General features: G+C 37.9%; 1 protein-coding gene across 5 annotated transcripts; it reads right to left on the reverse strand.

Moving 5' to 3' along the window:
- Nucleotides 1-9,312: 9,312 nt before the first annotated feature.
- LOC103724106 (serine/threonine-protein phosphatase PP2A catalytic subunit-like) lies at nt 9,313-49,973 on the reverse strand. 5 transcript variants are annotated; one of them, XM_026800372.2, is made up of 12 exons: nt 49,630-49,968; nt 49,374-49,441; nt 44,598-44,654; nt 36,473-36,556; nt 35,253-35,324; nt 20,707-20,778; nt 20,538-20,578; nt 18,084-18,150; nt 14,733-14,924; nt 14,561-14,650; nt 14,329-14,436; nt 9,313-9,909 (listed from the first exon to the last, which is right to left on the reverse strand). In XM_026800372.2, exons 2-12 carry the CDS (start codon nt 49,392-49,394, stop codon nt 9,844-9,846), a joined length of 870 nt encoding a protein of 289 aa, XP_026656173.1. In that variant the 5' UTR covers nt 49,395-49,441; nt 49,630-49,968; the 3' UTR covers nt 9,313-9,843. The 5 variants fall into 5 exon arrangements, with proteins under 5 accessions (XP_026656173.1, XP_026656172.1, XP_008813485.1 ...); XM_026800371.2 differs by having other exon boundaries at nt 49,374-49,968; XM_008815263.4 differs by lacking the exon at nt 49,374-49,441 and having other exon boundaries at nt 49,630-49,967.
- Between the last annotated feature and the right edge of the window lie 21,510 nt (nt 49,974-71,483).

Genomic DNA, 71,483 nt, shown 5'->3' on the forward strand with positions numbered 1-71,483 from the left:
GTTATGATGGTCATTTCGGAGCCAAATGAACCCCCATGGGTCCTGTGTGGGGTTATGCTAGTACTGATTATCGGACAATGAGAGTCCTTTGGGGTGAGCTGACATGTTTGTTGACTCAGGGAGTGCCGACCATGGTAGTGGGAGATTTTAATTGCGTTCTTAGCCCCAATAAGAAACGAGGCGATAGGATCTACTCTGATTCAGTGGACAGGAGGGAGTTTCGAAAGTTTCTGGATGTGACTGGCCTAGTAGACCTTGGTTTCTCCGGACCGCGATTCACTTGGTGCAACAATCAGTCTGGATGAGCGAAAGTGTGGGAGCGGCTTGACAGGGCTATTGCATCTCCGGATTGGATTCAGCAGTTCCCATCTTATCAGGTTAGTCATCTTGCTCGAATTGCCTCAGATCACTATCCTCTTTTGGTTTCTACAGCCTCGAGCTCCAGTCATTATAGCCCATTCCACTTTGAGAAGCTGTGGTTGTCATCCGAAGCTGTGATTCCCAAGCTTCCCAACCATCATCCGAATCCAAACTTCCCTCATCGACGGATTCCTCCCTGCATCCTTAGCTTCTTCCGCTAGATCCCGACCAAGATAAGCCTTCCGAGCTCCCAGATTTTCTCTCATTCCAGATTAACTCCATCCCGCGTTGTTCATGATTCGGCTTCATCTTTCCGAGCTTCACGGCATCCAAGCTTTTCCTCCCAACTTCTGGATCAACTCCATTCTCCCGCAATAAGATCCAGCTCCTCTCGGCCAAGATCCCAACGTCCCTCCCCTGCTTCGAAACAGGGTGCGGATAAGCTTCAATCTCAGCACTCGTGGATAGCTTCCAAGGCCGGATCCCATGATCCGTGATGATTCTTTCAGCATTCCCAGCACGTTCCTGCCAGATCCCCAAGCCTAAGCCTCCCAGCATCTGGATTAACAGCAGCATCCCGAGCTGATTGCGTCCCAAACAACTTCATCCCGAACACCACGGAATTCTCAGCATCACCATGGAACACATCGGTTCTTTCTCCCAGCACGAACAACAGCAAATTAAACTTTCAAATGGCATCATCACAACTGATTAAACATCTCAACCAGCAGTCTCCCGAGTTTCATGGATTACTAGCTTCGAACTTTATCTCTTTCCCGATGGATTATCACCTACTCCACGCGTACGGCTCCCTCTTACTCATCCAAACCGAATCCCCTGTTTCAGCCGTGAAGAGCAAAATTCCCAGCAAATTGCAACGAAACAACTGATTCATTCAAATCCCGTGCTCCTAAATCATCTCCTCTTCATCACGAATCATAGCAGCTATGTTCTTCTCGATGGATAAGCTCCCAGCCATCAAATCTTCGCCGGATCCCCTGTTACACCAAAACAAAACCTGAGCTTATCCTCACGGGTTGTTCCAGCCATCGGGACCAAAGATAGCATCTATAATGCGTCCGAAGATCAAGTAGTATCTCTCAGCCTCATCCAACTTCGATCCATCCTTATCTCCATAGGAAATAAGGAAGAGGAGAGATGAAGGTTGCAGCCTATAAAAGGCCCAGGCGTGAAATAGGGGGGACACACTTCTCTTGGGCGACTCCTTGGAATATATTATTTGAAGAGGGAGAATGGTTTGGGTATTTCGGGAATGACTTCCCACAAAAGTCCCACGGGAGAGGAAAGAGCCGGAAGGAAAAAGAGAGAAGAGCTAGTCACAATGAAGGACCTCTGCACTGCTGCTGTCACCCACGACTCCATGGAAGGCTGAGCTCTTCACTAGGGCCGAATGCAGCCCTAACAAAGAGCCAAGGGTTTTGTATTTTTGATTTCTATTCTTGGAGTTGTATAACCTTTATTTTGTTCTTAAGAAATATTTTATTTCATCTCATATTTAATTTCTGTGATTTTAAGTATGACGTTTATACAACTGTTCTTCATGATCACTAAGTTAATAAAAGATCACCCATGCTTAGGAAATATGCAGTGTCCTGCCACATTAGTTTAGGGTAGACATTTCATGCCAACCAAAGATAAATGTTCCTAAATTACTTTTGTGAGATTTTATTTGAATGCTTATTAGGCTTGTAGCCAATTTGCATGTTAATCCAAGAATAAATTAAAATACAATTAATCATTGTTGTTTTGTTAGTGATGAATTTCTTACCCTAGGTTCCCTCAAACTGATATCATTTTAATTGCATTTCTTATTAAATTGCTTAGTTTAATAGTCTTCACAAACTCTCTCTTTTACATTATTTTTAAGAAAACAACTGTACCCCAATCCCTATTGATCGATACCCGTAATCACTATCCTACCAGATATGTGCTATTGCGTGGTCTTTAAAGTTGACTATAAATTTTTGGCGCCGTTGCCGGGGATCGAACCCGGGTCAATGGTATGCCTTCGCCTTTTTTTCAAGCCACTATGGAGCTCCGCCAGGGATGCCCTTTATCCCCATACCTGTTCATCATCTGCTCTGATGCCCTCTCTCGTGCTCTACATGTAGCTTGCGAGAGCCAAAAGTTGGCTGCCTACAGTCTAGCCCCTGGGGCTCACCCCATTTCTCACTTGCTTTTTGCAGATGATTGCCTACTGCTTGCCAGGACGAGGGCGAGGGACGCACGAGCCTTCTAGGGAGTGTTGACTGAGTACTGTGTGACGTCCGAACAGAGAATTAATCTCCAAAAGTCATCTATACACTTTATTCCGCGCACGGAGCGGAGGGTGCGATGGAAGATTAGGGTGATATTGGGGATGCAGGAGCAGGAGGGGGCACTGGACTACTTTGGGGTCCCCATCACAGGAAGGAGTTTGCGGGTGGCGGAGTGCTTTACTTTGGTGCAGAGGATGCAGAGTAGGCCTGAGGGTTGGGAAGTATCTGTCTATGGCCCTGGCGCGCACTAGATGGTTGGTTGGCGACGGATGGAGCATTGACGTAATGGAGGACCCATGGGTGGATGCACTTCCGTTGAGTCTGTGGCCGATGATGATCAACGATGAGGGGGTTGAGGGGCTACGGGTGTGTGACCTTCTCATGCCGGGGGTGGCAGAGTGGGATGAGGACAGACTGGGCCAGTTATTCAGGGAGCACTTAGCAGAGCGGGTACGGGCTCTTCCTGTTTCGGAATCAACAGGGCTAGATGTCAGGGTATGGAGCACCACTTGCAGGGCCAGAGTCAGGGTTGGTGATGTTTCTCGGGTTCTCCAGCAAGGGTCAGAGCTTGGCAGGGATTGTGGTTGGGTCTGGAGATTTGGGCTACACCAGAGGATTGCACTGTTCCTCAGGAAGGTAGCCTGGGACCGTCTGCCGACGAGCTGAGCACTGAGCCGACGTGGTGTTAGCATTCCTTATGTGTGCCTGTATTGTGAGGTGGATGAGTCAGTGGATCATGCACTATTCTAATGTGTTTGGGCGAGGTGGACTTGGAGACTGTCCGGGATCCTGGAGGGTGCCTGGAGCCGGAGGGACTACTTTCTGGAGGAGGTTCGGTGATGGTCTAGCTCCCCTCATATGCGCTTTGTGGCTATTAGGGCATCTTGCACAGCTTACCAGGTATGGCTGGCCAGGAACGCCCAAGTTTTTGGCGAGCTCCGTCCGTCCCCATGGTTTGTGATGGAGCGGGCTCGGACACATGCAGCAGAGCTCCTTCATGCAAGGTTGGATAATAGACCTTTGACAGCTCGGGACACCTAGGCTCCCATACTGCTTCGGTAGCTTCTCATATGGTGTTTTTCATCTGGGAGCCCCCATCCTCGAGTTTCCCCAAGGTCAATTTTGATGGCTCGGTCCTGGATGGAGGTAGGAGGGGAGGGACGGGTTTTGTTGTCAGGGGCCCGAGTTCTAGCATGGTGGCAGCGGCGGGTGTCAGATCTTCGACACTTCGGTCCCAGGGGCAGAGCTACGAACGACTTGGATGGGATTGCGATATGCGCGATGGGTACTTCGGGTGAGTTCTATCGTCCTGGAGGGTGATTCGTCCACGGTGATCAGCTGGGTCCAGCAGGTCCCTCATAGTGATGGAGGAGGAGCTCATCCTTTGCTCCGTGACATATGGTTGATGGTGGGGGAGGAGATCACCTTTCGGGCTATGCATATACATCAGAAGGCCAACGGGGCTGCGGACTGGGTGGCAGCGTATGTTGCTACCACTCAGGAGACACCCTATGGGTTGGTGAGGATAACTTACGCGGTGCATTTCGGAACCTTTTGTTTGCAGATTCGTTTGGGTGTATTCGTACCCGTCTTGTATGAAACATCTGCTTTAGCAAAAAAAAAAAAGTCTATAAGAGATTTGTTGAAGAGATTTAGAATGAAGGATGCTACTCTATTGAACACACCTATGGAAGTAGGCTTGAAGCTAAGCAAATCAGATGATGAAAAAAGTGTTGATGCAACACTTTATAGAAGACTTGTTGGTAGTCTTATGTACTTGACAACTACAAGGCCAAACATTGTGTATTCGGTGAGCATGCTTAGTAGGTTCATGGAAGCACCAACAAGAAATCATTGGGCAGCTGGAAAAAGAGTTCTAAGGTATGTAAGTGGAACCATTGACGAAGGCATTCACTATGCAAGTATTGAAGATGCATGGTTGGTTGGCTATCATAATAGCAATTGGGGGGAAATTGTTGATGATAGCAGGAGCACTTTCGGATATGTTTTTAACATTGGTTCAGATGCTATTTCATGGGCTTCACAGAAGAAATCAGTGGTGAAACTTTCTACAGCTGAAGCAGAGTACATCTCTTTATTGTTTGTATCTTGTCAAGCACTTTGTCTAAGATGGGTTTTAGAGGAGCTCAAGCATTCACAACAAGAAGGTATCATATTATGTTGTGACAACAAATCAGCTATTTCTCTCACCAAAAATTTAGTTTTTCAAGGCAAGAGTAAGCATATAAGAATCAAGTATCATTTCATTCGTGACTTAGTGAAGAATGGTGACGTGAATATGAAGTATTGCAAGATACAAGAACAAGTTGCTGTTATCTTCACAAAAGCTTTGAAAGTGGACACATTCAAGCATTTGAAAAAGAAATTGGGTATGACAGTTGTCTAGCTTAAGGGGGGCTCTTAGAATTTGTAAGCTGGACACATGTTTGTCTCTTTAACTTCTGTGGTTAATGTTTGTCTCTTTAGCTTCTCTAGTTAATGTTTGTCTCTTTGGCTTCTGTGGTTTATGAATTTTCTGGTTTATGAATTTCGTTGGTTGGAAAGAATTTATTTCTTACTTTGAATATGTTCTAGGAACTTGGTTCTTGTCTCTTAGAAAGTTGTGTCATTAATTAATGTATGAATCTAGTCTAAATTCGTATGAAAATTTGCCTATAAATTTTTCAGCTTTGTAACTTCATATTAATCACTTGAATTAATAAAATGTGAATCCATTATCTAGTAGGAACACCCTAGCCTCATTTCTCCATTGTGCTTCAACAAGAACACCTTTCTTGATCAATTTCTTGTGGCGTTTATCTTCAACAGGGTACTTATTAAATTTGGCCTTCCTCACATTCTCAAAAGTGTCAAGAAAGACCACGGGTGCTCAAAAGATACAAGAAAGAAACAACCTTTCTACCCATGGATAGAAAAGGGTTAGAGAGAAGAAGCGGATGACCTATCCGAAGAAAAAAGTACCACCAACCTTTGTCTCGATGCTCTTTCAATTAGAAGAATGCTTAGAAAATCTTCAAAGATGATGGTAAGTTGTGGAGAGGGAGAAAAAAGAGAAAATTGACAATCATCTGTCATGCATTCGAGACGAATTACATCGGGACTAATTGAAAACTTACTTTTAAGTTCGATGAAGAAGTTTGAAATGGAGAGCTTAAAAGTCTACCTGTAGAGTTTCCTCCAGGCACAACTTATTGGCTCCACCAAATGTGACCCTATCAGAAGGTCTGGGCAACTCAAGGGTGAATCTAGATGGAATAAAAAACTCTACCTTGATCCTTCTAAGGTCCTCTTCACCAAAAACACTCTTCTCAAGGCTTGAGGTGAAAGAAGGTTTGGAAGGGTTGTCTAGAACACTTGAGGTTCGATCAAGAGACAATTGAGCAGCTCTGTGGTTAGATGGTCGCTCTTCATCTAAAAAACCCATCCTTAGTCGAACCATGGAGTTAAAGAGGAAAGAAAATGGTGCTAATCCAACCAAGCAAAGTGAAAAAGGGGAGGAGAAAGTTGATAGAGGGAAAATAAAAGAAAGAAAAGGAAAAGGTAAGAAACCTAAGAAGCCCTAGACTGAAAAATCATGAACAAGAGGCGAAGAAAAAAAGAGAATGGAGACCTACTAGGGCACCCTTAGCCTATCGACGGATAATGCCTAGATAGAAAAGATGTAAGTAGCACCGCCTCCTTCCTCTTCGGCAAAAACCAATGCTTGGGCGCACGGATTTGTCAAAGATAGCAAGAAAACAAAAGTGATTCCACTAATAAATACACTGAGGCCCCGTTTGGAGGAGCTTTTTGAGGGCCAAAAAGTACTTACTGACCCTCCAAAAGTACTTTTAGACAAAATAAGGGTGTTTGGTAAAAAATTTGAAAAGCTATTTTAGTTTTTTCAGAAAGCTAAAAATAATAGCTATCCTTGACTGGATTGGACTAACTGCTTATCTAATTAAAATTAGTAATTCAATTCAAAATGGTAGATTGGCATGACTGCTTTCTTCATCCAAGCAGAAGATAATAGCTCAACCCCAAAAGTAGGAGGCAACTATTATACCTAAATAATAGCCTACCAATGAAAAGCTACCTCATGTCCACAAAATGAGCTCGAACTAGCTTAATTGAAACTAAGTGTTCAAAGCTTGCCATGTGGCCTGCCTCTCTCGAGATGCTCAATGGCATAACGATCTCAACTGATTCAATAGAAAGTCAGTGCATGCCAACAACCTTAACTGACCTAACAAAAGATCAGTGCCTCCCAATTGACCCAATGAGAGATCGGTAAATCCTAAGCAACTCAACGAAAGACCAATACGTCACAACCGATCTAATGGAAAGCTAGTACATCCATAACAAATCTCTAGCAGATTCCACCGAGCTCCATCTAAAAATATGACCGCCCTGAGAAACCTCCCAGTAAGCTAGGTGGGGAGACACCTAATGTACAAGACTGGTCTCCTTACTCTTTCCTGCTCTCTGTCTCCCCCAAATCACTCCTGTTTCTCTGAGATCTCTATTTGATTTAAGCATCGGAAGGTCTCCTACCAAACACTCCAATGAGTGGCCTTTCTTCCTATTTCAAGTTAGTCCTAGCACTGTACGACCTTTCTTCATCATCTCGCAGACCTGCATTGAGTTTACACTGACCCTCCCAGCTAGGATGAGATATTTCCAATCTCTCCAGCCACCTCTTCAATTCTTTGCTTAAATCAGCTCAGATTTCAGCACCGATAGATAGATTCACAAGCACCTCTAGCAAGAGGAAAGCATGCGCCTACCCAACCATGTAATATATACTTGTAGCACGAGTGTGCCCAAGGCCCTGATATCTGTTAAAAAGAAAGCATGGAATGAAGCTAGGACTTGGTATGATTGGATTGGTGGTAAATAGTAATGAGCTGACCACCACATTAATCTTAAGCATAATATGAGGCACATCTTAGCATGCTAAACGGTAACTTTCCAATACGGAGCTGTCGCATTGGTAGGATTCCTCTCCTTTTTTTATTATTCTTTTCTCCCTTTCTTCTTAGGAATGGGGGATGAAAGCTCACCATTGTTTGATGAAGAGCTAAAAGTTTACAGCCACATCAGAGGAGAGAACAGATGGTACAAAGAGAGTAAAGCCAGGTTACAGCAACGAGGGAAGAGTTGATAAGCAACTACAACCTCTATCATAAACAGAGTCATGTTTAGATAGGAGGAGGGAACGCTTTTCTTTAAGAAGGTATAGTGCTTTGAACAAAACCACCTTCATTTAGTACATAAGGAGAGGATTGAGGTCATGCCATTGAGAGCCAATCTAAAACCCCTCTAGCAAACGCAATCGAAGAACATATGAGATGCAAACGATTTTGCAAGAGAACCGACATCTAGTGCCGATGGTTCATCCCTTTCTTGCCAGAACATCTCCTGAAGCCGTTGATTAGCTAACAAGTGGCTATTATTAGCTAATTTCCAGAAGAAAAGGTAACATTTGGAGTGCTAAAAGAGTCTCCTACTTACTGTGGACAGTCTTCTCTATCAAATATTAACCGTAGGTAAACTTCCCTACGTTTCACCGCCTTTACTTTATAAGAACCCAATGAACCCAAGCTTGTGGTCCAGTTGATCAATGGTAGCCATCTCTAGGAGAACGAATGAACTGCTAGCGGTCGCTGGACATTTTTAGCTTGTTTGGCAGTCATATCCAGTCGCCTCCCACAGGCTTTCTACCAGAGTATTGAATGAACCCTCAGGATGTTCTTCAGCATTTAGCTATTGATTGGAAGATGAAATTTGGAAGTGCTACTTTCTCTCCAGTCTTCCATGCACGTTGAAAGATTGATTTAAGCCATGTTTTCAGGTGTTTGTTTCGTGGAAGAAAAGACCTACGACCATTGAGAGACTACAATCTTCAAAACAAACGTTGTTAACCACCAGATAAATCAACAAACAAAAAAAAGGATGTCTTGCAATGCATTTAAATTTTTTGCACACTTATAATGAGCATCAGGGATGGTTCAATAGGCCTGGACAAGATTTCACCATGCAATCACCCGTACCGGACCTGTTCCCCTGAATTTGAGCTTTGTCTGAAGGCAAGTGATGACCGACTCAGGTTGTTTTATGATTTATTGATAAAAAATCATCGATACCAAATTTTGCCGTCGCGTTGTAATGCTTCTTCCTCTAAAAACATATCTAAAGAGCCAATAGGGTGCATAAAACAACTCTTATTTTAACATGGATAAGCATCCAGCCAAACTGCAGCATTCGCAACATGAATGAAATGAATGACAACCAAATATGATAACAGATTAGCAATGGAAATCATAGAAAGATATCAGGGGATCAAGCAGTTTCAAGTCCTGTCATATCACATGAACTTATCTTCCCGTTACTAGTTCCTTCTAATTCTTCAAGCTCCTGCTACTATTACAGCAAAAGCAAAAGATGTGTCAATAAACAGCACATGTTGCCTTGGCAAGTGCCAGAAAAATTGCAGCAGATAGAACTTGACAAGGGCTCTTGTCACTACGAAATCTAGGAAAGGTCGAATGTACACATATTTACCCCTGCATCAGGAGAAGCTTTTTCTGTGCCTCAAACCCATGACACGTCATTCTTACTATTACACCAATCAAAGATCCTATGCAAAATAATTTTTCAGGGTGCCAGCAAAGGAACTCAAAAGAGTGGAACCAGATCATTCCAATAGTATCTTGTTATAAAATAACTTACAGAAGTGAGAACCAGTTAAAGAAACTTATTTAGTGAAAATAACCAACCCACAAAGACCACTTAAATTTTTAATTAGAAAATAAGAAAATCAATGCCTGAAAATTAAATCTCTTGCCTCTACAAGATCATTTTAATTACAAAAAAAGTAAAGAAAAGAAAAGAAGCAAAATAGAAAGAAACCCACAGGGAGCAGGAATCCACAACTTATTTTGCAAATGATACATGCTGCTTCACTAGTGCTGCTTGGCCATCTCTGCTGCCTTCCTCAGAAAGAAAACGAGTCCATTACTTTACTAACAGACAAGGGGTGCATTCCATCGAATAATAGATTGATCTTTATCCCCATACAATCAATCAAAGCAGCTCAAGATAAAAATGTAAATCTATCTTCCAAAATATCTGCAACCCTGTCCCCAATTTGTTAGCAAGCATACACTTGCTTCTTGTATAAGAAAAGCCTGCAACAACAGGGTCATAGGAAATAATCGGGTGTTCTACGAGTTACATCAGGTTCTCCTCTCCTGGGTGCTGGCTCAAACTGCAACCATAAACACACAACTTTGAAATCTATTTCCAAAACATATCACACAAAAACCCAGGATTGACATTAGAATATCAGTTAACAGGAAGTCTCAAGAACTACAAGACCAGTCAAACATTTTATGAGCATCACAATGCAACCAACATTCCATCAATATTAGTGAAAAATATTATGGAACTCGATAAACAGCAAGATCAAGTAATATAAGCAGTTCAACTAAGCATGGACTATTGAAAGATCTGATGTCTGTTAAAGGTTGAACATGTGCCTGACAAGCAAAGTTCAGCCTTCAATCACCACTTCCCTGCATAAATTCAAATATATTCTACCAAGATCTGTCAAGAAAACCAACAGGAGTTATAATTCGAAGCTCATCCAATCATTAATATCATAAACCGATTGGGAAATTTATGGAGTTAATATTCCCATTATTCTTACCATTACTCTGATTTGAGACACAGCATTTCATCAAAGTTGATATGGCAGCAGGTAACAACCCTAAACAAGAGAAGTACTACTAGGTGTGATGTGAACCTGCCATTGAAGGTCAAGCGAAGTAGAGGCATAAACTCCCAACACCAATAACCCACCCTTGATACACAAATGCCTTTGATGATCAAGGTACACACCCATCAACATCTAAAAGAATTTAATATCTGGTTCTCAACCTGATGTTCACCCTAGCAACTTCTGACAGGAGAGAAACCAAACATGAAATTTAAAGACCACTCAATGGGTATTACCTAGTTTAAGCTCATGCAATTAGTAAGAAACCCTCCAAAGATTCCCCTAAAACATGGAGAGAGTCTCAAAGAAGAGGAAGACAAGTTCAACATAGGGAACCACTCTCATTTCTGAGACACAGTATAAGATGGACAGCCACATTGAAACACAACATTCTAGCCTAAAAGTAAACTATATGGAGTAATTAATTCAGGACTCCAAAAGACATCATAATGATATCTTGATAATATTGTTTGTATGGTATAAATATGATAAAGAAACAACCTGGAATCTGCTTCAATGTTGAATACACCAATGAAAAGAATCTAAAGTTGGTAGAATATGGCCAAGCTGTCATACTGAAATAGGGTCCAGAATATTAGAAATGCAGAAATGGCCAGCAACCCCCCATCTATACATTTGGTGCTCTTACAGAATCAAGGCAGACTATAGTTTTCGATGACTACAGATAGGATAGGGTCAAAATTTCTTTTAAGGTGTTAGGCAGTAGTTTTTTTAACAAGGATCTAAAAGTAGTTGTCAATCGGTGATAGTCTGTAAGTGACTTGTCAGGGGAGTTCGGGTTTCAGTGCAGAAATTTAAAATAAAGTGAACAATTGCATTAAATATGTGGGTAGGAAAGAGGGGGGAAAAAGAAGAAGAAAGGTACAGAGGTATCTAAGATAAATTTATGTGTGTGTTTTCAATAGTCTACCAGCTAACAAGCAAATGAAAGGCAAAAGATATCAGCTCAAATAGCAGAAATAAAGTGATATGATTGGAGCCATCTTTTGTTTTAACAAGCACGTCCATCTTTTAAAACCAGAGCAAAGACAAGAAAATGTGCAGCATCCAAAGATCAAATATCGTAAAGGCAGTTAAAAGGTGCCAGTGTGTTCTGGTGACCAGCTACTCATTTAATGTTTCTACTTTCTAGATTCCAAATGTTTCTGCAAACCCACTGTTTTGACCAAAATATGTCATGTGGGGGTAGCTAAAACAGTTCGCTTCAGGTTTGGGTTTCAGTACAAACAAAGGTGTTTTAATATGAATGAAACATGTATGAAACAAAATAAAATCATCTCAACAAACTATTCTAGATCGCCATGTTAAGAATCCAACCATTTAACCAAAACATAAGATCTCACTGAAGACCTCGAATCCTATATAATTTAAATAAAGTATTCAAGTTGCTTTTCTACTTTCTTTAACTTATTATTTGAAAAAAATGGATACCTAACAAAAAGTGTTTAGTTCTTTAATTAGCCGATATGTAACGAAAATGTTAAGGATTTTCCTCAAACCAATGAAGAGAAAACAAAGAATTCAATGCGCATAAAAAAGCAAGACAAAAGAATTGTTTTCTTTGCTGCGACTTGCTTAATAGTATATAAAAAATAAAAAAAATCCACACAAACGTTGGAGAAAATTTATCAAAATATTACCTACTTTGGGTTAGTGAAAACCAAGAGTACAAAATTAGACATTCCATGAAACTAGGTTCCTATGAAATATCATTCAGAATAAATAAAAGACCTAAACACTTCATTGATTGGAAGTAGAATCATTCAAGGCATAATTGTAATGTCCCCCACTTAAGGTATAAGGTACAAAATAAGCACCACATATGAACTCGCTATTCATTGCTTATGCCTCTTTTAGTTTATTTTCATTCATTAGCCTTAAAACATTTTTATAGAGCCTGCTTCGGAGCCTTAAAAAAGCCCTGAAGTCAATTTTGTGTTTTGAGAAACATTTATTCTTTGATTCCATCTCTAACGGAATTTGCGAGATTTTGAAAACTGGAGACAGACCTATATTGCTTATTTCAGTCATTTATTGCTATTATGTCAAATAGTTTGAATAGCATCTGTCAAATTTATCCCAATTTCTTAAGCCTGCCCAGCATATTCCCATGAAGTGATACCTCTTTTACCTTTTCCAATTCCCCTTACTTATGCATAAAATAACCACCAATGAGCATATCCTAGCCTTGTCTCAACTATTTAGGGTTGGCTGTACAGATCCTCATTCAGCATTATAAAATAACAACAACAATAATAGTAGACATTATAGTAACAATTTTAGGATATGTTAAATAGTGAAGTAGACTATGTTAATTAGCATACTGTATCTTATAATAATATTATAACCATAATGCAAGTATTTGAAAGTACACTTATTATCATAATATGATATATGTTTTACTATTGTGAGAAAAGATATAGAAAAACTTGAAATAACATCAAAGTCAGTTCTAAATAGGAGTGCTTGGTGAATGACGATTCATAAAGCCAAACCGTTTTAGGGAAAAGGCTTGATGCTTAAAGTCATGGTTATGGTTAAAATATATTCTCTACATTAATTAATAAAGTTCTACTACTATTATAACAGTTCAAAATCTGTATATATGAATATATATTAACAAATAATAATAATAATAATAATAATTATAGATAAAACACTAGTATGCTTTAGTACATCTAGTATTTGATGACATATAGTATTTGTTATCATATATTATAGAACTATACCACACTAACTAGTGCCCAACTGATGCCCCTAGAAATGCTTGCATATCCATGCTAGTAACATATTCATTTAGTGCTAACCCATGCATGCATAGGCCATTGAACTTAGTCTTGTGACTTGATCAGGACTGAAGGGTAAAGCTGCACTTTCAGAATGAAAGCTCACTCTATTTCAGAATTTGAGAATATTCAACCTTTGTAACCAAATAGCAATGTAGCTAGTCCAACTAGAACATTCTCAACTAGACAACATTATGAGCAAAATCTTTGCACAACAGCTTACTTGGAATAAGTTATCTTGCTCCATTTTCTTCTATTCTGCTACCTAAAATGGTCTGACTTCAGACTTGAGGTACATGTAATGACATAGAAGAGAAAATGGCAACAGAATGCACTAAATCCAATGTTGATTACAAAACAACGATATTATTTAAGGAAAAAGCTTACAGATATCTATAAAGCTATATACTCTTATGATATTGGATTAGTAATGTGTTTGTTACAACAGTTAATAGAGGGCATCAAAGGGTATTTGTAATCTCTATTGCCTAAAATATGATCTCATATAAATCATCCCTAGTTTAGATTACTTATTTGGATATTATTATTTTTCTGAAGCTGTTTACAGTTGCAGCACACAAATTTCATGTATTTTAATTACTTATCAATTACAAGTGTGTAACAGCACTTCAATGAGATTTATCTTTAAAATACTCTTCCCTAACCCCCATATATTTTTATCTCTTGATTCCTTCTTTATTTACTTTTTTTTTTTAATTACAATCTACAAAATCTAAATGAAATGTATTTAAAAAGGTTCAAAAGTCAGTGGATCCAAAATTCTCTCTCTTCCTTTCTTTTTAGTTTTGATCAAAGGTTTCAAAAAGTATCATATCTGAAAATAAAATCAATCATAAGGGTTTCTAGGGAGAAAAGACCAATACATCATTTGGAAACTTGAGTCGTTACTTTCAAATTAGTTAGACAATTATTAAGAAAAGCTCATTTTTGTTAATAGGTGCTTACACCTTTTTCCCAGGTTAAGCAGATCAGACACAAAACATTGCCAAATGTTGACATCCATCATCCGCACGGATAATTTGAGAAAAAACACCAAAGGAAACAACCAGATGTAGAGGAACAGGGCGGGAATGAATAAGACCTGGATAAATGTCTGTCCTTTGCAGTCATCAACTTCCAAGATCGAGGCCATGTTCCCACACCGGTAGCAATAGTTAGGTGCACTGAATATGGTTACCACCTTTTGTTCCTGTTCAATGAGAATATGATACGAACACAATCTGGCCTAAAGAAAAGCTAGCATAAAAGAACAGACTAAACAAAACAGCTAGCATAAAGGAAGAAACGAAACAAGATGAAGAACAAATACTTACATGTCCCCAATTATATCCCTCCATGACTAACTGATGAGCTCTAGCAATAAGTTTAAGGTTGTTGGTATGATTGAATTGCTCTGATATATCCTGAAATTAACAAAATAGAATGATTGAAGACATGGATTAATTTCAAAATTACATTATGAAAGACAAGAAATCAGTATTGTACTTGACCAAAGGTATATCCAGCACCACGAGGAGATATACCCCAACCACATCGGTCATCTGGGTCAGACCATAGGAGATCACACATAGCACCCTCATGAGGCACTTCTTGAACACGATCAAAGTTACGTATGTTGTCAAGAGTCTCAATAGATGGAGACAGACCACCATGAAGGCAAAATATTTCTGACTCAACCTTCAGAAATGCAACAATAAAATTATTCAGAGTGATACTCATAACACCAACAGTAATAGAAGCAGACCACAATAATCAATCTAAAGACAACCACCAGCATTTACAGAAATTACAGCCAATTAAGCGTTAATGCAAGCTGGCTATCCAATTTGACAAAGTCAAAATGTAATTCTAAAGGTTGGTTTTGGACATATTTTTAATGGTACGCTTCATAAATTTACCTCTTCTAGTGAAAATGTAAATACTAAAAGGCAATCTGCTAGCTAGAAGCCAAGTTGCATAACAATAATAGCCATTTCCTTGACAAATTTTATACAGGTCATTAGCAGAGAATTCTCATAATTAATTGTGAAATAGAAAAATATAATAACCTTTCATACTTACTTAATTTTGAAATAAAAATATAATAACCTTTTTAACAGATTTCTAGAACAGATAAAGCAAGAAACAAACTTAAAACCAACTTGGGGTATCAAAGGTACATCCTTCCACATAATCATAATATCCACACGTATAAATATTCTTGTTTAAAACCTGTATTGAAACTTTAAAATTATGACATTACTGTCCTGCACCATCTGATATAACAAAACTGCTTAGCCAACAGAGCAAAGCTGACTAGCATGCAGAGATCATTATATAGTCATTACCCACTATCTAGGTGTACCTTGTTTTCAATGTTATACAGACCAATATAATAGTCAATAATAATAAAATATACCTGAAAAACAATAGCAAACAGATCAAAATTGGTATTCAAAATAATATCACAGTCAATTTATTAAAATCAGTATTTACATGAAGAAACAGTTACAGGAATGGAATTAACATTTTAAACTCTTGGTACCACCACATAGTGATTAAATTCATTTATTGATTATGAATAAAATATTAACCTGCAAAACTCTAGCAGAAACATGACGAGTTTTTTTTTTTTACTCTTATGGCACTGAATGTGTTGCAGTTATATGGCCCTGCCTTGAACAAGCTTTCACCAAAGCATCTAAAATTATGTAAAAATTGTCTTGAAACTGAAAAAATATTTAAGCTAATTTCTAGTTGGAACCTCAAACCTAACATAGCTTAGTTTTGTTCAGCAGAAGTGACAAGGTGGAGATCTCACAAAACATTTAAAGCAAAGAGCAACCAAGGAAGCAGGCATGGCAGATAGATTCCAAAAGAAATTCTGAAGTGGGTGCAGCACCCTAGGTAAAAGTTTCTGGCTAGCAAGTGACGGCGTGTTCCTACTTAATTACAAGATACTTAAATAACAAGCATCATATGTAATCCCACAGCAATGGGGGAAAGAATATTTTTATGATGTACTACCTTAATGCCCTAGGTGGGTCAAGGGTTCTGGGTTGGGTCAGGCCTAGGCCCGAAGCAAGCCCGAATATTAAACCACAGGCCTAAGCCTTGCCTGGGCCAGACCAGGTCTGATGGTATCAGGACCAAGGCTGACCCCACTAAGAGTTTTTTTCCCTTTTTCCTTCCAAGCCTGGCCAGATGCAAAACAAGCCTGTTTATTTTCGCAAATTTCAGGCCTGAGGCCAGTCAAAGGCCCTAAAACCTGATCCAAGGCCTAGCTTTTCAAGTCAGGTCTTCAGGCCATTCAGCCTGGCCAAGCCCATTAACAGCCCTAGGTGGGTGCATACTGTAAATTGCTTCGTCACCAAAAGCGGGAGCAGGTTTTAGAGTGGATTCACATGACATACTATTACCAAAAAGTCGGTCTACCAAGAAAAAACTAGAATAAAGGAACACTTATGAAACAGGTGCAATTTCCAATGTGGGTACACCAACCTAAGTTTCTGGCTGCCAAGACCTGACCTTCATGCACGGCCATATTGCTACACACTAAATCATGAATAATTCAACCACCATCGGCGGAAACGACCCGAACCGGGCGGTTCCGCCCGTTTCGAACGTACTAGTGGCTCCCTAGTACGGTTGAAGAAAACAGGACGCGTTTCCGGAGCCAGAGGAGAAGGAAAGATCGAGCGGGGGAGGGAGGAAGAGGGAGAGGAAAAGAATGCAAGCAGAGGGCCGATGGAGGGCCGGTGGAGGCCGCGAGGGGGCCAACGCCGGAAAAGAAGGGCCGCTTAAGCGGTCGACCCTTGTTACGTTCGAAACAGGGGTCGGCCACTTAAAAAATTTCGCAATCCGTAAGTAAAGTCGGTAAATCGAATACCGACTTCACTTACAAATCGGCAAATTTTTTAAGCGATCGATCCTTGTTTCAAACGAAACCGGGGTCGGCTGCTTAAGCGGGCCTTCTTCCCTGATGCCGGCCACCTCGCGACCTCCGCCAGGCTGCGTCGGGCTCCGCCGGCCCTCCGCCGGCGTCCCTCCCTCCCTCCCCCGCTCTCTTTTCCTCTCTCGTTCTCCCTCTCCCTCACCTGTTTCGTTGTGTCGATACGGCCCGGTGCAGTACGATGCGGCACGGCGCGGGCCTGTACCGAGTCGTCCCGCCGGAATCCGGTACCGGTTCCTCCGACCTTGAATTTATCATAGAATAAAAGTATAAACAGTAGGATTGTGGGCATCACCAATAACTTTAAGATGAGAACAACTTTTCTAGCCAGTACCACAACCTAAAAATGCATTTGTATTCTGCCTACACTATTTGTCCTCAATACTTCTATATATTACCTCCGGAAGAATAAAAGTGAAGAATTTATTGCTCAGCCCACATCTAGAAAAGTAACACCATAATGATTATCTTTGCTATAAAATAGTGCTAATAAATAATAAGATAAAAATTATTCCTTTTTTCACAAAAAATAATGCAATTTTCAAAACATAATATGCTTTGAATTTGCGAATAATTATTACAGTGCATTTGCATGGTCCATGCCACTTAGGCCCCATGGAAAACCAATCTCATCAGTCATCAAAAATCATGAACAATGAAATGTAAATCTCAAACAAGCTATCATGATTTATATGCCTACCAACGGCGCAGAAGAATCACTATGGTATAGACCAGATAAATGTTTAATTGATGAAAAATGGACAGGATACTCAAAATTATTGATCATCATTTCCAAAGAACAAAATAAATCACATAAAGGACATAAACCAAAAGAAAGCATTGTGGAAATATAAAAGATGAATTAATCATACTGAGGAATGTCACTGCAAGTTCACAGCACTAACCAATGCTGTCAATGGAAAATAGTCAAAAAGATCTGTAAAAATCTTCCACACATTTGCATTACCATATCTGTCAATAAGGAACCAGATGTAAGTGCAATTTTAAAAGATCCATTGACCAGAAATAAATCTCACAGAGCATAACAGGTAGGAAAATGATGGAACATCCATGCAGACTTCAAATATAGTTAGGTAGAAAAGCACAAAACATAATCAAACTATGATAGTACAGTTCTTCCTTCAACAAAATTTTAAAAATAAAATATGGAAAGGGTACAATAGTCATTAATTTTCACCTAACCAATATGAATTATATAGCATCCTTCCCTCCTCCACTACTGTACTCTTACAGCTGCCATCCCTGATAGACTTATATTGGACTTGCTAGCAAGAAAAGTTTTCTAACCATTCAAGTGGCTTGGCTCTCCCATAACCATAAATTTGGCATTTTTTCTCTTTATTATTATGATTAGATCTTTGGTTTCTTAATCACTAAATGGGTTCATTTGAGTTTACTACTAATGCTTTATAACAAGTACATGTTCACAACCAAAGAATTACTTGCTCACGCACTCCCACAACAATAAGTTTAAGTTTTCGCATTTGTTGACCAAAGATACACAATAGTGCTTATGCATCGAAGCATATACTGTTTTTTTTTTGGAGTAGGAATGCCAGTCATGCATTCACCAAATGCCAATGAAAGGACAAGATATGTACATCTTCGGTCCAAAAAAGTAGGAAAGAAAATGAAACAAACTTAAGTGAACTAAGGCATGCTCGGCTTTACTAATTTCTATCCTAACTTGAACTGTTCAACCAAGCCCCATTCACTGGGTGGACAAGAGAACGAGATCCTGCTGGTTTAACTGAGATGAGCAAAAGAAATTTAGGCACAGCTTGTTCAAGCAATTGGGGAGAACCATGGGAAGTTTATATATTTGATTCAAACTAATTGTGATCAGGATACTTAAATATAAATGCATAATTACACATTTTGTGTATATATATAGATCAAGCTAAATTGAGTACACAATTTATGCAATACTCAAGCTTGAAAAGAAACTATTTAAGCTTTGGTCTCTGACTCTTTGCACAAGTTCATGTACAGCCAAAAATCAAACCAAACACAATCTGCAACAAGATTAAGAACAATAATGATTTACAAATAGACAAATTATGCATAATGACATGCCTGTATATTTTATTCATCAATTTAAATCAAGCAAAAGAAAAGCTACAGTGCTACAAAATTCTCAAGCTTGACAGGAAACTACTTTGAGCTCAGGTCTCAAACTGAAATTCAGTTTATTAACTAATTGAGGAAGCTCTTACAAAAACAAATATCAACCTGAACACAATCTCCACAATATTAAAATATAATAACCATTTAGAATAAACAACTTTGTGCAAAAGAAAAAGAAAAAGAAAAAGAAATAGAAAAGCTAATTAGAAAACAAATGACTTGTGGTAATCAAAGTTAATACGGCATCGCCTACATTTCCTGCAAGATAATAGGAAAAATGGGAAAGTAGGTGAATACAACATGAATCAGTCAAACTAGCTTGGTTGCATGAAGGTCAAACCAAAGTTAGCCGAACGGGTACCGAGACCCATGCCGGTCGGCTACCGGTTTGGTAGGGGATGAACCAGGCAGTTCATCCCGGTTCAACAGATCATGATTCAAACCTTTTGAGAAATTGAAAGAGAGGGGACCAGTTCGAACCAGTTCAAACCAGTGCGAACTGAGCGGTTTGCACCGGTTTCGCTCCAAATCACCCAATTCCGCTCCAAACTGTCCGATTCGGAGCAATTCATGCTATTTTCCTAAAAAGAGCACCGCACTATGTTGGTTTCATGATGGTTCAATTCGGTACAGGGTGAACCGAGTGGTTCAGCCTGGTTCAGCAAACTGTGGGTCAAACTAGAACTCACATCTATCATTTTATTGGTCCACCTCATAATGTTCAAAATTACACAACTCAATTATAAATTTAATGCTTGCTTTCAACAAGGCATTTATGGCTACGAAATAGTGATCATACATGGACTCTTACAACCACATTTGGCAGAAGTTGGCCATGTTTGACTAAACATATGTATAGTCATCATAGTTGACCATGGCCATGCTTGACCATGGTTGGCTATGTCACTTTCATCACTTTTAAAACTTCTTCCAAATTTAGATTTTTCACCTTTCAGGAACTCCATTTTCAAGAACTATTCTACAGAACTTCCCCTAGATGTAAATAGGCCACACTAAGGTTCACAGAAGACATTTGCTTAATGCCCCAAATGTACAGTAATCTCATAAATAAATTGAAAATGAAAACTAACAATACACTATGTTATGATGTTGAGGAAATTCTTCCATATCAGTTTCACACATCAATAGGCAAAGAAGAATATATGAAATCAAGATTAGTAAATAATGAACTATGATAACAAGGAACTCACTTTCTTAAACATTCATCATAGAATCCATAAACTTGTGTAATCTGCAGTTTAGTTAAAAAAAGAAAGATCATTAATTAAAATTTTCAAATAAATAAGCAATTTTAAATTATAATAAGTAACTGAATCTAATTACATAAAGGAAAAAATAAGGTCCAAATCAACAATGTACCTGACGACTCTCATGGTTTCCCCTCAGGATGGTAATGCGTTGAGGGTGACGCACTTTTAGGGCCACCAAAAGCTAGTCAAATATGAATCAATTTTATCAGCATGCATGCAATTTTTACCAAATTCTACAAGCCTAGACTAATAAAAAATGTAACTTAATGATACATAGGACAATTGCAAGGAAACCAGAAAAACATCAACATATTACTCCAAGCAAGATATTATAAATTCATGAACAAAAATATCTAACCTTATGTCTTCTATGTAGAGCTTCTTTTTGTTTCCAATCTTTCACGACAACTTAACTAGTCTACAATTTGTCACAGGATGACTGCCTTATCCAATTAAAATTGGTACAACATTCTAAACATTGACCAACTAACATGCATACTATTCTATATTCAAAGAAAAGAGAGAAGCAAAATATTCGAAAAGAAATCAATCAGAACCTTAAGTTGCACATCTGAAACTAAGCATATTATACAATTGATACCAAGAGCATTTGTCCATATGCTTCAGCTATCTAACAAGAAAATGGGCTCATCAACCAAGAGCTAAAAAACCGAATCTATAAGCTACCTACAAATGATGATTTAAATCATTGTAATCAAGAACTTAACTATCAATCAAAAGATAGAATACATGATGCAGCAACTTGGAGCATTCAACTCTACAACAAGAGAGAAGATGGTATTTTACGCTTTGTCCATTTATCGAATTGCATATGCTAGCAAATGGGTCCTATTGCATATCTTTTAACAATAAGCACGTCCAATAATCCGTATTCCCAAGGTTACCACACATCATTAAATTGCTCATTGGAAGTAGGTGTAATTTGCCAAAGCCAGCTCAAAATACATGAAAAAGCAGTACATATGTATCTATCAAAGAATGCAGAACCGTCCTAAACTGCCCGGTTCAAAGCGTAGCAAGCCATGCCAGCGACGAACTAGGACGATTCTGACATTCAAAACGAGAAACTAATGAAGGAGAGGGAGAGGAAGAAGGATCAAGAGGAAAAAAGAGAGAGAGGGGAGGGAGTGAGAGGGCGAGGGAGAGGGAGGGAGAGAGATGGAGGCTGCAGAGGGCCACCAGAGGCCCGTAGAGAGCCAAGGAGTGGTGCAGAGGAGCAGAGGACGGGTTCCGCCTTCTAGACCATTGTTTCGAACCCCTATTCCATTCCCCTAGGGCCAGTTTTTTATTTTGAAAATTTTAAGTGAATGCCTACTTCACTTAATATTTCCAAAATAAAAAAACAGCATCTTTATTTTGGATATATTAAGTGAAGTCGACAAGGAGGTTGCCAACTTTACTTAAAATTTATAAAATAAAAAAAAGGACCTCGACGGACCCTTGTTTCGAAAGGGCTCTCGCATCACCCGCTCGTTTGACTTATGACTTGCTTTTCAACCTAAGTGATTATATAACCAGAAAGAAAGGCCTCTTTTTCAAGATCAATCATGTCCTCGATTCTCTTCCCCACCCATCGCCCATTTAAAATGTCATTATCGAACTTAAGTTGGAGCTTCTTACCCTCGAGCTCGATCTACATCTAATAAGGAAGGAAAGTCTTCGAGCATGCTCTGCCTCTAGTGTGGTCTTTCGCTCCATCTCTAAATATTCCTTCCTACCCCAGCTCCCTTCGGGGAACCTTCCTTCACTACTCTAATATCATAGTTACGAATATGGGGTAAGCTAGACGAATAGTCGGATTGAATGTTGAGCAATGGAAATGTCCGATGGCAGACATTATTTTTTTATGAGCTTCTTACCCTCGATCTTGATCTACATCCTAATAGGGAAAGTCTTCGAGCGCTCTCTGCCTCAAGTGTAGTCTTTCGCTCCATCTCTAAACATTCCTTCCCACTCTGGCTCCCGTCGGGGAACCTTCCTTCACTAGTGTAGCGACCCACCCACCGACCAGTATGGGTACCAGTACCGGTTCGGCAGACCTTATTTCTAGCATTTTCCTACTTGCTCCTCTACCATCCCATCAGGTCCAAATCTACTAATGATTACTTGTGTGATTATCACACCAATTATATCACTTGTACATTGTCCTTATCCAACAAGTTTTCTTATATATAACTTGATTGAATTGAATTTTAAGTGAGCTATATTCACTACTAGGCATGAACTTCTCCAACATAATAGGAACGAAGCAAAAAGTTTCCTCCCATTCCTGATTGCATGATATGCCATTTCTCATGACGTACATTTGAAAAGATACACTTTAATTCAAAGTCTACAAAACTAATATCTGACCAAACTTCATCTCTCATTCTAATCTTTTTGAGACACAAATCCAAGTCTACTCGTCCCAAAACCAGTCTAACTTATCAACAATAACCTCGAGAACCAAGGCTCTAGCTACAATGCCACATGAAAGTACATCAAACTGTGTTGAACCTAAAGGTTGATTTTGATGATGCAAAACAGTTAAGTTAAAAGTTGACTAATCTATTTGCTTTGAGTTTAAGTGACTAATTTCAAAAAGTAAAGAAGAAAGCCTTTAGCTACTCTCAAAAGAAGATCATCCATCTGAAGCACCATATTAAAACACTAAAATCCAAAAGGCCATGAAAATATTTCTTGAAAGCTACTTGCAAAGACAAAAAAATTCATCCAGAGCTATCTCAAGAGTCAACCCCAAGCTTCCAATGAGTCAACCCGGCACATTGTCACTAACTGATGCACCTTCGCGATCCGACTCCAACAATCGCGAGTCGACCCCAGAATAGTCTCGGAGGATAGACAGAAATCGAAGGAATTCATCACATCAATGAGTCGACCCATGAAGTACTCGAGCCGACTCCAGCATAGCAAAAGTCGACCCCAAACAAAAGCGAGTCGATCCTAGAATGGCTAGAAAAAAGATAGAGAACTAAAAAAATTACTGCATTGGTGAGTCGACCCATTGAATTCACGAGCCGATTCTAGTCAAACTAGAGTTGACTCCAGAAATAGTCGAGTTGACCCCAAAACGGCCATAGTGAAAAGATAGAAAGCAGCGAAAGACAGTTCGTTAAAGAGTCCACCCTTGATATCAATAAGTGGACTCCTAAAAATCTCAAGTCGACCCCTAAACTAAGAGAGACGACTCCACAAGCGCCACAAACAAAAGACAAGGCAGCAAAAACAAAAGCAAGCTCGAACCAACTCCTGAAGATCATGAGTCGACTCTTAGAAATCTCAAGTCGATCTTAGAAGACGGCGAGTCGACCCCTCTACGCCTGATAACTGTAACGGCTAATTTTTTCTGCAAGTCTAAACGGTTGTTTTCATCTCACAATAGCTCTATTAATTGTCTAACGGCTACGAAAGTGTTCCAACTTTCTCCAAAAAGTATAAATGCATGGGAACACCAAAGAAAAAGAGCTCAAGCACTACAACGACAAATTCTTTAGAGCCAAAAAAAGAGAGCAAAAAAAAAGAGCTTCAAAAAAGATATCATTTAAGAGCATTCATTGTGAGCTAAAAGATCACATCTTCAACATCAGAGAGTTGGTGAAGCACCTTCAAGAGCATTCAAGTCAACCAATAGAGTGTAACTCCATTTATTATTTTGTATTTATTGTCTTGGAGTTGTATTCACTATAACAACATTTAATTCTTTATAATCTTTGTTGTAACAAGTTTCAAGAATTGAAACTTAAGAAAAAGGTCCATCCAAACTTTAAATTTGATTGTGTTGAGCCTAGGATAGGCTCGAGGTAGGTTTAGGTTGATTGCCCAGAAAATTAACTAGGTTGGTTCTAAACCTGAAAAACAATCGGTTAAGATTTTGGTTAATTGACCAAAAAAAATCAACTAGATTTGGTTATGAACCTAGAAAACAACTAGGTTGTAATATGAGTTATAGATTATAGTGAAATTCCTAAGAAGTTTTGGGGAGTGGATGTGGGTACAAGGTTGGCACCGAACCACTATAAATTTCTTGTATTTGCTTTGTTTTTTCTTTCTTCAATTTCTTGCATATTTACTTAGCGCTTATCTGCTGATTTAAATATTCATCTATTAAGCATTTAATTCTGCTACATTATTAGTTAAAATTTTTGAAAAATCCAGTTCATCCCCTCTCTTGGGCTGCATAGCTGGGCAACAAGTGGTATCAGAGCCTGGTACTCAAGCCACTCATTGACCTAACCATCAAGAGTTAAAAATCTATGACAGCCCCTGATAGTGCCTCTCTTGCCGAGGGACAATCCACAAACAGACCCCCTCTATTTGTTGGCACAAACTAAACTTTTTGGAAAGCATCCATGCGCATTTTTATTCAAGCAGTTGACTATGACATAGTGAGTGTAATAGTTAGTGCACCTCACCCACCCACAAAAGCTATTAATGGTGTGTCTCTTCCCAAACCCAAATGGCAATGGGATGAATTAGACAAAAAGATGGCGCAGTTAAATGCTAAAGCCATGAATGTTTTATATTATTCATTAGATGCCAATAAATTTAATCATTTTTCAACTTGCTTATCTGCGAAAAAAATCTAGGATAGGCCGAAAATAACTCATGAAGGCACTAACCAGGTTAAAAAAATCTAAAATCAATATACTTGTTCATAACTACAAGCTCTTCAAAATGGAATCTAGTGAGTCAATTTCTGACATGTTTACTCATTTTACAAGTATTATAAATGGACTTAAAAGTTTTGGTAAATCAAATTCTAACAATGATTTGGTAAAAAAGATTCATAGGTCATTGTTGAGAGCTTGAGAGGCCAAATCACTACCATTCAAGAAGCCAAAGATCTCAATGCTCTTCTCCATGAAGAACTGCAAGGTTCGCTGATGACTCGCGAATTATCCATGAAGCAGAGCCTGGAAGAAGATGAATCAAAGAAAAGAAGAACAGCTGCTCTCAAATCTACTGCTCAACTAAAAGAGGAGATCCACTGCTCAACTAAAAGAGGAGAGTGAGGAATCAAACAGTTCAGAGGGTGATGAAGAAATGGCGCTCATTATAAGAAAATTCAGAAGATTTATAAGAAGGCGAGGATTAAGAAGAGGGTCTTTGGCCAAGAGGGAGCCAAGTAAGAAAAGGAGAAATAGCAGCCGCTAGTATGCTATGAATATAAAAAACTTGGCCACTTTAAAGCGGATTGCCCATTACTAAAGATGACCCTAAAAAAGCCTAGAAAGAAAGTAATGGCCGCTGCTTGGAGTGATAGTGATGAAACAAGCTCAGAAGAAGAAACCTAAGAAGCACCAAACATATGCCTTATGGCTCATGAGGATGAGGTAAATTCTAAACCTCTAAATGATTTTACTTTGTTGAACTTCAAGAAGCCCTTTATGATTTATCAAATGAAATTAAAAAGCTCTATCAAAACAGTAAAGAGCTAAAATTGAAAAATCAGACTCTAATAAATGAAATGAAAATATTTCAAAAGCAAAACAAACTCTACTGCAAGAAAATCAGAATTTAAAGAAAGAATTAAACAAGCTAAAACCTTTTGTTGAAAAATTTACCTTGATCTCTTTAAAATTAAACATGATTCTTCATAGCCAACAAGCTGTTTTTGATAAAGCTGGACTTGGCTATAATCCTCTGTTAAAACAGAAATCATTATAGAAAATATTTATCAAATCTTCAAACTTTCAAACAAGGAAGATAACATGTTTTAAATATGGATTTACTTGACACAAGTTCTTTACCTATAGTTATAAAGCAATTAACTTAAATTATAAAGTTGCTATTAAGAAAATTTGGATTCTGAAAGAAACCATAATTGCCAATCTATAAAGACCCAAGAGAGCTTGGGTACCTAAAATAAAATTTTGATTCCTGTGTTGCAGGTGTGCCTAGCAACCTATAGAACAAACAGAAAATGGTACTTGGATAGTAGGTGCTCTAGACACGTGACGGAGGATGAATCTCAATTCATTTTCCTTAAAATAAAAGGATGGGTGGTCACCTTTGGGGACAACGACAAAAGAAAGATAATTGGAATTGGTTAAGTTAGGATTACTCCTACATTTATTGAAAACGTCTTACTAGTAAATGGACTAAAGCATAATATTTTAAGTACAAGTCAATTATGTGATAAAGATTTTAAAGTAACTTTTGAGTTATCTATATGAATTGTCTAGTACCAATGATAATGGCATAAGGTTCATAAGGCATAGGCATGGCAATGTATACTTGGTCAATCTTAACTATTTAACCATAAAAAATATGCAATACTTAGTTGCTATGAATGCCAAAATCAATAAGACTAGTTGATAGTGGCATTGTAGACTAGCTCATGCAAGTATGGACCTTATTTCTAAACTAGCTAGAAATAGGGGTGGCAATCGGGTCGGGTCGGACATAAACGGATCGGGTCAAATGCAGATCAGGTCAGAAAAGCATAAACTTGAACCCAACCTATTTAATAAACAGGTCAGGAATAAAAATCTGAACCTGACCTGTCTAATAAACAGATAACCCGACCCAACCCGTTTAACCTATTTAATAAACACGTCGGTCGGGTTCAGGTTTATGCTTTTCAGACCCGTTTAACCAAACATTACTATAAGTAAATACCCAGAAGAAGAGGCCGACCTTTTTCGAAAGGGGCGCTGTTGCCGTGCTTCCCTTATCCTTCCCACCGGAGAGCTTATCGGCGCTCCTCGCCCCGCTATCGCCATCATCCATCTTCCTTTCGCCGACCCCTTCCTTGATCTCATCCCCAACCAACCCTCCAACCGCGCCCCCGCCCTCCAGAAACCTGATCTCCTCCCTCGGCTCGGCGGACATGTTCACCAGGTTCTCATTCACCGGAGGCGCCTTATTCCTCAGCGCCCTCCTCCTGGCGGCGGTCGGCCTCTCGGCCTGGACTATCAGGTTCGCCTGTGCTCGCCCCTTCCGCACTCCACTACGGAGCTCCGGCATCCTTCATCCATCCAACCTCATGCCGAAAAAACCCTATATCTCCCAGATTCTCCAAACCAAGGTTCGCCGTACCGGTACCGAACCCCGTACCGGTGCCGCACTAGTATAGGCGTACCGAGTGTCGGTACGGTACCGTACGCTCGGTACCGACCGTATCGACATTGGTGTACCGATACCGGTACCCATCGGTACGGGTACGGTACGCTCGGTACCGACCGGTACCGACCGGTACAGCGAACCTTGCTCCAAACCCTATCTCGCCGACGAGGAAGAGAAGAAATCCGGAGAGACTCAAGCGACGACGACAAGAGCGCCGATCGGGCGCCTCGATGGGTTCCGATCGAAGATTCGATGATAAAAAAACGATTCGATCGCCTCTTTGGAAGGATCGGGGGGCTAGGATTTCCGTGCGGGGGAGAGCCTTCCAAGGGTTTGCAGGTGATGATGAACAGAGGAAAGGCCGAAAGGAGAAAACTGTGGTTGTGACTCGTAAGGGATACCGGACACGGATTAGAAAAAATATTTATAGGTTAAACGGGTCAAACAACTAAAATATGTATCCGACCCAATTAATAAACAGGTTAAACGGGTCAACCTGTTTACGATCCGAACCTGTTTAAGCCAAACCCAAACCTGTTTATGGCGGATCGAACACGAGTCGGGTTGGTGGGTCGGGTCATATTTTGCCACCCCTAGCTAGAAAAGATCTAGTCATAGGATTCCCAAAGTTAAGCTTTGAAAAACATAAAAACTGCGATGTATGCCAACTAGAAAAATAGACTAGAATTTCATTTAAAGCTAAAAATATGGTTTCAACTTCTAGGCTTTTAAAACATTTACATATGGATTTATTTGGGCCAACAAAAACATCAAGTCTTGGTGGCAAGCATTTTGGCTTTGTCATTATTGATGATTTTTTCAGATTTACATGGGTGTTATTTCTTGCTCATAAAAATGAAGCATTTTCAGCTTTTTCAAAACTTCTTAAAAGCATTACAAATAAAAAAGATTTACATGTTCTTAAAATAAGAAGTGATCATGTAACTGAATTTGAAGAGTTTTGCAATGAAAATGGAATAGAACATAATTTTTCTGCACCTAGGACACCTCAACAAAATGGAAAAGAATAGAACTCTTGAAAAAATGGCTAAGACTATGCTGTGTGAAAGTCATCTTCCAAAATACTTTTGGGTTGAGTCAATAAACACAGCTTGTCACATTTTAAACAAAGTTTCTATTAGACCTTTGTTGAAAAAAACATCCTATAAACTTTGGAAAAATAGAAAACCTAAACTCAGATATTTTCATGTTTTTGGGGGTAAATATTTTGTGCTTAACAATGGTACAGATAATTTAGAAAAGTTTGATGCCAAATCTGATAAGCAATCTTTCCTGCATACACTTCATCTAGCAAAGCATATATATTATTCAATAAAAAAACTTTAGTGGTTGAAAAATCCATTCATAATGATGAAACTAATGACTTTTCTTTAAGAAAGAAAAAAGATTTTAATGATGATACAGGTTCATTGAGCAAGGAGATAAAAGACCTAACCTTGAAGAACGCATATACATAAAATGCAATGGACCAAGAAGAAAAAGATGATGGTAATGATCAAGAAGAAGAGGATCAGCCGCAACAGCAATCTCAAAATAGACATGACTTACCTAAACACTGGAGGTACGTTCATAGTCTCCCTAAAGAATTAATTATTGGTGATCTTTCACATAGGATAAGAACTAAATCATCTATGAACGATATTTATAATTATTTAGAATTTATCTCTCAAATTGAACCTAAAACAATAGAAGTTGAACAAGAACATAATTGGTTAAATACTATGCAAGAAGAACTTAATCAATTTGAAAGAAATAATGTTTGGCAACTTGTAAGTAGACCCAGAGATTATCCTGTTATAGAAACTAAATGGGTTTACAAAAACAAACTAAATAAAGATGGAATTGTAACAAGAAATAAAGCCAGATTGATTGCCAAAGAATATAACCAAGAAGAAGGCAACATTTTTTATGAAACTCTTACACCTGTAGCAAGACAAGAAGCCATCAGACTATTACTTCTATTTAATTGCTGCATGAACTTTCAATTGTTCTAAATGAATGTCAAAAGTGCCTGTCTAAATGATTTTATTGCTGAGGAAGTTTATCTAGAACAACCACCTAGTTTTGAAAATCATAAATTTTCAAATCATGTTTTTAAATTAAACAAGGCTCTATATGGTTTAAAGCAAGATCCTAGAGCTTGGTATGAAAGACTAAGTAAATTTTTATTACAAAATAATTTTTCAAGAAGAAATGTGGATAAAATCTTGTTTATAAAAAGAAAAGATGATGACACCTTAATTGTGCAAATTTATGTAGATGATATCATTTTTGGTGCCCTTAATGAAGTTTTATGTCGAGATTTTATTAAGTTCATGCAAGGAGAATTCGAGATGAGCATGATGGGTGAACTTACATTCTTTCTCAGTCTTGAAATCAAGCAAACAAGAGATGGGATCTTCATTAACCAAAGCAAGTATACAAGAAATCTTGAAGAAGTTTGACATAGAGAATGCAAAGCATATCGTTACCCCTATGAGCCCCTTATGTAAATTAGATAAAGATGAGCATGGTAAACACATTGATCTAAAACTTTATAGAGACATTATAGGATCTTTGCTATATTTAACTGCAAGTAGATCTGATATTATGTTTAGTGTTTACATATGTGCTAGATATCAGTCTAATCCTAAAGAAACATACTTATTTGTAGTTAAAAGAATATTAAAATATTTAACTGGAACACGAAACATAAGTTTATGGTATTCAAAACAATCAACATTAAACCTAATTGGATATTCGAATGCTGATTTTGCTGGCTACAAAATTGATAAAAAAGCACTAGCCAACTAGTAGTCCACAATAGGGTAGAAAAGGAGAAAGAGACAGGACGAAAAAAAGGTTCGCAATACGAAAAATTGATACTGTATCAACCAAGGGTGGATATAAGTTTAGTACTGAGGATCATGCCAATAAAGAGTATCAATTAGTACACATTGATACATCCCAAACACCCTTGGTATCAACTTTCTTGGACTCTAAACTCTGATTTTGGGTTTTTAATCATACGTTCCTGTCTAAACCTATGATTTTGAAGAAAAAGGATGAGAGTGTTAAGTTCCCTAGTAAGATTTTTTGTGTATGATGAAATATTAATATGCATAAATATCACATAATATCACATAATCGGCAACCTAAATACATCTAACATATATGTGTTAACATTAAGCAATTGAATAAAATAAACAAGTATATTTATAATATATTTAACAATAATAGCACATATGATTAAAAATCATTCAAAATGATCACTACTATCATCAATGATTAAATACTAAGCACTAGTTTAGTTTTCCACATTTTTTAATCAATTTTAAAATTTTAAAAAAATTTATAACATGACCGAAGTTCAATTTCATGAGATGCACTTTTCTAGAGCATTCACTTTATTTCTTTAGGTGCACAAATTTATATTCCCTTTTTCTAGTGATTTGTCTGAAATTACACCTAATTTTTTCAACAACTTAGTTTTATTAACATTTTATAAATAATTAATTCAAATAAAAGAATTTAAGGTAATTTTGAAAATATATTTACTTGTTAATTGATTGACCCCATATGCACAATATATTAAAATCAACCAAATAGAGGTGTTTTCATGGGGTTATGAAGCATGGAAAAGGACATGGGATATGGATACAACATGATACGAAGACAATGATATGGCAAATCTTGAAAAGCAGGATACAATATGGCAAGGACATGGAAATATTTATATACATATATACAAACATACATATAAGTCCGAAATTCCATAAATGATAATGAGTTATTCAAATAATAATAGTCCATATTTTATATGATAGTATTATTTTGTCCAACTTAATCAAGTTATCATTCACATCTATAGACTCCACTCCTCGTTTCATACTATAAAATCAAAATCACAAACTCCAAATTTAGTCATTCATTAGTAAAATGTTAACATACATCAAAAAAAAGATAAAAAGGAAAAGCCCTTCCTCTCATTTTTGGAAGTTGTGAAGTATCTTGAGCATACGTGAGAAGCTGAGACGTATCCTAAGTGCTTTTATAATTTTAAGAAAATACTTATTCTAATTATCAAACATATATTCTAGTAGTATCCCATGAATATAGATATCTAGTGCATATCTGATATGGACATGGTATGCAATTTGAGGTATCCGAGCTTCCGAGTCATTACGTATTTGAATTTACGATAATTTCTGGCCTCAACTTGGGTGAAACCTGCACATGCCCAACTACATCAATTGTGGATGAACATCATGAATGCAAACATGTTACCTGTTTTATGGAAATTAACATTTTTCTATTTATAATTAGTTCTCAAAAATATTTTTTTAAAAAAAATCAATATCTTGAAAAAATTAATCCGACCGAATCGTAGAAAGAACCCTTCTCTAGAACATATTTGACAATCATCCCGAACAAATACCAATTGTTTGGGTTATTTTCAAAGTTGCATGAGTTTTGGTATAGGTTTCGGGGTAACCATAAAATTTGTTAATTTTGATCTTGAATTAATTTCTAGGGCATCAATCTAATGATCAAATAAGGGCTAACCTAAATTTGGCAGAGTTTCCCCATAATTTCACGAAGTAATCACGATCCACACTCAATTCAGGCAATACAAACAATCTTTGTCCGGATTGAGCTTCCCTATAGTACAGTACAGATGAAGAGATATACACTAAACTGCTGGGTATTTCGAAACTTGTATATGAGAGGGTGAGAGAGAGGGAAGGTAGGTGCCAGAGTTAGTGAGCATCCCTATTACAAAGGAGGTAGGGAAAGAAAGATGAAAAGAGCAGACAACTAATTTGACCACCATCTGCAATCCAACTAGATTTGGCCAAATCCAACAATCTTCAACGAGAGGGATGAGAAAAGGTCAATGAAGTGGTCATCGGAGCTAAATGCCCATCGAAAGAAATAGGCAGTTTTTGAAAAATGGTGCTGTGGTGGAGGTGCGTCTAATTTAATGGGGTGACTTGCATTCCCATCTCAATTGCAATTAGAGCTAGAAAACCACTCACATGTAATTTTCACTGCACATGATTTTGCAACAAATGAGCTACAAACCACAACAAAGTTGCTTTCAATTGCAGAGACTTGCAAGTCACCCACAACATACTTGCATTCGAAATAAATGGGGGATACTTAAAAATGGTGTCGTGGTGGAGGTGCGTCTAATTTAATGGGTGACTTGCATTCCCATCTCAATTGCAATTAGAGCTACAAAACCACTCATGTAATTTTTGCTGCAAGTGATTTTGCAAAAAATGAGCTACAACCACAACTAAGTTGCTTGCAACCACAGAGACTTGCAAGTAACCAAATGCCTGTAAGTCACCCACAACATATAGACTTGCAAGCTGCCAAGTTAGAAGAAACCAAATAAACCTTAAGTGAAACTTGGTGGTTAGTTCAAGCCAAAGAGGAGGATTGCTTCTCATACAATATGTTTGGTGGAGATAACCAACTCAGTGGAGCTTTAAACATATGCAAAGTTTTCGTATTTACCATTTTTAATGATACTTTGCATACACACCCTTTAACATTTATAATTTTTCATATATGCCCTCGCAATTTGCAATTTGCATGAATATCCTTTCAAATATATTTTTTTTTGCAAAAATGCCCCTGCTATTAACTATGACTAGCAACCATCAACCTAATCTAGAATTAAATTTCTTTAACCTTGATTTAAACTAATACAAAATGGCGTAAATGCCCCTTAAAAACTGATCTAATCATTGGAGATTAGTTAAGGCTCAAGGGTGTTAATGTTCACTAGAAAGGAGCTAATTTAACACTATTCAAACAACTAGTTGACAATGAGGGCAATTATGCAAAACAATCATATTTAAAAGAATTCATTCAAACTGCAAATTAAAAGGGCATACCTTAGCAGTAGGAATCTTCTGTCAAGTACACTCACTTCGAAAGCTCCTCGGAAACTCATTCCTACACTTCCTTCCTAAGTACTATTTGTTAATCATTCAAGAGACTCACCTCCACATAGCCACACTGGACCCACTTCCACAACCAAGGTATACACGCAAGATTGGAAGTTTGATGGATATATATAACAATTACAACAGGATCCTTTGTCCAATCTTGATATGTGCCATTCCCATCCTACATAATTATCATCAATTCATTACCATAATCACCACTCATTCCTATTAAGAGTAACTTCAACATTACTACAAGCGTTGATAACCATATCGAGCTTAGGTGCCTACAGCCAGTCAGCCACCAACCCCACCAACATGCACACTCCTCTTCGCATACCCCTTGTCAAGAACCTCTTCAACACTTTATCAATTGGCATAACACCTAGACCATTAGTCAACCCACTGCTCTCTCCATTTATTTGAGCTTTAGCACAAACCAACTTCAACACTTTGACAGTCTGCATTGCATTGAAATTTAATAAAATTTGCTCTTAAAGCCAATAAAGAAAGAGTCGAACACATAGCATTTTTAAATGCAACTGTTCACTTCATCCACTTAACCCTAATTGTAATTGATATTTATACATCCATCACTACATCCTTGTGCACAATAGATTGAAAAAATAAACTAAACCAATCATACTATTGTATCCTTTACCCATTATTTTTGACTGAAGCCTCATTTTTCATTCTTGTTTCCATTGAAATTTCTTTCCATATACTTTGTTTTCATTCCACCAATTTCTTAGCTCTTAAACATCTAAGGCATTAGTCATATTTCCAATATATTTAAGTCATCTTCTCATTAACTAAAACTATATCAAGAGCAAGTAATATATAAGCCATGGTTCATCTTCATGAATATTATTGGCAATCTCAAACCAGGCATGCTTTGTGCTATTCCATCCATGCTCACCTTAACTAGAACTTTACTAGCCCCACCCACATATATCATTGACATTTGTCGCTGCCTGGGCATATAATTAGAAAACAAGTCCAACATACCATTTATGCACAGATTTCTTCCATAGTGTCATACAAATTAATTTTCAGTACTAACATACATGCTTTGTCCAAGTTGGTAAAGATCATTTCTAGACTTCTTAATCATCCTCTAAATATTTCCATCAATTGCTAAAGCAAGAAGATGACATGGAGACTGTGTTGGCATGCATCGAAATTAGTTCATTGGCACTGTTGCATTAACATCACTCATGCTGATTCCAAGTCTAAATATAAAAGGTGGAGGTTCGATCTTCCTTTGACAAGCATATAAAGAAGCTAAAACTATGGGATGAATCTATCATCACAACATAAAAAGAGTGGGAAGACCTTATAAAATGTAATACAATGCATGGTAAATATCAAAATGTTCGACCACCCACATTACCCAAATAAAATACAGAACGATCTTAAAAATATATAGAATCACTAAATTTCTTTCGTTAAAAGCAGAGGTTACAGTGCTAAAAAGGTCATAGAAATCTACTACATGCTGTTGGACAAAAATTGTAAATGAAATGAATACTTCGCCAGTTAACAGAAATTAACAGAAAAGTAAAAATAAAACAAAAACATATGAATGCTTAGGCCAAACTCTTACCGTAACAGTTTCAACGGAATAATACCCACGATCTACATAATCTCCCATAAACAAGTAATTGGTATCTGGACTCTAGCAAACAAAAAAATAATACATTCATAAGATTCTATTTGGGGAATATGGATGAAAATCATTCAAATTCTGAATATAAAGACAGGAAAATAAAAAGACTAGTTAAAAAAACATGCAAGTTGTCTGAGCTATTAGTTAAGAAATATAAATAGTAAAAAATAACTTGGCCAACACTAGCTCAATATATTTATCAGATTTATTAGCTAACTACAATACTGATTACTAAAGAATGATCCCTGCAGATATGGCCTCATGCATCAACATTACATGTGTTACGATATAATATGTATCTTTAAGTAAGCATGTTGTTAGGTTGACAGCAGCACTGTAAGTCATTAAAATTAGATATCATCAAGCTTAAGTGGTTTATAAAGCAGTAAAAGAAGAAACAACCAACATGTTCTATCCCAATAAATATAAGTCTTTGGGTTATTTGGCTGGCTAAGAGATAGCAAATTACAACATGCAAATAATTGATAGTGGCAATCAATGTTCTCAATGAATTGTACATTTTACTTATTCAGAATGTTGTTCCCTTTGCATGGTACTGATACCTGCTTGACATTATCTCTTTCTTTTATACCTAGTGGTTGATTTATATCATATTGATATATATGAGCAAACCATTCAGTCCCTGTTTCGATGATCAATTAGTGTATCCACTGATAGCTTCCCACCACCGAGAAAGTGGAGATAAGTAACAAAGGGCAATAATCTGGGGGATCAGGATTTCCCACAGCTCCCACAGTCCCCAGATTTTTAAGCTAATGTGTTCTACTTGAAACGTAATTTATATAGTCCCGGAAAAAAGAGATAAAAAGCATAAAGGATCCCATTAAGGCTTCCATCCATCAACTAACTTCTCTTTCCATTTGGATTCTTTTCCTTGCACTTCCCTGCTGTGCAAAACCTATCACACAGATAAGTTGTGAACATCCAAAGAGGCCTAAATTCACATCTTAGAAACCAATTGTGGATTTTTGAGCAAATTAACAAATATGTAAATACTTACAAATAAAGAGAATTCATAAAAATTTTAATGATTAAATATATCAACTTCTATTTATCCTTAATGTTCATTTTTTATTGATAAACTTTATCAGATGACATAGCAATGAATGAAAAAAATCATGCTTTCAGGAAAATACCTTTCCACCAATCCGAAATAGCTCTGCAAGATCATGAAATTGCCCATGAATGTCACCACATATTGTTACAGGGCTTTTCACAGGCTGAAATGCAAGGAAGAAAAATAGCTTAGTCTCAACATGTATCATGCAGTCTATCATTTGCATATCTGCATAAAGATGCAGATATGGCATAAGTGTTTTTAGTCATTAGATGTCATCTTGCATTGATATAACAAGATTTGCATATACTCTGAAATAACAATGCATACAAATAATGTTCATCTGAATAGTTCAAAATAACATAAAATACTAAAATAACATATATAACAGCAATCCACATGCAGTATCAATGCTAAGTTAACATATACAATAGTAGTTCCCACATGTAAGATAAGTAGGAAATGATAACTGAGTTAAATGTCAAAAAATAAAAATAAAAGAGACTTCTCTTTCAATATCTACTGATGATCGAAAATATTTGACTCCACTATAATATTGTAATTTAACAAATTGAATTCAGACTTCTATTCTTTTCTAGAGGACGAACTACAAACTTTTTCTCATTTTGTCCATGATTTCACCTTCAGTCATGACAGAACAAATACCAAAAAGTATCATGCATCTAAAACATTCTAGCAAAGATCAAAAGATTTAACCAAATATTAAAAAAAAAAAGGATGCATATAACCTTATATATTAAGGAATCGGTTGCACGCACTCAATGATAGTAAAGCTAAGACAACTAGCAATGATAGCAAGCAAGGCAAGAGCAGCAAGACCAAGCGGTCAGAGAGGAATGATACCAGCTGTAAGCCACTGAGACTGTTTACCGGTCAGACAGGAGGAAGAAAAAGTAGCAGTAGAAGGCCTAATTCCTCCACAGAAAATAGATATAGATATAGATATAGATATGTATGTACGTATGCATGTATGTGTATATGCATATGTATCTGTGTAAATGCATATGTATGTGTGTATATATGTATGTGTCCATATCTCCATGTTCTGTTACTTGGAAATATCAGACATTAATGAATTGGGAGTCCTTTTCTTTCTTGAGAACTAGTGGATGATTCAGGGCTTTGTGATATCTACATTGATGTTGATCATAAGCTGATGGTATCAGGTCAACAAAGTTTAAGGATCGGTTAGAGTAATGACCATAATGATGCAGCACTAATCTGAGAATCATTAGATTGGCATACCGGGATGTATTGTAGTCAAAAACAAACAAATAAGCCTCCAAAAGACAACCTTTCTTGTCTAGTCATTGAACTTGAAAAATCTTATACTTTTCAAAATTTCTACTCAAGATCTATGGGTGATATTTCATGATAATAGCCAAATTCGAATTTTCTAAGGATTGTAGTGAACAGAGGCTAAAAGTGAGCTGCCTAGCACCAAGGTGCTACGTGGGATTGGAGACAGCAGAGGCAGAAAGTGGGCTGCCTCGCATATAGCTGCCAGGCAGGTGCCCAGGTAGGCATTCAGAGGCCAAAGGCAACACCAACATAATTCATTCGAAACAGTAATAAATATAAGATATATAAAAGTTAATAAATATAAGATACATACAAGGAAAAATTAGTTACATATTAAAAAAGGAAGCATGACATGTCAATTAAAATACATCAAGCCATTGTAAATTACCAACTTGGCAATATTCTATACAATTTCATAAGTCAATCTCATCCTCCTTGACCAAAATTGATGCAAAATTCAAGTGGGCACATGTGGCTATCAAGCAGCCCCACCTAGGGAAGCACCTAGGTGGCCACTAGGTGGCCAAGGCAGCGGCTATTAAAACATTGCCAAATTATAATGCTTAAGGGTCACCTCACATACTAGCTAAAAGTTGAAGATGTGATTAACAGACAGAATTGTTTCATTTTTCCATAACATTTTGCTCAAGGGTTTATAGAATTTTGTATGACCTGTACGTCAGGATCAGAAGTCTAGAGTTTATATAATTGAGGATGTCCTCAATCACCTAAGCAGAGATGTGTATATATAAATTTGAAGATTTTAAGATTCATAGAAGATGAGATTTTGAGACCAGCAATTATACAGTTTACCACGAATTACATCACACTTGATAGCCTCCTTAAGAAGAAAGCAAGCCTGTATTAGATGTTAGTCAATATCGGATGGCAAGATAGCAGATATGAGAGGGCCAAACTGAAGGGAGCCATGTAATAACCCCAAAATATTTTTTTTATATAAAAAGGGATAGAATTGTCCTTTAAAATTGATATAAGGGGTAAAATTGGAAGGAATCAACAGATAATGGCATAGTTGTAGATGCGTTGAAGTGGTAAGGGTAAAATTGAAAAGGAATCAAAAGTTAATGGCATAACAGTAGATATGTTGAAGTGTTAGGGGCAAAATGGAAAATTAATAATATTAAAAAAAGGGTGAATAGTATTTTGATGTGACTTAATTGGGAGGGTTGTGCTGTCGGTGGAATGAAACCGAGAGAGAGAGTCACAGAGGGGGGAGTCTGAGGCGTGAAACAGAGAGGAAAGAAAGAAAGAAAAAGAGAAGAAGAAGAAGAAAGAAGAAGAGGAAGGGGATTCGAGGTACAAGAAAGCTCCGGTTGCACTACGAGCTGAAGGAAAAAATGTAGATCTCCTTCTTCTCTACGCAAGGATCTCGATTTCCAAAAAGAAAAAGGTAAATATCCGTTCCTATCTAGTCTTTTGATGAAATTAGGCTATACAAAGGGTGGATGTAGTCTAGAGGGGTCGGATTAGGGTTGTAGAGGTGGTTAAAAGAGGAAGAATCGGATTTCGACAAATTTTTCCGGCACTACGGAAAAACTGTGTCGAAGTCCCAACTTCGGCGAATTTATTTGGGGGTCAAACGGCCTCCGATAGTGATGTATGTTACCTTTTTGGAATCCCCTATGAGTGTAGAATGTTAGGTAAAAATTTCATCAAATTTGGAGTCTGAAAAGTGGATCAAACCCGGGATGAAGTAACCGGCTGTCGGTCCAGGTTACTGTTCATCCGGGTGGAAATTAGGGGATTTCATGCCATAATAGGGTATTAAGCCTAGATTAAGCTAAGGGGACCTTGTACTCATGCAAGGGAGTCCCTAATACACATAAATGGTGAGTTAATTAATAGAAAAAGAAAAAAAGAAAGAAAAGAAAAGATTTAGGGAACGGGGGAGTTGAATCAATTAAAGTCCCCTATATTATAATTGGCACGTAGATTATAGCCCTTGATACAAGACTAAATGTATTGTAAATGCATGTCACAGTTGGGCAAGAAGCTAAGGAACAAGAGGAAGAAGTTCCCCACTGCCTGCTGTAGATTTTTGGAGGCGTATCAGGGCTGTGCCGGATTGACAGGTGAGTGGGAGTCATGTACTTTGCACCATGAGCATTCTTAATTCATTTTCATGAATGTCGCCAAGTGTGAATTGATTCCACTTGTGCATATTGACTGATATTGTAGTAGATTCCTCTATAATCTTGATTCTCCATGCTTGATTATTCTGTACATGCATTTGAGGGAACATTGAGAGGAATTACGAGAGGTTGATGAGTAATCAAATTGATTCCGAATTGTGAAATGATTTCTTTTGTGAATTGATTTCATTTCCTCTATTTCAAAGATTTGTAGAGCCTTTTTAGTGGTATATTGAGTTGTATTGCACTTCCTTGACCCTCACTTCTAACCCTGATGTTAGTTTATGATTGGGTCATGATCAAGTGAGTGGTAGTCTTGATTATACTCTTTTTTAGTAGAGTATTGGGAGGGTGCATTATGGCATTTTTGCATGGCTTGGCAGTATCTGCAGGACACCTATAGTCGATGGGAGTTGAACATCGGCCTTTGTGCACATAGTAGCCTTCTGGGTGGGCGGAGCCCAGTCCCTTCCTAGGGGGGACACGGCTCTAGGCGTAGGATCGGCCGGTCCTACGACTTATATTCTGCTTGCCGCCGGGCATAGTAAGACCCCGCGAGGTGCAGTATGGCTTTCCGCGGATGTAGAATTCCCGCGAGGTGCCGTTTAGTATATAGATGTGAGATGGATTTCTGTTCTGGATACTGGCCAGCATTTATATGATCAGTGTGGTATCTTATCCTGCATATGCATGTGACAGTGGAGAGTTGTTGCTAGTTCGCCTGGGGCGTAAAACCCACCTTCCGACAGCTGTCTAGCATTTACATTATCAGTATGGTGTCTTATCCTGCATATGCATGTGACAGTGGGGAGTTGTTGCTGGTTCGCCTGAGGCGTAAAACCCACCTCCCGACAGCTGTCGGGTGATGATTTACATATTGGTGTGGTGTCATATTCGATGTATGCATATGGCAGTAGGGAGTTGTTGCTGGTTCGCCTAGGGCATAAAACCCACCTCCCGATAGCTGTCTTGTTGATGATTCAGCCTATTGACACCTGATTTATATGATTCAGTACTATGACCTGTTGAGCATATTCATGTTATCATACATACTTATTTGATTATTCTATATATGCTCCAGATGAGTTGATTGGGATTGTGATGATTTACTCCTTATTTCTTATGTTGAGTTATGTGTATCCTGCTCTTGATGACTGCTCATATGCTCTTGAGATTTCACCTCGAGCCATGATTATATCTGGTCTCATGTGCATAATACTCTCTACTCCACTCACTGAGTATTCATATACTCACTCCCCAGTTTGATATTTTGATTGCAGGGCAGGTATTGTATAGAGAGGAGCAGGATTAGTGGTTGCCTGCTAGCTGTGCCGCTCCATAGTATAGTATAATGTAGATAGAGGTTTATACCCTTTTGGTGTATTATAAACCTTCTGTTGTATATAGTGTATAGTTACAGTCATAGATCCTGTTGTGGATATGGGTTTAACCATGGATGGAATAGGAACCAGATTTTTATACAGATGAGTTATATGCCTGTGATGATGTATTGATATATATTGTCCAGGTTCATTATGTGACAGATTATGTGATTGCTGCTCTGACAGGTAGTGTTGTTGTATGTAATGAAATAATCCTGACAGGTCACCATAGGAAAGGTGATCATTTTGTGCATGCATCATGCCAAAATTTTTCAGAATTTATTGATGATTGATAGGTAGTAGGGTTCTACGTGGTGGCTGGTGGCCTTATGCCTACCCGCACCCTAGGACCGTCGCGGCGGCCTGCCGGGAATGGGGCGGGGGTCGTGACAAGCCACGTGGAGAGCTTGGTGATGAGCCAGTAGTTCTGGTAGCAGGCTGACAAAATTGTGAGGGTCATCAAGACATTATATAGAGTGCTTCGGACCATGGACAATGCGAGATCCCCAGATAGGCTTTCGATACCATATAATGATAACGGCAAAAGATAAGATCAGGCAGGCAAATTTGAAGCATACGCAGGAATACATTGACATCATTGAGCAGAGGTGAAACTATCATATGGGTAGAAAATTGCATCTAGCAGGTAAGAATGTACATTAAAATACTTATTTATTGACTACTCTTATAGCTATAAATATTTTACTTGCAAACTATACTCGCAGCTTGCTACTTGAACCCAAAGTTACAGTACCGCATTCCTAGAATTGTATGAACGAGGAACTTCTAGACACACTACGCAATATAATCTACAAAATGGAACCTGATCCAAAAGTTGCAACCTAGTGTCTTCAAGAGAAAAGTTAATTTAAGTGGCATACGGGCAATCAACTCATGTCTTCTATCATTAACATATTAGAATATATCTCGTTTACATAGACAAAAATATCTATGGAGGGCTCCAAGGTACACCACTTTGGTACTGTATTGGTACGCCCAGTACGGAGATCGGTTTGGCATACCGAGCATCAGTACGCCCGCCGTGCCACGTACCAGTACCGAACTGATACGATACGCCCCATACTGTCCAGTTCGGTACGGTATGCAATACCTTGGAGGGGTCTAATAACTTTGGCTACATAATGGTCTAATAACTATTAGTTGATGTTCTATAATTTCTACTATCTTTTATGTAAGTTTCTTCAATGCTTTTGCAATTGAGTGGTGGTTTCAAGTTGGAGGATCAACAAGAAATCCTAGACAGCGATCTGAATCCTCTTACAGAAGGCCTTCTCCTATGGTGGTTGTAAGCGCAACTGATCCATCTTCACCCTCGTCCATAGCAAATAGAAGAATTGTCTCATGCAAAAGCACCTCAATGACCTTGTATATGTTTACTATGGTATGTGGTTGAGGCTAAAGTGCATTGAGGTGGAAGTGGAGTTGAAATACAATGATTCGTTCCAAATGACATCATACGGGATGAAGAAGATTCTATGATTGGCTGGCCTACGGGCCAACAGCGGCAACTAGAGCTCAACAAGCTAGGATTGCCTCCACGACCAGCCAGTTCCGAATCATACTATACCGAATCCTATTATCTACAGGCAGGCTACGACCCATAAGAACATGGTATGCCTGAGGTATCGTCTTTCAGTGGCTATTATCCTACGCGTCCTAAAACATCTTATAGATTAAATTTTGATGTCGGCATATTCGAATAGGTCACCCATAGCTACAATATCCGACAGACGACTTGTCCTAGAGCCAAAGCCAAAATCCCAAGACTATTTATGACCAAAGTTGTGTACCTTATAAGATGAGCTTATAGGAGTATAATGCCATACGAGAGGGGTGGTGTGATGTGCCCCTTGAATAGGTAAACGACCCCGACATCAACGACAAACATCAATACTCCACCAGATTTTAGATATCGGTACGTATATTGTACCTAAAATACATTAAATTAATTAGACATTTTTTATTCACTAATTTTCTTTACAAATATATTGATTGGTCTACTTTAATTGTATTACATGATAAAATTATGATCAATTTAGGTCAAGAAGCATCAAATAAACAAATCGCCCATCAAAAAATTTCAAAAGACATTAAAAAACAACAAATTAGGATCAAAATCACTTAACAAAACCAAAAAATTAAGAAACAAAAATAAATTTAAAAAATAAAAAAAAGCATGCCATATGTCGGCATGGTACCGAACCGATACCGTACCGAACCGGTACCATACTGAACTGGTAGCTGACCAGTATAGGTCCCAATACCAGTTGAACTTTAGCCATGGACTATTGTATATCATCATCTAAATTCTTAATTATGATCAATTTAATTATTGGGAGAACAATGATGCAAACCAACCGTTTCAAGGTGTTGCATAATGATAGCATTAGGAGAATTACTCTATTATGCATTGATTTAGAAATATCATTATTGTAAACCTTCACCAATAGTAATTTATATAACCCAAAAATCTGTTTTGAAAACATAATGGCTTAATAATATATCAAGGTAATAGTCCACAAATTGTTATGGATGAAAAAAAACTAGAACAATGTCTAAACATGTCCGTAAGAACTCCCTAATTTGTCTCTAAATTTTTAGCTGGTCAATGATTTTATTATATCAGTTCCTTTTATACATACAGCATTTTTATTCTCCAAATACTATAGAATTTCAATGTCAACTCAGCTGCTTTGGCTCATTTCTATTTAAAATATGATAAGTTAAGCTCAAAGCATGTAGATATAACTTCACAGGCCAACAAAAGGTCATGTGAAAAGGAACTGAAAGTAATCATGTAAAAGACCGCAAGACCATAAAGATAAATGGCATTAAGATAATTTAGATTGGCCCCAAAACAAATTCCATTATGGTTATGCAGTCGCAGTGTGACATTTATGACAAGCCATAGTACCCTTCAGAAAACATCGTTTAATTTCATTAAGAAAACTTAGAAAGATTATAATTGTCAATCCATTCTATTGACTATAACAAAGAAATTTTGTTATTTAATCTCAAATAGAGAAGCTCCAACAGACCAAAAGGATAGTCATTAAAATATATGAACAAAAGTACATATGTCAATATATATGTGCAAAAGCACACCAATGTTAGAAATTATAATTGAATTTAATTCTATAATTGTGTCTCATCTATTTTGCCACAATTAGTACATGTTCTACACAAAAAGAAAGAAAAAAGACAAAGAAGACATTAAATCAACTATTTATATTGTATACTCATGAAGATGGAGTATTAGAAAATTCCAACTAGAAATAAGAAAATCTAGAAAAGGGGTAATAATAAGAAATGAAATAGAACTTACTTGGACATTGCTTTCTTCCATCAAAATTTCCTTAGCCTTACCACAAAGAACTCTTACCTACATCAAGAATATGATCAATAAAGAAAGAGCAGTTGAAAAGATTATATTCTTAACTTCGATGGGGAGAATATGCAATTTGAAAGAAGTAAAATCATAAGAAGAATGTTCAAAACATAGGTCAGTAAAGCTTCACTATGAAATCCATCTATAACTTCTTGCTTATCACAGACTCCAGTATGGACTTCAACAGCTAATCTGGAACAAGAAGTTCATAATGGTAGTGCTCTTATGAAACTCCTCTCATATTGCAAAAATAGAAAATTTGGGTAGTTGACTGGATAGCAAGCCCAATAGTTCAGCATGTGATGAAGAGTGGCTGAGTGGATTTAAAGGAAGATCAGAGGAATTTTGGCAGCAAAAAGATATTTACTAGTTTGGTGAATAGCCTAAATTGATGGGGACATCAGAGCCGTTCGTTCAGACGATCTAGCCATCAGAGCCGCTCGCTCGCGTTCGCGCCAGAGATTGATATCATTATAGCTAGGAGATGATTTTGAGCCACCGGATTAAATCAGGCCCCGGATTGGGTCCATTCGAGTCTGCATCATGTTTCTTTTATTGCCTTATTAGTTGCTTTTGTTTGAGTCGATTTGGTTGTGTTTTTGTTATTTTAGAGTCGATTTGGTTGTTGAGTCAAGTGATTAGATCAATTGATCAATGTAAGACCTAATTATAAAGGTCCAATTTTGGGTGTGATCAATTGGTTTAATGGTCTAATGTTAATAAGGTTTAATTTAGTATGTAATCAATTAATTGACTTAGTCAATTAATTGAAGAGTCCAAGTTTGGTTAGTTGTTAATTGTTTGACTAGGTCAATTCATGATATAAGGCCTATATAAGGGCCACTTTGTTCATGAATTAGAAAATTGAATGATTGAATAAAAAAACCTAGCCTCCTTTCTGCTTCTTCTTCTTCTTCCTCCTTCTCTTATCTTCTTCCTGCGTCTCTATAACCTCTTCTTCCTCCTCCTTTCCTTCTTCTTCCTCTTTTTCTTTTCTTCCTGCAGTGGTCCGCCATCAGCTTGATATCAGAGCCAGAAGCTTTGCCTCCGTCGCCAAAGCTCTTCGATCTTGCAGACCTCAGACTTCGCGCGATTTGGGTGTCGACTCCCTCAGCCGAGAAAGGGTCCCGAGTCCCCTTTTTCTGGAGCCGTAGTCCTCCGTGGTCGTCCCGTGGGGATCAAGCCTCACAGGGGAAACAACAACAACAACAAAAAAAAAAAACCTACAAGGGTCCCTCTCTCTCTCTCAATTCTCACCAGAGGCAAAGGAAACAAAAAAAAACCTTTCGGTAGATCCTTCCCACTAGCCGCCAGACCCGCGGTCCCCACCTCCACCACTCACCGCCGGTTGCAACGCACGCCATCGCCGCCCCTTGGTTCACCATCGGAGATCATCGCGTCCCACAGAAGTACCGTCGTGCCCCAACTTCCCCGCATCTACCACCGGTCTTTCTGTGACCGGTCGCCGGAAGTGATCGCCGCCGCCGAAGAGACCGTGGCCGGCCGCCCCTCCGTCACCAGCCCGTCGACCGTTCCGCCGCCGCAGCCCTCCCCCGCAGTTGCCACCGCGAGAAGCGGCCCGCCTTCCCAAACACATCGGGAGGTTGAAGAACAGGTCAGTTCCCAACCCGTTAACCATCTACCGGTAGCCCGGATCTGAGTTAAAAAAAAGAAGGAAAAAAAGGAAAAAAAAGAAAAAAAAGAAAAAAAACTGCTCACCTTCTCCCTCCGTTCGTGCCACCGCCACCCATCTCCGTCGCCCGCCATCGCCGCTCCCCGTCGCCCGCCGTAGCCCGCCCCGCAGCTGCCGCCACCTCACCTCACAGCAACGTCGAGGCCTCCACGGGTGCCACCTCCGAGGGCCGCCTCCTTCGGGCGCCTCCTTCCCCACAGCCGACCGCAGACGACCAAGGTCTGCCGCCATCCAGCCCGACACCTCCTCGCCGCCCCTTGTGGACTGCCCCTTCTCCGTCTTCCTCTTCTTCTTCGATCGTAGCCGGTTGTCGCCCCTTCTGCCTCCCATAGTTTTCCTCCTTTCGGCCAAGTCTCACACGATCTCCCCTTTCCCTCTGCGGCTGCAGCTCACCCGACTTTCCCCCAATCCCCAAAACCCAAACCCCCTGCACCAAGGCCCTTCCTCTCCCACCACCTCTCTAGACCACACCCGAGCCCAACGCCAGAAACCCACCCCTCCCTCTCTTCTTCCCCTTCGTTTTCCTCTTCCAATTTCTTTCCCAAAACCCAAGCCCCGTCTTCCTCTATTTTCCCCTTCAACAATCGGCCTTCTCGGCACCGACCCTATCCCTCCCTCTCCTTGTTCTTCTTCGGCCACACCTCACCCGACTCCAGCTGTCCATCACCCGCACATCAAACCCCCCCTCAACCGAGCCTACGACCCCTTCCTTTCCCCCCAAGCCCTCACACCCCCTCCCTGCTTCGAGTCCAAGACCAACAGGCCCAAAGTCCATAACCCAGCCACTTCTCTCTTCTGCGGCCCAATCCCACCAGACCTACACTCGACGGGGTCGAATTTTTTCCACCTGGGAGGAGTTGATGGGGACATCAGAGCCGTTCATTCAAACGATCGAGCCATCAGAGCCGCTCACTCGCGTTCGCGCCAGAAATTGACATCATTATAGCTAGGAGATGATTTTGAGCCACCGGGTTGAGTCAGGCTCCGAGTTGGATCCATTCGAATCTGCGTCATGTTTCTTTTATTGTCTTATTAGTTGCTTTTGTTTGTGTCGATTTGATTGTTTCTGTTATTTTGGAGTTGATTTGGTTGTTGAGTCAAGTGATTGGATCAATTGATCAATGTAAGATCTAATTATAAAGGTCCAATTTTGGGTGTGATTAATTGGTTTAATGGTCTAATATTAGTAAGGTTTAATTTGGTATGTAATTAATTAATTGACTTAGTCAATTAATTGAAGGATCCAAGTTTGGTTAGTTGTTAATTGTTTGACTTGGTCAATTCATGATGTAAAGCCTATATAAGGGCCACCCCGCTCATGAATTAGGAAATTGAATGATTGAATAAAAAAATCTAGCCTCCTTTCTGCTTCTTCTTCTTCTTCCTCCTCCTCCTCTTATCTTCTTTATGCATCTCTATAACCTCTTCTTCCTCCTCCTTCCCTTCTTCTTTCTCTTTCTCTCTTCTCCCTGCAGTGGTCCGCCATAATAGAACTAATTTGGTGAATAGGCTAAGTAGTTGAGAGAGAATGAAGGGAAGATTTTAGAACCAATTGTTGGATAATTTGGATTTACAGGAAAGCCCTGTCTTTGCAAGACAATGAAGAGAGATATTGGACTTTGCAACATGACATGTGGACTTTAGAGGTCAAGGCTTCCTACAAGGCAGGGGGAACCTTTTGTCAACTTTTAATTTTGATGTGCATCCAATTTGTGGTTTTTTAAATTAATAACTGCTTAACTATTCATTTTCATCCATGTATCCAAATGCTTTATGCCTTAATTCATATAAAATTATAGATATTTCTTCTTCAACCTTAAAAGGGCTTCCGCAAACCTCAATGAAAAAATTCAATCTAAACTAATACTGCATGCAACAGAATTTAAATGAATTTATCAGAACAAATATCACACATGCATCATAGGGAAAATTTAGAAAAAAATGTGACATCTTTTTACTAATAAAGCATGTCTTTGCAGCTTAAGATCCATAGGACATACAAAAAAGAATGTTACAAGAAAATATCAGATTTCTTTAAAGCATATATAGAAAATTTTGAGTATGCAACATTCTTTGAAGTGCGGAAATCCAATAAAATGAATTTTAACAAGAAAGAAATTGTCGCTATACTCAATTCACAAGTTATCTACATCGGCAACAGATCGTCAGCATTACTAAATATTGCCGGCTTGACTGCCATGAGTCATTTGCAGCTTTAACTTAACAGGATACCATCTCAAAAACTTAAGCAATCAATATATAATTGTTGAGCAATATTTTTTTCTTTTCAGTGAGAACTGCAAGCCTGTTTCAAACTGAACATTTACATATTCTCAACAGTAGAAATTCCAAGCCAAATTTTAAAACAAAATGATAGAATGTCAAGTTGGTCAGAAAGAAATATAAGGATACATAATAAGTTACAATTTATTTATCTCTACTAGTTGCAGTTCTTCTTCTACTTCTTTTTTTATCCCGCCTTAAATTATCTGTCGTTTGACTATATGGCATTCAAACTTGTTTTGTACGTACTCTCTCTTCTGATAGCAGTATATCACCACTGCAGATAAGCTTGTCATTTTTCAATTTTTTTGAACATGGTGAAAGTAAAGGAGGAGCAGAATCAAGAACTCCTAAACTTTTTCACTGACCTAAACGCCACAAACAGTAATAATGAATTAAAAAACTTATTTTCAGAAGGAAAAACTTATTGCAAGATAAAGCTATAGATAACTTTTATTCAAGCATGCATAAGAATACATTAATTGATTTCAGATAGAAAAGCAATATCATTAGCTTACAAGGTTAAGCATGTCGTGCTTGCAAAAGTGATAAAATTAATATGTACAGGCACAAAAACTAAAGTAGATTTCCAACAATGTTTGCGGCCATACAGTTAGAACTGTACATAGTTCATCCCAATATATACAGCATGCTACTTAGTACAACAGTGCATCAGCAGATCAGATCGAATAAATTAATAAATGGGCCTAATCTTGGAGCAGATGCAGGACATTCACCCAAAATATACAACGCAACATTCGCCGATCTCGTACAAATTTCCCCTCTCCAGACGAAGCTGAAAACCCTAAATCCACAGAAGTGAGCTCATTGCCAGATCGCAGAGAATTGATTCGGGAACACCAAAGAAACCGTTTTTCCTAGCAGAAAACTTCCCTGATCCGTCGGGAAAACGCTCCGAATCGAGCAAATTGTCCCCAAAAAAGATTAAACATGCAAGAAGGCAAGTTGAACGGAGAGGGTACGAGGAAGAACCTCTTGCTCGGATAGCGGCTTGCAGTGCATGAGCTGCGAAATCTGCTCATCGAGGTTGCCATGGGAGTTGGCAAGGGCCGTCATCTTATCCTCCAGTTTTTACGATCCGAGAGGACGCGACCAGAAACCCTAACCCTAACCTTAAGCTCTCGTCGCTTTTCCTTTCCTTTCGAATTCGATATGTCGTGCCCCCTCTTCTTTCTCCCTCTCCGTTTCAATATATGGTCGCATTGCATCGGGGGTTAAAAAAAAAAAATATCCCGCGGCCCCTTGCCTGGGCCTGTCAATAAGTGCCCGTGGGACGAGGGAGAGTCCGAAAAGACCTCACAGGCTTGCCCACCGATGGCCATACATTACCATCACCATCTATCTCTATATCTTCTGTACCTGAAAGGAGGAAAGACTCGATCCCTCTCCAAAATTTAAAAAATAAATAAATAAATTTAAAAAAATCTACATCAATAGTAAATATATATATATTAGAAACTCTATTAAAAAGAAAAAAAGAAAAAGTCAACTTCCCCCCAAAATTCAGAAATTACAAAAAATCGTAGAAAAAAAATTCACTTCTTAATAAATTTAGAAAATCCATGCATGGAAAAAAAAAAGATTTTAGGAACTCCACTCAAAAAATAATAATTCATTTTTAGCAGCACCCTTCAAAAAGAAAAAAAATCATTTCAAAAGCGTACAAACAAAATCTAAAAGCTAGATGCAGTAGCAACAATCAATGTGTGCAACTATTATCTGTTAGTATAAATAAATGAAAATTATATCTTGTAAAGATCCTTGAACATCCAATCCAAGAAATTTTGCCTTATCTTTGTTATACTCTGTTAATAGTTTCGGCCTTAGAAATAGCTGTAACTTAGTTTTTTTTCGTAAATCAACAGTACAACCCTCTATTACAGTCTAGTGCTGCATCCTTTATCCATCTTTTTCGAACGATGGTGTGATGATGGTAAAAGTCCTTAAAGATCAAGATATTTGGACCTATACTACTCTCTATCTTTTCTTCAATTATCATCTTTCCGACTGATTCGACGTTGTTGGCACGCCTGCCAGTGGGTTCCACGACATGTCCAAATAGAGTAAAAAGAGTGCCAACAACATTTCATAAAAAATTATGTTATATTATGTTAAAAAACATGTGAAATTTTTTTTAAAAAAATTAAAGTCAGCTATCTCTATATCTCTCTTTCAACCAGATATCTCTATACCATTCGGTCAAAGACACCATTGCAAGGAGCCAAGAGTAGCACTAGAAGAGAACTTCAGATATCGCTATCTCTTTTTGCTCCAGCAACCTCTAATCTCTCATTTCTTTGAGAAGACAAAAGGTGAACAAGAAAGAAGAGGTCCAATGGCTAGGTGGGACTTTGGTTTTCTCCATGTTTTCACTAGACTTACTTTATCTTTTCCCTCTTTTTTTAGTTTTCCCATTGTTCCTTCTTAATCAATAACATGCTGTCACGCTCCCAACCAGAGATCGTGAGCCAGGGGTCGCAACAACCGCCGCATATTTATAAGAAACTCTCCTCACAAGCATGCAATGCATCTCAACTAATATCATATATAAGTGGCAGAATAAATTTAAATAATTAACATTCAAATTCTAATTTAAATAACATAATTAAAAGTCTTACAAAACCAATAATATTATAAAATCTTGCATCATCTCTAAAATAAAATCTAGTTTAAATAAAGATGTCCAAATCTTATCCCTAATTGTTCTCCCATAATAAATTTCGGAGTCAAGCTAATTCTTCATATCTATAAATATAATAAAAAATCTTTTAATCAGCTAGATGGCCCAGTAAGTAATAATACCTTAACTAGACAATTTATGGAATAACATAAAATATAAATACAAATTACAATAAATCAGTATAAAGACATAATCAATTCCGTTTCAAAATACTAATCCATGCCATAACTAACTAGTCTCACTAATTTTGGCATTCATTGCAACTAAGCATTACATATTTTTTATTAATAAATGGTCAAAATTTACCAAGTATATATTTTTTATGCTTATGCCCTATAAACTTAATGCCATCATTATTCGGACTAGAAATAATTAATATAGAAGATTCAAAAGTTACTCTAAAACCTTTATCACACAATTTGCTAATGCTAACAAGGTTATGTTTAAGGCCATCTACAAAGAGAACATTTTTAATAAATGAAGAGGGAGTGATACAAATTTTAGCAATTTCAATGATGTTTCCTTTATCGTTGTCGCCAAAGGTGACCGACCACCCCTCCTTATTTTTTTTAAGAGAAATAAATTATGATTCATCCCTTGTCATGTGTCTAGAACACTCACTACCTAAGTACCATTTTCTGTTTGATCCACGGGCTGCTAGATACACCTGCACCACAAAATCAAGCTTTTATATTAGGTACCCAATCTCTCTAGGATCCTTGCAAGTTAGCTATAATGGTTCTTTTTGGAACCCATATTTTCTTAATAGTAATTTTACTATTTAAGCTATTTGTTTTAAAATCACAAGTAATGAATTTGTGGCCAGTTAAAGCAAGTTATCTTTCTTGTTTGATTGCTTGAAGATTTGATAAGCATTTTTTTAATGATTTTTGTTTTAATAGAGGATTATACCCAAGTCCAGCTTTATCAAAAATATCTTGTTGGCTATATAGAATCATGTTTAAGTTTTTAAAGCTTAAAGTAAATCTTTTAACAGTTAGTTTCAATTTGTTTACCTCTTTATTTAAGTTTTGATTTTCTTGTAGTAGTATTTGTTTAGCTTCAAAAATATTTTTATTTTTATTTATAATAGTCTGATTTTTCAGTTTTAGCTCTTTATTTCTTTGACTAAGCTTTTTGAACTCATCTATTAAATCGTAAAAAACTTTTTGAAGTTCATCAAATGTAAAACTATTTAAAGGTTCTGAACTTACCTTATCCTCATGTGCCATGAGGCATAGATTGGCTGTTTCTTGGATTTTTCTCTTCTGAACTCGATTCGTCGCTATCACTCTAAGTAACGACCATGGTTTTTTTTTGTGACTTCTTGAAAGTTTTCTTAAGCGATGGGCAGTCTGCTTTAAAGTGGCTTGGTTTCTTGCATTCATAGTATATAACAGCTACTTTTTCTCCTTTTCTTTGCTTTGTTCTACCTTAGCCAAAGGCCCTCTTCTTATTTCTTGCCTTTTTCTTGTTATAAATCTTTTGAATTTCTTCGTTATCAGAGCCATTTTCTCACCCCCTTCTGTATTATCTAATTCTTCGCTCTCATCTTCTTCTTGAGCAGTTGACTTGAGAACAATGGTTCTTGTCTTCTTTGACTCATCTGTTTCAAGGTTCTAGTTCATAGACAACTCATGAGTCATCAAAAAATCCAACAATTCTTCCAGAGATACGACATTGAGGTCTTTAGCTTCTTGAATGACAGTGACTTTGGCTTTCCAAGCTCTCGGTAGTGGCCTGAGAATTTTTCTTACTAAATCATTGTTAATATATGATTTACCAAGACTTTGAAGACCATTAATGATATTTATAAAATGAGTAAACATTTCAAATATAGACTCACTGGACTCCATTTCTGATTCTTTAACTTGGTTAGTGTTGCCTTCATGAATTACTTCCATCTTATCCCAAATCTTTTTAGCAGAAAAATAAGTTGAAATGTAATTGAATTCATTAGCATCTAAAGAGCAGTGAAAAACATTTATGGCCTTAGCATTTAGCTGTGTTGTCATTTTATCAAATTCATCCCATTCTCTTTTGGGTTTGGAAAGAGACACAGCATCAATTATTTTTATGGGTATGTGAGGACCATTGACTATGATATTCTATATATCATAGTCTAGTGCTTGAACAAATATGCGCATGTGTGCTTTTCAATAAGTGGAGTTGGTGCTGTTAAATAGAGGGGGTCTATTTGTGGATTGTCCCTCAATAAGAGAGATAATAATTGGAGCTGTTATCAATCTTTAACTCTTGATGGTTAGGTCGATGAGAGGCTTGAGTACCAGGCTCTGATAGCACTTGTTACCCGGTTATGCAGCCCAGGAGAGAAGGTGAATTGGATTTTTTGAAAACTTTAACTAAAGCAGCAGAATTTAAAGCTTGACATATGAATATGAATTTCTGCAAATGAGTAATAAGTAAATATGCAAAAAATTAATGCAAACAAAACAACCAATGTAAATACAAAGAATTTATAGTGGTTCGGTGCCAACTTTAAACCTACGTCCACTCTTTAAGCCTTTTTTTTGAAAATTTTATTATAATCTTTTTAGATTTACAGTTCGATTATTCAAGAGTTGACTCGTCGGATAACAGGGGTCGACTCATTATTTTCAAGGGTCGACTCTTCAACAGACTAGGTTTTACTACTTTCTGTTTTCTTATTGGAGTCGTTCGGGGTTGACTCGCTTGTCTCTGGTCAACTTTTGTTTGACCAAAGTCAGCTCATAATTTTTATGGGTCGAGTTGCTAAAGCAATGATTTTTCTAGCTCTTTGTCTTTTCTCTATAGCCATTCAGGAGTCAACTCATTTATTTCTAGGGTCGACTCATGTTGGACTAAAGTCAGTTCATATTCTTCAAGTGTTAATTTGCCAATGTGATAAAAACCACAGCTTTCTGTTTGTCTTCTAATACTGATCTAGGATTGACTCGCTATTTGCTGGAGTCGGCTCATAAAGGCATATCAGACAGTAATAGTGTGCCGGAGTCTGTTGGAAAATGTGTCCTAAAAGTTAATCATCAACCTATTGATGATTGTAATGTATATGAATTAATAAATAATAAAAGTTATTTGGCATTTTTCATCGCATATTTTGTACATCTTCATGAACTCATGTAATATAATGAAATCCTTAGGATTCTTATAAATGATAAAGGAGGATTTATCTACAAGTTTTTAAACCTGTTCACAACCGAACGATATGCTATTACTAGAACAATGGCATTATCAAGTATAGATCGTTGTGTGCCAAATTTGTTGGTTGTCCTCTTAACTAAGGAGTGTAGAGACTCTAGTATGCCACACAAGTGAAGTGTAGGAGTACATTTCACTGAACGTGATCTAATTCGGAACACTCTGCTATCAGGAGATGTTTCGAGTGGATATGAGTATAAGTGTCCCTCCTATCTAAGATCGCCACGGTGACTAGCAAGCAACTCACTGTATTTTGGTACCAGACTATCTGAATTTCTAATTCAGTGACGAAAGTGTTCTGGGTACAGTCAAATACTTGCGAAGTCAGTGTGTGAGTCAAAAAGGGATTGATCCCTCCTGGTGACAGGAGATAATACTCTTGTATTCAATTTAGCAAAACTTTGACCAAGATAATCCTTGTGAGGAGTCACAGAATTTGTAAAGTTGAAACTCATTTTGAATGAACTTATTAAAAAGTTGACAGTAAACTCTGAAGTCATCATATTTATTCGGAGTTATAGAGATGAATTATACGGTAATTATAGTTCAAGGGTTCTAGAATGTTGCTTTGCAATCATTCGACCTATCCAGACGTCGGGTACATGATAAGTGCTAAATAATGAATAAATTTATCTATTTTACATAGCACTTATTATTATTTTTATGCACATATTTTAAAGTTAAACATAAAGAAATATGTTTCCCTTTATCATTGTATTTTAATAAATTATTAGGTAATTCAAGTTTGGTTTAATTATTTTGGTCGAATCTAATGTATGCAGGTCGATTCGAACTCATTTGGGATAATTCCTGAATCCAAATTTTATGCACCCCGTAAATCAGATCTTTTCAGATTCCAATTCGGTCGTTCATCCCAACTTCCTTATTTCTTTCCCAACATTGGGCTCAACAACCGACTCCCCTATTCACGCCTTGCCGAGTCCATCCCATGTCCAGCCATCCCGAATAGCTTCCTTTCACGAATCCAAATCCCGTGTGTCCCAAACCGAGTCTCAACCGCGTTCAAAAAAATAAATAATAACACTCCAGCCTTCATCCCATGTGCATGTCATTCGGACCCAGGAATAGAGCCGTGTCCATTTTTCTCCTCTGCGTTGAAATAGTGTAATCCTATCTTCCGAAGTAGAACAGCATCCCAGCCGTGTCCACGGAGTGCTTCCCAGCGAATACAACCTTCCTCTCATTTTGGATTCCTCTCGATTCACGAACAAATCTCCGCATCCCGTGTGCCCCTTCCTTATCCGAATCCCCTGCATCTCGTTTGTTCTATCCTCTCCATGTCTTTCCCAACTTCCGGATGAGAACCAGCCTATCCACAGCTCCAAGTCCAACAAGTCTCTCATGTTATCTCCCCTGTTCTTCGTAATCAACCTTATCCCAAAGAATAGAGCCACCAAAGTCTCAGCTCCTCCCAGCCGAGATCCTCTCAACATCTTCATCTCCACCGCGATTAAAGCAGCATCACCTCCTCCCAGATTTACTCTTCCGAATCAAGCCAGCTTCTTCCGCTAGATCCCAGCCAGGATGAGCGTCCGCAGCATTCTTCCCAGCGTTTCGGATTAACTTCATCGTCCTTCTCTTCTAGATTGATCTTAACATCCCATGCTCATCTTGTTTGTGATCTTCTCTTCATCCCATTCGGATTGGTTCCATCTCCACGGGATAAACTCAAATCCCAGCAAACTTCCCAGCATCGAAGGATCAAGTCCTCTCAGTTGGATCATCATCCAAGCTCTCATCCGTGATCAGCTCCCAGCTTCTTCCAAATCCCCTGCATCCCAGAACAGAAGTCATCTTCTCCGAAAATCAAGCATCCTGTGAGCCATATCCTCCCATTCGGATTAACTCTCTTCTCCCACGGATCATTCCCTTCCACGTCCACAAACAAAGCCACGTCTTCTCCTTCCGAATTATCTCCCAGCCGTTCCAACTCTCTTGTTCCGAGTTCATCCTTATCCCACGGATCAGCCAAGCCAACTTCTTCAAACGCCCCTTCCAGATCATCTCCCAGCATCCCATCTTCTCCCACGACCGGTTATTCCGCGATTCATCTTCATCCCGTGAGCATCCCAAGCCTCACAACCTCCTCCCGCATCCAGCTGCTCACCCACATGCATCCCGAGCTTCACGAGTCGTTCTCCCATCCGGATTAGAGCCAACAGCGTGCCCAACGCGTCCGAAGATCAAGCAATGATCTTGCAGCTTCATCCCGCTTCAATCCATCCTTATCTCAACGTGAAATAGGGAAGAGGAGAGAGAGGTTGCAGCTTATAAAAGGCCCAGGCGTGAACAGAGGAGGCATTCCTTTCTCGCCCAAAAATTGTATGCTTCGGCTTGTTCCGGGAGTCCCCATTCAGTGAATCCCAGAAAAGTCCGAGAAGGAAGAAGAAGGAGGAGGAGTCCACCATTGCAATGGAAGTCTTTGGCATTCCAACCATTGTCCACCACTGCATGGAGGCTTAAATTTTTCACTAGGGCTGGATGTAGCCCTAACAAAGGGACACGGGTTTTATATCTTTAGTTTCATGTTCTCGAAATTGTATAGACATTCTTGCTTTTAATGAATATCATTTTATCTTATGCTTAGATTCTGTGATTTTAAGTATAATATCTATACAAATATTCTTCATGATTATTAAAGTACAAGTAGGATAGTTCATCCTTAAGAAAGATGCGATGTGCTGCCACCTTAGATTAGGATAGACATTTCATGCTAACTGAAGATGCACTATGCCTAACCTACTCTTGTGAGATCTTATTTGAATGCTTATTAGGCTTGTAGCCAGTTTGCATAATAACCTGAGAACGAAATAAATTACAAATAACCCTTGTTCCTCTATTAGTGGTGAATTTCTTGCCCTATGCTCTTCTACTTATATCATTATCAATTGTATTTTTATTAAATTTCTTAGTTTAATTTTCTTCACAAACTCTCCTTTTCAAATATTTTTAAAAAAACAACTGTACCCCAATCCCTGTGGATCGATACCCGTAATCACTATCCTACCAGATACGTGCTATTGCGTGATCTTTAAAGTTAACTATCAGTACCATTGCTAGATGGTCATTTTGATTAGTACAGGAAGCTGTTCCTGTACTACCGGCTTACGTTCGAACCTATCGGGTTATATGTATAGAAGTTTCTAGGTTAATCAAATGGCTGATCGACGATTAAGAATCGTCCAGAGGTACATCGGTTAATTCGATTGACAAATTATCCTAAGCAAAGGTTGCAGTAAAATAATTATTGAATTATTGAAGGATTAATTAGTAATTAGATTGCTAATGAACTCAATTTGATTGAATGATTGGGCTTAGATTGAGCCAAATTGAATAAGATTCAATTTGGGCTACATCAGGGTTTGATCTAATTGGATTGGGTTCGACCCAAGTAGATAGAACTTGACCCAATTGATAGAACTTGACCAAATTGGATTAGGCTTGATCCGAGTCAATTAGAAGTCCTTATTTGATAAGGATTCTAAGTTCAAAAATTCATAAATTGATAAAAAGAAGAATCTCTAAAAATTAGAAACCTAACTTTCCTTCTTGGAGAAGATTGACACCTAATCATATCTTCCTAGACTCATGATGCCTCTTTTCATTTTTGGGCCAATTGTTGGCGTGAGGAATCAGAGGAGGCGTGGGATTTATTTTTCAAATAGGTGGTGCCACAAAACTCTTAAAAAGGATAGCAATGAATCCCTATTTTCTTGGTGCCAAGAGTTGGCGTGAAGAAGGATCTTGGCAGCATATCTTTAAGCGCATGACTCCCTAATTTCTAAGGAGTCAAGGCGCTAAATTGAGATGGAGAAAGAGGGAGTCAGACTCCCTCTCTATTCAGCATGGAGATCTGATTGGTTATTTCAATTTCAAAAATAAACCACGCAATAGCACGTATCATGTAGGATAGTGATTACGGATGTCGATCCACAGGGATTGGAGACAAGTTTTTTTCCCTAATTAAATAATTACTTTAAAGGGGATAAGCTAGAGTAAATGATAAAAACTAAGAATTAATATGGGTGTAGTAGTATGAATTATCTATGGAGAGAGGTATTTAGGGCTAGAATCCACCGATAGATTTATATTCGTGACGCTTTCAATGATTGAGTTGTATTTAAGACTTGATTGCTTCCGACTACAAGCCAAAGCAATCCATAAAAGAAAATTATAACTAATTCCCAGCATGAATCATCTAAGTCTAGCACAAACCATCTACTCTAACGATAAGCATGACCTGTCTAACCTAGCATGATGCATCTGATCATTAAATCATAAAACATGAAATCGATGTCACATGAATATCTCCTCCAAACCACAGGTGTTGGATTTGATGATATAGATCAATTTATGTAAAATATTTCATGCAAGATAAATGATTCACATAAATTGGATAAATCGTAAGATCAATTGATAAATTCTTCATCATGCAACAATCTTACAATACAAACTCAAATCAATAAAAATGAAACGAATACTCCTCTATGGCTTCATCAAACCCCTAAACCGAGGTTTAGCTGCTCATGATGTTCGGCGACTTTGATCGGCTTGCTAAGATACTCCACGCCATTCGTCTCAAGTCCTTCCTTCTTTTTTTTTTTCCTTTCTTTCACTAACTCATCCGCTCACAGCATCCCTCTTTTTTTATTCTCCCTTCTCGGCACCATAACAGAGCATGCTCTGTTCTCGAACCGAGCTCTCCCCCTTTTCCTCTCTTCTTCGTCTTCCTCTTGTAGATCGCCGAAGACCAGCGATGGATCCCGAGAGAGGAGGAGGGCGTGATGCTGGGAATGATCTCGCGGAGGCTTGATTCCTGCTGCACGCGAGGGCGTGATGCTGGGAGAATGGCTGTGAGGATGATAGTGTTATTTTGATGATTAACAAGCAATAATCGAGAGTATGTTATAAGTTAATTCGATACTTCATTTATAAGTCTGTTACTCTCAGTATATTTGTATAACAAGTTAAAGATGCATTTCATTGTTTACTTGGATGAATCTAACCTTAAGTTGCAGCAAAGTGTGGATTGAGTCGACCCCAAGGTTGATTGGGTCGACCCCGGCACATCAAGAAAGCATTTGGCACACTTCTGTAAAAATGGCACAGATGAACAGTAAGTTGGGTCGACCCAAGGAAAGCATGAGTCGACCCAAACTTCAAGCTTCTCAACAACTCAGAAAATGGTTCTCTGAAAATACTGAGAGGGTCGACCTAAGATGAAGTTGAGTCGACCCAAGCTTGAGTCGACCCAAACCCTGAGAGGGTCGACCCAAAGGCAAGACAGAACAGATGACAGAAAAGGTTCTCTGGAAACCCTGAGAGGGTCGACCCAAGAAGAAGTTGAGTCGACCCAACTGAACCTTGAGTCGACCCAAAGAAATGTTGTCAACCCAAGTGAAGGAAGGCTGAATTGCAAGTTTCTGTGGTTCTGAGAGGGTTGACCCAAGGAAAGTTTGAGTCGACCCAAGTGAAAGTTGGGTCGACCCAAGGACAGGTTGAGCCGACCCAAACACGGGCAGAAGCATAACGGATAGTTCTGCAGAAGTACTTTTTGTCATTCCAACAGTGAGTAACGGCTAGTTTTTGAATTCTAACCATTGGGGCTTGTCCAATGGATGAAGGAAACTATTTAAAGTGGCACTATTCATCAGAGACAACATCCTTTCTAAAGAATATCAAAGTGTACACAAGAAAGAGAAAGTGCCCTAATCTTCTTCATCCAAGTGCTTCATTCAAGAGTCAAAAGAAAGTGGTTGAGCAGATTCAAAGAGTCATTAAGAGCTCCATCCACCCTTGAAGAGTGAAGCATCCTTGACAAAGAAGAGAGAAGTCACATCAAGCGATAACTATTCTCTAAACTCTTCTTTGTAGATTATATTGTTATATTTGCTCATGTAGGAGTTTAAACCTTCTTACTTTGTTCATTAAACTCATTGTAAAGGTTAGTTGGTAAGCCCGCAAAACCAACGTAATAGGTTGATTGGTAAACCCATAAAACCAATTGTACAGGTTCGTTGGTGAGCCCGTAAAACCAACATAGGTTCGTTGGTGAGCCCGTAAAACCAACATAGGTTTTTGGTGAACCCGAAAAACCAAAGTGTAAAGGTTTTTGGATTGTGAGCCCGGAAAACAATCCAACTGTAATCCGCGGGATTATAGTGAATTCCCAAGAGGTCGCTTGGGGAGTGGACGTAGGTGCTAAGGAGAGCACCGAACCACTATACTTCTTGTTGTTTGCATTGTGATTTGTTTAATTCCACTAACTCATCATTTAACATAAGTAAGATAGTTAAAATAAGAGAAACCAATTCACCCCCCCTCTTGGCTTGTCACCTTGAGCAACAAGTGGTATCAGAGCGAGGTGCTCCAATAGTACTTATTGATCTCACAATCAAGAGTTAAAGATCATGACAACCCAAGTGGGATGTTCTATGAGTGAGGGACAATTAATTGATAGACCTCCACTTTTTAATGGCATAAACTATACATATTGGAAAGCACGCATGTGCATTTTTATTCAAGCACATGACTATGATTTATGGAGTATCATAGTCAATGGACCACACACAAGCACTAATCATGATAAGAAAATGGATCAGCAAAATGCAAAAGCCATGAATGTGCTATTTTATGCATTAGATGATAGTGAACTTAATTGCATATCTTTTTGCACAACTGCTAAGGAAATATGGAATATGCTTGAAGTTAAATATAAATGCACTAACAAATCTGAAACATCATGTGTAGAAGAAGAGCAGCATCATATTGTAAATTCATGCTTAATGGCACATGAAGATGAGATATATGAGGTACATGCTAAAACTAAAAATGATTTTACATTTGATGAACTTTATGATGTCTTTTCTGATTTGTATTTAGAACATAAGAAACTTATTTATAGGAACAAGAACTTGAAGAATGAAAATCAAATCCTAATAGATGAAAAACTAAAACTGACTAATAAAATTGAAATCTTAATTAAAGAAAATAAAGAACTAAATCAGAGAAATCAATTTCTCACTGAAAGCCATGACAAACTTAAGAAAAACAATGAACTGCTTTCAGAAGATAATGAAAAATTAACTAAAGAAGTTGATAATTTGAAACCTACTGTTGAAAGATTCACTCTCAGCTCTGAAAAACTGAATTTAATGATAGAAAATTCAAGAGCTGTATATGACAAAGCTGGATTGGGATATCAACCTTGGTACACTCAAAAATCTTTCGAGAATATATTTCTTAAATCCTCCACTATTCATCCTAAAACAATTTTTCACAAATCTGGTGAAACTAATAAACAGAAACAGAAAACTGAAAAGTCATTATCTGTTTTTGCTAAATCTATGTTGTTTAAATTTAGCAAGAGTATGCAGAAGTATATTACTTGTAATCCTAAAACCTGCAAACTAAGAGACAAAATGGTAATTAAGAGAATATGGGTTCCAAAAGAAACAATTATAGCTAACCTGCAAGGACCCAAAAGAGCTTGGGTTTCTAAGTTGAAAACATGATCATTTTTAGCAATGTGTCTAGCTACCCAAGATTCCAATGAAAGATGTTATCTGGACAATGGGTTCTCTAGACACGTGTTAAAGAATGGAACTTAAAATATAATTAAGAAGAGTGACCAAAATGGAAGAAATAATGAAACTAGTAATCCTTGCATCCTCTCATATTGAAATTGTAGCTAGTATTAATCATTTCTGTGATATAAGTGATACTTTTGGTATGAAAAGAAAATATATCCAAATCACTCCATCTTTCTATATTATGCTTCAGTTATTGATGGATAATTTACTTAATCAATACTCTTAGAATAACTCTTTGAATTCTCTATATACTTGATTGAGAGTTCTTATTCTCGGCATTATCTTCTATTGATCATAAACACAAGAATGTCTACTTGGTATATTTTTTTTTAATATATACATTAAGAATACCAAGATTAAATAGACTAGTTTTGGCATATAAAATCAACTCATACTAGTATGGACTTAATCTCAAAAGACCTTGTCATTGGTTTACTTAGATTAATTTTTGCAAGGTCAAAGTTTGCTATGTATGTCATCTAGAAAAACAAACTAGAATCATTTCTAAATCTGAAAATATTGTTTTCACCTTTAGCCTTTGAAAATTCTCCATAAGAACTTATTTGGATCTCTAGGATTGTGAACCTAGGAGATAAGCTTTCTGATTTTGTAATTGTGGATAATTTCTCAAAGCTAATATTGGTTTTGTTCTTGGCACTTAAATTGAAATATTTTCTGCATTAGCACAAACTTACAAAAGATTTCAAATGAAAAAGGTTTGCAATTTGTTAATAAGGTTTGCATAGAAAATAATATTGAATACAATTATTTTTGCACCAAGAACACTATTGCATATAGGGGTTATAAAAATAGAACCTTGGTTGTGTAAGGACAATGCCTTGTGATAGCAGTTGATTAATGCTATCATCACAACTTGTCATATTATAAGGTTTCTATTAAATCTATTTTTGAAGAAAACCCTATATGAACTAATGAAAAACAGAAAATCAAATGGTGCATACCTTCATGTTTTTCAGTTATACATATTATGTTCTCAAGAATGAAATATATGCCAAATCTGATAAAACAAGTACTTCTTTGGATATTACTCTTTAAGCAAGGCATACAGAGTATTCAATAAAAGAACTCTTGTAGTCGAAGAGTCAGTTAATATCATATTTGATGAGTCTGATAGTGAGTCTGCTAGGAAAGAAAATATTCTTGATGATGATACAGGAATTATTAACTTTGAAAAGTTGAATATTGATGACGTGCCAATTCAAGATAAGGGAGATGATTGCGTGCCACCACAATCTCAAAACTTGCCAAAGGAATGGAGATAAACAAGGAAGGGGATCTTCATTGACCAAAGTTAGTCCACAAGAAAACTCTTATAGAAGATTGGCATGAAGAAGGTATGTTTATGACCCCATCTTGTAGAATTTGAAAAGAATGAGCAAAGTAGATCTATTGTTTTAAAGCTGTATTGAAGCATGATAGAATAATTATTTTATCATACAGCTAGTAGACCAGATTGTATGCTCATTATGTGCCCTTATGCAAGACTTCAATCTAACTCTAATGAATCATATTTTATTGATAACAAATGAATCATAATCTGAATTTTGATAGAAATAATTGTTTAAGGCAATTTGATCAAAACTTAGCTAGCATGCCTTATTGACAATTATCTTAAGCAAATAGAATCTAAGCTAAATTGATTTTGAAAATAAGAAATTGATTTGATCTTGATGAATCTTTCTATTGCCTCACATGCTTGTCCTTGAACCATCTTGGTTAATGAAACTATCTTTTTAGTTCAAGTGATATGTGCTTGCTTATATTTAGGCAATCTCTTGAGTAAAGTGACTCAACATTCAACTATTGTCATATCTTATATTGAGTCATCTAGTTAAAAATATGTTGGATGAATGTTTTGTATCTTGAAGAAACTAATGACTTTCTTTCAAGAAAGAAAAGGAGTTTGTTAATAATGCAGGATCCTTGAGCAAGAAAATGAGAGATTTCAACTTGAAGGACACCTCCACATAAGATACAATAAACATTCACATGCAAACAAGAGAGAGGACCTTTTTCAGCCAAACGTTCACACATAAGAAATATAGTTTGACTTGAAGAATATAGAATGAATCGGTAATTTTAGATACCTCTCTCATAAATTAGCTGAGCAAAGTCAATAACTTAAATCTTATTGTGGCATGGTTAAAATCTTTAATTATTAATTTCTTGATATCATGTCTATATATATATTAATTGACTTATGCTTTTAGAAATTGATTCGTGGTTTGCTCAAACTAAAATGTTCCTTTGCCTATATCATAACCATAAAATACACAAGTATATGCTTAAAATGCTGATTTGAATTGACTTGTGAGAAGCTATGAATTCTTGAGCATAATGAAAATGTTGTTTGCATGATATACATCTATATGATACATAAGATTATTTCTTTATTTTGCTCTTTCATGTAAATTACTTGAGAATAACAAAAAGAGAGAGAGATAAAGAAAAGAAAATGGATATTATTCAAGAGAAGTAAAATCTAAGTAAAAGCAAATACTTCAATCTTAAGGAAAAGCAAAACAAGCATAATACATTCGGCACATTTGTGAGACTTGTGAAAGGGATAAAATCCGTAATTAATTACACTTAAACAGGAAGAATTTGAAGTGAACATTTTAACATTTCTATATTGCTCATCATAGGGATGGTGCCAATGGGGAGGCTAGTGGTAGTATCCGGCACTATTTGACCCAACTATTTGATGTAGGGTATATTAGGGACGGCATAAGAGGGAGGCTAGTGGTAGTACCTCGTGCCCCTTCCAACTCCACCGGATAGGGAGCAAATAGAGTATAGAGCATAAGAAGGTAAAAATGAAAGACAAAGTAAATGAAAGTATATAAGAAGAATCAAGTCAAATTTTTTAATCACTTGAAACACACTTTAAGGATGAAATCAGTGCAAGATTATATTTAAATAGGGGGAGTTTATTTGAAAAGAATTAATTTTGATCCTTGACATGCTTGTTCTTAATAATTTTAATGCATGACTTAACACATAATATATTTTGCATATGGCATGATGTTTTGAATTATGGGTTCTCAATATTTTGTAATGCTCCATGCTTGGATAAGTTGATTGAAATATGTTTTAACTTTGCTCACAAGTCTTTGCTTCACCCTTGCCTCAAACTAACTTGTGTTCCAATGCTTGAATGTTTGAAATACTACATAATTTTTTTTTAAAGTAATATTAAAAGAAAATTTCAGTTTTATCATTCACGATTATCTTTGAAAGTTAAATAGATTTACAAAAAGAAGAAGAGAAGGGATAGATTTTGATGAAACATTTGCTCCTGTAGCTAGATTAGAGGCTATTAGATTACTTCTAGCATTTGCATGTTTCATGGATTTCAAATTGTATCAAATGGATGTAAAAAGTGCATTCTTAAATGATTTTATAGAGGAAGAAGTATATGTAGAGCAACCTCCTGGTTTTGAGAATCATAAATTGCCTCATGTGTTTAGATTACATAAGGCATTATATGGATTGAAGCAAGCACCTAAGGCTTGGTATGATCGATTAAGCAAATTTCTGCTTAATAATGACTTTAGTAGAGGAAATATAGATAAAACACTGTTTCTCAAAAGAAAGGACGAAAATCTATTAGTGGTACAAATATATGTAGATGACATAATCTTTGGTGCCACAAATGATACTCTTTGCAAAGAATTTGCTGATCTAATGCATGGAGAATTCGAAATGAGTTTGATGGAAGAACTAAGTTTCTTTCTAGGATTACAAATCAAACAAACTAAAGAAGGTATTTTCATTCATCAAACTAAGTATACAAAGGAAATACTAAAGAAGTTTGGGAATGAAAATCATAAGGGAGTAGGCACTCCAATGAATCCTACTAGTAAGCTAGACAAAGATGAAAAAGGAAAGAGTATTGATATTAAGCTTTATAGAGGACTAATTGGATCCTTGCTCTACCTTACTGCTAGTAGGCTAGACATCGTATTTAGTGTAGGAATATGTGCTAGATACCAATCAGATCCTAAGGAGTCACATTTAAGTGCTGTTAAAAGAATCCTTAGATATTTAAGAGGAACTACGAACATAGGATTATGGTACTCAAGAGACTCCTGTCTAGATTTGCTTGCATACTCAGATGCTGATTTTGCTGGATGCAAATTAGATAGGAAGAGCACTAGTGAAACATGTCAATTCTTAGGAAACAACTTAGTATCATGGTTTAGCAAAAAGCAGAATTCAATAGCACTGTCAACAGCTGAAGCTGAATATATAGCTGCTGGTAGTTGTTGTGCTCAAGTACTATGGCTTAAGCAACAACTAGAGGACTATGGAGTTAAGCTAGATAATATTTCTATTAAGTGTGATAATACTAGTGTCATCATCCTTACAAAAAATCCGGTTCAGCATTCTAAAGCCAAACACATAGAAATAAGATATCATTTTATTAGGGATCATGTGCAAAATGGAAACATATGTATTGAGCATATATGCACTGAAAAATAATTAGCCGACATATTCACAAAATTCTTGAGTGAAGATAGATTCTGTACGCTAAGGACGGAATTAGGCATATGTGATCCTTTTTATTGAAGAGACATATAAGGGAGCAAGCAGTCTCATGATACATTCCTTCCATTTCTAAAAACCCATGAAACGTGAGTCAAACTAGTCATCTATAGATTCCCAACTCATGTATCATTGTCCCAGAAAGAATTTATAAGGATTGGAAGCAAGGAAAATTTTTAGAAGTAAAAAGGAAGAGAAAGGAAAAAATTCTGAACTTGGGTCGACCCAACCCAGAATAGGGTCGACCCAACGTTGAGTCGACCCAAGAAAATTCTTGAGTTGACCAAACGTCGGGACCCCACTGTTAAAAGGGGGACCCGAGAGCTTTTTTAGGGCACTGTTTGCCCTTGTCCTCTTCTGAAAAACCTATTCTCCACTCTCCAAACTCCTCCAATCATCTCCAAACAGTAGATTACTTTAAGATCTTGGAGAAATGGGACCCAAAAGAGCCGTAGCCAAGAGATCCGGAAGAGTCTCACGGATCCAACGTGAGGAAAGACATGCTACGGAACCATCTATAGTGTCTCCACAAAGTGAGGCACGTGCAGAGCCACCTCCTCCTCCCTCCCCCTCAGTACAACTTGCAAAGTTTGCGGGGAGACCAGTTACAACGGGGAGAAGGATCCATTCCGAGTTCTTTGATCAAGAAGGGTTCCGTTTGGGGGAATGGATCCAAAGGCAAGGTTGGGAGTATCTTTGCTCCCTAGATGTGATGATCTACCCCGGACTAGTTCGGGAGTTCTATGCCTTCCTCAAAACTGGGATGGGAGGGCTCATTTCGGAAGTTCGAGGAGTTAGGGTTCGAGTTTCTGAGGAGAGTTTGAGTGAGTTGCTTCATCTTCCCTGCGAAGGAGCCACTCCAGAAAAGCCTGAAAACAAGATGAGAGCCCTGCAGTTGATAATGGAGAATGAAGACTTCGACTTTTCGGAGAAGGTAATAGCTAGCTCTCTTTCTGCAGAAATGAGGTTATTGCTCAGCATCATAAATAGGATTTTATTTCCGAAGAGCGGGAGATTCGATCTCATCACAGAGCGAGATCTAGTAGTGATGGAGCATATTATTCGGAGTATTCTCCTGAATCTCCCGGCCATGATCCTGAGGCAGATGAGGAAGGTGATCTGCAACTCCAGAGTATCCCTGCCTTATGGTATGATACTCACTTTGATCTTTCGACAGCACGACATATCTGTCGAGGGGGAGGTATCCAGGCATCTACTTTTTACTGATACATACACTGCACAATCACTTATACGCATGGGCTATGAGAAAGTGAACGGGCAGTGGATTCACACTGGAGCAAGGATTCAGGGTGATGCACCAGAGGGTGATGCACCAGATATTGGAGACCCTATCTCTGAGGATGAGGAGCATATGGATCATCCTACTGCACCTTCAGAGGCTGGACCATCGTCATCTGTTCCTGCGGGAGATACAGATGAGTTCTGGAGTAGGATGACAGAGCTTATGTCAGCTCAGGCGAGGACTATCACTGATGGGCTGACGAGCAGATTAGATATCATGTCTGCTGAGATCAGTGATCTGAGGCAGCAGATATGAGCTCTACGGAGAGAGAGAGACTCATGGACCATCTGTGCCACAGGCTGCTGAGTCAGAGATTTCGGCACAGAGTCATCCAGCTCATCGTGCTCCACGACAGACTCAGTCTCACCAGGCTCGACCTCCCCTCGCCACGTACACTAGGAGGGTGAGGACTAGATCCCAGCCATTAGATACTCCTTAGGCTGATATTAGTATTTCTGTTTAGAGCCCAGGATAGGTATCTAGTTCTCATATGTATTTTGTGTTTATCATGTATTTTGAACTTTGATTGAGGAACATTGTATTTGCTTTTGTTTTTGGCATGATTGTACTAAAATGTTCCTATTTTGATCAATGAAGTTTGAATGTTTGTTATTTATTGTGTCTATTCCCATGCACCTATTTGATGATAACAAAAAGGGGGAGAAGTAAAGAAAGAGAAATAAGTTGTGTAAGAAAAGAAAAATAACTTGTAAAACAAATTGAAAATTATAATGGGAAAGCATATACATTTTAGGGGGAGCAATTTGTAACAATGAAAATAATCAAATCTAAAATTTCTATTAAATTTCAGAATTTGGCACATAGAATTTCAGAATTTGGCACGCACTTTTCACACCTCGATACATAACCTGAAACTCATGCTTTATCTCAAATCTTTGGAGTTTCATCTTTAATGAAATATAAATGAAAGGGAGAGCAATTCAAAAAGTTAAATTGGAAACATTTGAATGATATAGGGGGAGACTTCACTCTCATATTTGAAAAGCTGAAATTCCGCAACTTGAGCCCTTTTAAAACTGATTTTAAGACAAGTATCAATAAGCTCATACTCTATATTTTGTAATCATCAAAAAAGGGGAGATTGAGGATGATAGTGTTATTTTGATGATTAACAAGCAATAATCGAGAGTATGTTATAAGTTAATTCGATACTTCATTTATAAGTCTGTTACTCTCAGTATATTTGTATAACAAGTTAAAGATGCATTTCATTGTTTACTTGGATGAATCTAACCTTGAGTTGCAGCAAAGTGTGGATTGAGTCAACCCCGGCACATCAAGAAAGCATTTGGCACACTTCTGTAAAAATGGCATAGATGAACAGTAAGTTGGGTCGACCCAAGGAAAGCATGAGTCGACCCAAACTTCAAGCTTCTCAACAACTCAGAAAATGGTTCTCTGGAAATACTGAGAGGGTCGACCCAAGATGAAGTTGAGTCGACCCAAGCTTGAGTCGACCCAAACCCTGAGAGGGTCGACCCAAAGGCAAGACAGAATAGATGACAGAAAAGGTTCTCTGGAAACCCTGAGAGGGTCGACCCAAGAAGAAGTTGAGTCGACCCAACTGAACCTTGAGTCGACCCAAAGAAATGTTGAGTCGACCCAAGTGAAGGAAGGCTGAATTGCAAGTTTCTGTGGTTCTGAGAGGGTCGACCCAAGGAAAGTTTGAGTCGACCCAAGTGAAAGTTGGGTCGACCCAAGGACAGGTTGAGCCGACCCAAACACGGGCAGAAGTATAACGGCTAGTTCTGTAGAAGTACTTTTTGTCCTTCCAACAGTGAGTAACGGCTAGTTTTTGAATTCTAACCATTGGGGCTTGTCCAATGGATGAAGGAAACTATTTAAAGTGGCACTATTCATCAGAGACAACATCCTTTCCAAAGAATATCAAAGTGTACACAAGAAAGAGAAAGTGCCTTAATCTTCTTCATCCAAGTACTTCATTCAAGAGTCAAAAGAAAGTGGTTGAGCAGATTCAAAGAGTTATTAAGAGCTCCATCCACCCTTGAAGAGTGAAGCATCCTTGACAAAGAAGAGAGAAGTCACATCAAGCGATAACTATTCTCTAAACTCTTCTTTGTAGATTATATTGTTATATTTGCTCATGTAGGAGTTTAAACCTTCTTACTTTGTTCATTAAACTCATTGTAAAGGTTAGTTGGTAAGCCCGCAAAACCAACGGAATAGGTTGATTGGTAAACCCGTAAAACCAATTGTAAAGGTTCGTTGGTGAGCCCGTAAAACGAACATAGGTTCGTTGGTGAGCCCGTAAAACCAACATGGATTTTTGGTGAACCCGGAAAACCAAAGTGTAAAAGTTTTTGGATTGTGAGCCCGGAAAACAATCCAACTGTAATCCGCAGGATTATAGTGAATTCCCAAGGGGTCGCTTGGGGAGTGGACGTAGGTGCTAAGGAGAGCACCGAACCACTATACTTCTTGTTGTTTGTATTGTGATTTGTTTAATTCCACTAACTCGTCATTTAACATAAGTAAGATAGTTAAAATTAAGAGAAACCAATTCACCCCCCCCCCCTCTTGGCTTGTCACCTTGGGCAACAGACTGGATCTCGGGCGAAGATGGGGATGGAGCTCGAAACGGGTGCCAATCTGAAAGGAGTTGGGTTACCGGCTCGTTGAATTCAGTCGACTGGGATCACGGTGAAGGCTGAATCACAGGGATTGGAGCTGGGAATCGATGGGATCTCTTCTTGGAACGAATCCGGGTCAAGCTCGGGATGGCTGGAATGCTTGGAGGAAATGGTTGATTTCCGACTGCTGGGAGGTGGAACGGGCGGCGGATGGCACGCGGTTGATGCGGCTAGCACGGAGCTGATGCGGTGGTGCTGGATCTCGGCTGAACCGCGTGGGACTCGTGGCTGGAACGGTCAGGGGGGCGCTCTGTGAGGCGGGATCACGGGAAGGATAGATAGCGGGAGGAAGGAGATAAACAGTGAAACTGTTTTATTTTTTTTAATTATATTATTTCTTTTTTTTGGTAACACTGTTCATATGAACAGTGTTTTTACGGGACACTGTTCATATGAACAGTGAATCCAGTGATTCTTTCCGAAATTATTTTTATTTATTTTATTATATTCATTATTTTCTTTTTTTTATTTTAAATTTATAAATTTTATATGAAGGCAGGTAAGGAATTGGTTGGAAATTGACTTTGGGTTTGAGGTGGGTCATGACCGTTGATTTGCTTGAACTTACTCTCGAGCCCAATGTCGTTTAAATTTAATTATTGCTAAACAGTTTCAGACCGGACTCAACAAGGCTAAAAGCAGGACCGTGACTTAATAAAAAGGGTTAATCAAACCTTTTTCCTCATACAAGAATAATTATCTAATCAGGACCAAAACCTATTTAATCATAGCCTTAGCTTGATTACAACTCCATCAGGTTACTAAACCAGGTCAACACAATCTCCTCC

This window comes from Phoenix dactylifera, chromosome 11 (assembly GCF_009389715.1).
Source record: "Phoenix dactylifera cultivar Barhee BC4 chromosome 11, palm_55x_up_171113_PBpolish2nd_filt_p, whole genome shotgun sequence".
NCBI classification, from domain to species: Eukaryota; Viridiplantae; Streptophyta; class Magnoliopsida; order Arecales; family Arecaceae; genus Phoenix; species Phoenix dactylifera.

Coding starts and splice junctions, on each gene's coding strand:
- LOC103724106 (XM_008815263.4), bottom strand. CDS start 49,713: ATGACGGCCCTTGCCAACTCCCATGGCAACCTCGATGAGCAGATTTCG. Junction 18,151..20,537: donor TATGATGAATGTTTAAGAAA/GTGAGTTCCTTG, acceptor CCTTATTGACAG/ATATGGTAATGCAAATGTGT. Junction 9,910..14,328: donor AAGGACAGACATTTATCCAG/GTCTTATTCATT, acceptor TTATGGTTGCAG/TTTGAGCCAGCACCCAGGAG.